The following is a 68,810-nucleotide window of genomic DNA, read 5'->3' as shown; positions in this document are numbered from 1 at the left end:
GTCAATCCACATATTCTTATCGGCAGACTCAGTAGCCTCGGTTTTTCTAATGACTGCCTTGCCTGGTTCACCAACTACTTCGCAGATAGAGTTCAGTGTGTCAAATCGGAGGGCATGTTGTCCGGTCCTCTGGCAGTCTCTATGGGGGTACCACAGGGTTCAATTCTCGGGCCGACTCTTTTCTCTGTATATATCAATGATGTTGCTCTTGCTGCGGGCGATTCCCTGATCCACCTCTACGCAGACGACACCATTCTGTATACTTCTGGCCCTTCCTTGGACACTGTGCTATCTAACCTCCAAACGAGCTTCAATGCCATACAACACTCCTTCCGTGGCCTCCAACTGCTCTTAAACGCTAGTAAAACCAAATGCATGCTTTTCAACCGTTCGCTGCCTGCACCCGCACGCCCGACTACAGCATCACCACCCTGGAAGGTTCCGACCTAGAATATGTGGACATCTATAAGTACCGTAGTGTCTGGCTAGACTGCAAACTCTCCTTCCAGACTCATATCAAACATCTCCAATCCAAAATCAAATCTAGAGTCGGCTTTCTATTTCGCAACAAAGCCTCCTTCACTCACGCCGCCAAACTTACCCTAGTAAAACTGACTATCCTACCGATCCTCGACTTCGGCGATGTCATCTACAAAATAGCTTCCAATACTCTACTCAGCAAACTGGATGCAGTTTATCACAGTGCCATCCGTTTTGTTACTAAAGCACCTTATACCACCCACCACTGCGACCTGTATGCTATAGTCGGCGGGCCTCGCTACATGTTCGTCGTCAGACCCACTGGCTCCAGGTCATCTACAAGGCTAGCTAGGTAAAGCGCCACCTTATCTCAGTTCACTGGTCACGATGGCAACACCCACCCAAAGCACGCGCTCCAGCAGGTGTATCTCACTGATCATCCCTAAAGCCAAAACCTCATTTGGCCGCCTTTCCTTCCAGTTCTCTGCTGCCTGCGACTGGAACGAATTGCAAAAATCTCTGAAGTTGGAGACTTTTATCTCCCTCAACAACCTTAAACATCTGCTATCTGAGCAGCTAACCGATCGCTGCAGCTGTACTATAGTCCATCGGTAAATAGCCCACCTGTCACGTTCCTGACCTGTTTTCTGTTAGTTTGTGTATGTGTTAGTTGGTCAGGACGTGAGTTTGGGTGGGCAGTCTATGTTTTCTGTTTCTATGTTGGTTTAAAGGGTGACCTGATATGGCTCTCAATTAGAGGCAGGTGGTTGTCATCCTCTCTGATTGAGAGTCATATTAAGGTAGGTGTTTTCACACTGTTTGTTGTGGGTGGTTGTCTCCTGTGTCAGTGTCTGTATGTTACGCCACACGGGACTGTTTTCGGTTTTGTTTGTTTGTTCGTTTTATGTAGTCAGTTTCCTGTTATTGCGTTCTTCGTGTTTCATGTAAGTTCGTCGTCCAGGTCTGTCACATCGTTTATGTTTTGTTAGTTAGTCAAGTATAGTTTGTTTTCGTCTTGTTTAAATAAATATCATGTCATATCACAACGCTGCGCCTTGGTCGAATCACTACTCCTCCTCTTCGTATGAAGAGGAGGAGGAACACCGTTACACCACCAAATTGACCTACCTCATCCCATACTGTTTATTTATTTTACTTTTCTCAGGGATTACGGCAGGAATCCGGCGTTGTTGTGGAGAGACAGTCCGATGCTGGTAGATTGGCGAGTAATATCCAGGCTAAGAACAGGGCTGGTGTCTGTGCAGAAGGTAAAAGCCGCTAGCAGTGGCCAAAAATGTCCAAATAGCTTGTAGCTGATTAGCTGGTTAGCTACTGGAGGTTCTTGAATGTGTTCCAAAGTAAAAAATAATAGCGATTCCGTATCACATTGGGTGAGGCAGGTTACCGGAAGGTATAATCGAATAAAAAATCGAGAAGAGATAGAATTTAAAAAAATATATATATACAAAAAATACGAAAACTACAAAAGTACACGAGAGGACGAACAAAAACACGCCTACACTGCTACGCCATCTTGGAAATCGAGATATTAGTATGTGCTGCCCAAAAATATGAAGGAGAAAGCATTGAGTGGTGTGCATGACCTTGCTGGCCACCAAGGGCAAGCTAGAACTCTTCATTTTGGCAAGGCAGCATTTCTTCTGGCCCAAGATGGAGCATGATGTGAAGGAGTATGTAAGTGCTGTCGAAGATGCATCCTGGCTAAGTTTCCTGAGCCGTCTGCTCGAGCTCCCCTCGAAAGCATCAGAACCTTTGCGCCTATGGAGTTAGTATGTCTCGACKTTTGGAGTGCTGAGGACAGCAAGCAACGCTCAGTGGATGTATTGGTTCTGACAGATCACTTCACCAAGTTAGCTCACGCCTTTCCGTGCTCAAATCAAATGGCAAAGCAAGTTGCCAGAAAGATATGGGACAACGTATTTTGTGTTTATGGATTTGCTGAGGGGATCCACACGGATCAAGGGGCAAATTTTGAGAGTGAGCTAATCGCAGAACTTCTCAAGCTCTCTGGTGTCGCCAMATCACACACAACTGCGTACCATCCCATGGGGAAYGGGGGAACGGAAAGGATCAATCGAACTCTGGGAAATATGCTTCGCTCACTCCCTCTAAAAGCTAAAGAGAAATGGCTGCAGCAGATACAAWCTCTAACGTTTGCCTACAATGCTACTGTWCACGAAACCACTGGCTATGCTCCATTCCAGCTCATGTTTGGTCGCGTTCCGAGACTCCCTGTTGATGTAATGTTCAAGCAAGTTTTGAGGGATTTACATTTACATTTAAGTCATTTAGCAGACGCTCTTATCCAGAGCGACTTACAAGTTGGGATCTTGTGGTTGTTGACTATAGTAGCTATGTCAAAACACTGATATCCCATCTCCATGAAGCAGCGAGCATCGCTCAATGGCATACAGTTAAAGAACAACAGAAACAGGCCAAACATTATGACAGAAAAGTCAGAAGCACTCACCTGAACAAAGGAGACAGAGTGCTTCTCACTAACAAAGGGGGAAAAGAAAACGTGCCGACAAGTGAGAAGCTAAGGTGTACACGGTCATTGACAGAAACCTACATACACACATATATAAGCTAGTGGATGATAAAGGAAACACCAAGGTGGTACATCGGAACCTTCTTCTAGACATCAGCTTTCTGCCGGTAGAAACGCCTAAGGATGATTCACGTGAATCTCAATCAGATGGAGCTGTAGATCCAGAGTATGAGGGTCAGTCAATGGACCTTTCAGGCTTTGATGAAGAGGAAAGCTTTGGAGATATGACCAGTTGATGGATACTCAGTGGAGTAGATGACCCTGCAGGTCAGGAATCTTCGGAGAGACAGGAGACAGTCAGAGATGAGATGGAGCAAGAACAGTCAGCATACAGCTGCAGGGACCATCCAAATCAAGACCGTCAAGTTCAGCTATCTCTCGATAATGAGACTGCCTTTAGCATTCCTGACTGTGACAGTGTAGCTGTAGTCCCTGACACAGAACCTTCAGGTATTCCTGACTCAGTTGCACCAGCTGATTTAGCTAGTGACCAAGACTTACAAAGACCGGGTTCATGTGATTCGCAAGATGTGGTCAGAACACGCACTGGCAGGGTAGTGAAATCTGTAAGTCGTCTTATTGAGACAATGGCTCAGAGACCATTCACTATGGAGGGCTTAGCCACCAAACTAGGAAAGAAGTCCCAGTCTCTTCTAACTCTGTTTTAAAAAAGGTTTTTCTTTATTTCTTCTGTTGTTCTGAGGAATATTCATGGGTATTTAAAGCCATCTAAGTGATGTGTAGAATGGTGTCAAGGGATAATGTGATGTGAGGACGAGTATGTGAGGACGAGTGTTGTATGATGTACTTGGCAGCGTATTTGTCCAGGAGGTTCTCAGGCCTGATCAACCTTAGATTCCTCTGAATCTGCCTGCAGATAGCTTGTATAGCAGAGACCAAAGATGAGATCTTGGTGTTCACTYGTGCCAGTAGTGACTCAGTAGAGTTTGTTGTCCCTTGTGTTCCATATCTTGTTTGATATGCATTCAGGATGTTGGTGAAATTCAGGAGGGGTGAATGTAACAGGTGTAAAATATACTTTATGTATTTCACCGAAAAATGTTATTTTAAGATGTATTACATTACTTTCAAGAGTGAATGATTTTATTGTATTTATTTTCTAAATTGTGTTAATGCTGTGATGTCATCAACGGGAGCCATGCTCTTACTCCTCAGTTTGCTCAGAGCGTGATGAGAAGTAGGTGATACTCCGGTCTTTTGAATGCACATGTTCGCAAATGTTCACAAATTCACAAGAAAAGACAAGCAAAAGTTATACCGTCACTGATTTAGTGTTGCATTGCTGTTTATAGGAATATATATTCATGTGAATGGGGATAATGTTCGAGTGCAACTTTGCAAGGCTAGCTCAACTATCATTAGCTTTGTGGCGGGAGAGGGTCTCTTTCAGGTGCAGATATCGTGAGTTTTGAAATTATTTTCTCATTGGTTTTCTGCATTGTCTTTTGTCTTTTATCAGGCGAATATACTTGTATGGAGTCCAGACTGCAGCAGTAACTTTTGTATTTGTATCCATTCCATGCAGGTATGTTGTGAAATGTGCCGATTTTGTATTTCATGTTTAATGTGCCTAGTTAGCTGTCGTTCATTTTGTTACTTGCCCGGGCATGTCAAAAATGCCCTTGTTGCTCCATTAGTATGCTTCAGGTATAATAGTAAAATAGTATACTCTCTAAGAAATATTTGGCACTTATTAGCAAATGATTAGTGTATGGGTGTACAACATTTATAAAATGTAATGAGTCTTTTGAAAATATGAACATGTACAATGTATTTTTTGTTGATATGCTTACTACTGAGTTTGCTCAGAGCGTGATGAGGAGAGGCAAATATACTTGTATGGAGTCCAGACTGCAGCCTTAACTTTTGCCTTGTATTTGTATCCATTCCATGCAGTCATTAAAAGAGAGACAACCTGCCGAATTGTGTCCAGAGCCTTGTCTTCTACCTACACCTTACCAGAACACAACGTAGAAAGGTGGCGGTACAGAACCGGTTACATGTATACCTTTTTGTTTACAAATACTAGATAGCTAGCTAGTATGGTGTTCTATGCTTTTCAATGCTACTTTTTAAGGATTTAACTAGCTACAGAAGCAGAAGCAAACATGTCTTCCTACGAATTAGAAGAGCTTGAACGGCTCTTACTACTCAGGAGGAGAAATAAAAAACAAACAAGGGAGGAAATGAAATGTTCGTTCACTGAACACTACGAGAGGGTAGTGCGACCATATCCAGGTAAGAGATGCTAAATGTATGTGACTATACTGTCCATATGGTGTGAAAATTATACTAATTATGTCTCACATAAAAGTGATCTAGCATCCCAGTAAGAGGATAAGGGCCTATGTCCAAAGCATAGGCTACACAGTTGTTATAGTACACATTTAATACCTTCCTGTTCCTGTTCAATACTAATAGAAACGCTCCTTTTATTCAAAGGTTCTTCTGGCCTTGATGTGCACAACAACATCAAGGACTACTTCCTCACACCACCTGTTCCAGTGTCTTTCCATTATGCTGCTATCACAGGTGGCACCCAACAGTAGATGTTAATGTTGGTGTGGTTTGGAAAATATGTTCTCTACCTCTGGGTGATGACTTTTTATATGTCATGTTGTGAGCTTGACGCTTGGTTTTGCTGTTTGGATTTTGCTGTTTTTCTTATTCACACTTAACATATCACAGTAAAGGGCAACGTGCCAATTCCAGTATGCATTGGTGGGGATATTTAAGACCAACCGAAAGCTAGTTTTAGCGGTAACGTGATTGGTTATGTTRTGGATTTTGACAACATACGCACAGCCAACTTTTTTATTCAAATTTTGTTTAATTTGATTAAAAACCAAGCATAGCATCCCCTCCTTTCAATAAATAAATTATTTTGTGGTGCCCAATGCATTCGCCAAGTAGTCAAGACTATCAATAAAGGGTTTGGCTTGTGAGACCGCTTTGAAATAAATCTTAATCACCAAAGCTTTAATCAAAGATCAAGTTTGGCAGCAGCAAAACAGTGAGCGGACATCTCCTTTTTATCTATGTATGCCCACCATACTTAACAGGCAGACCGCGGACCTATTGGCCCCGTTCTGGGTTTTAAAAAAAAATCAACCCCTAGTATCATATAAACATGAAAAAGACATGGAAGAATGCATAGAATTGCAGGAAATGAGCTTAAAACAGCAACAACAACAAAAAACTCTGCCCCATGCGAAATGTGTAGAATTGCGGGAAATGAGCTCAAAATCTGCAACATTTTTCTCTCTGCCAACAAGAGGGGTGTGAACAGTTTGGGGGCGCATGGGTTGCGAGGTGGGGGTTTGTTACTATCCATCCAGACCTTTGCCACCTCGGAAATATGTGTGACCGGACCTTCTCAAATAGTACTTGAGTACCCCTGATGTAGGTAAGCTATTACATTATTTTTGCCAGCTCCTGTTATTATATAACCTTATTATTACCAGCTAGTTTGATTTGAATGATGCAGCAACAACACCTGGTCGGGTTTTTGGTCTCCTGCTCCGGTTCCTAGAGGGAAGTAGACTGCGGTGTAAGGTGATGCAGAGGCTCGCCTCGTAGGGGGATTTTTAGCACTACTGCTGAGCTATGGTGGTCTTACTGGCGCCTTTAGAGTCTATTGTAGTTTCCACAGCCAACTCCCTGGCCCTATTGTAGTTTCCACAGCCAAATCCCTGGCTCTATTGTAGTTTCCACAGCCAAATCCCTGGCTCTATTGTAGTTTCCACAGCCAACTCCCTGGCTCTATTGTAGTCTCCACAGCCAAATCCTTGGCACTCATGTATTTTCCACAGCCAGGTAGGTTCCTGACTCTATTGCAGTGGCTTGAGCATAGTCAGGACTGCTACTGGGATTAACGATGAATGATTCCACACCAGGCACATTTGCGACAGCTAAGCTTTCTGAACCAAGCGTTTCCAAACCGTAATGGAAATGTTCAGGTAAAACAGACTGCAACATTTCAAAACCTTTCAGAAACATTACTGCCTCTGGTCTGCTAGTCTTCCAACTCTCCTAAACTACAGTCGAGACACGAAGCCTGGGGTCGAAAAGTCGTTTGGGCATGAAAGAGAAACTAAGAGACTGCCATGTAGTAGATAGTGTTTGATATGAACACTAATCTGTGATGAAAGCCATCTGGTGTAGTGATGAGTAGCATCATGATCTTTGACATGCAGTATCATCATTACTCAGTTTGCTCTGCATTTCAGGAGTGTGATTATATGATTATGATTAAGTTGTGGTGTGATTTGTGGAACCATCTTTAGTGAGAAGATTCACATAAAAAACGTAAGATAGAATACAATACAGGGATTTACCTATGTATGTACTTTTAGTACACCTTCAGGTCTCAAAGTATCAGTTTACGAGAGAGAAAGAATGAGAGAGAGAGTGGGATTAACTCTGTATTGTTGCTGCGTGGCTGTGTAAACTCAAAACAAACCTCAGGCATGAGGATTCCCACACTCTTAGGGCTGAACAGGGGTTCTTTGTCTCCTTTCTCCTCCTTTCTTCTTCAGTTGGGTCCTCTACCCTTCTACACCTCCCTCTGAGGCTGATTAACATCCCTCTTTCCTGGAGCAGTTCAGAATTGCACCACCACCAGGAGTGAACAAACACACACACACATTATTCTTATTCTTTTAACCACACACACATGCACGTACACACAAGGATCTTTCTGGAGGTTTTATTGACACGCTGGCGACAGGAAGAGGGCTGAGTCAGACATTTTATATTACAATACATATCACTGTGTGTGTGTGTGTGTGTGAGTGAGAGAGAGAGGGAGAGAGCTAAGATACACTGCAGATAACATAACAAAACCTAAAAAATACAATCATTAAATTTGTTTAAAATGCAATGGTAAATATGTTTTACAGTGGTAAATATGAAAATAAAATCTTCCAAATGAAACTAACACCCCCCACCTCTCTGTCATGGTTTAAACCATTTATTTCTAGGTGGCAACACAAATGGTCTCTCTGTCCACGACGCTGTCCACTCAGTAGGGCTGAATTTTGGCTCCAGCTGAGCCCGTTTAGATGCATAGATTTTAATTTATGCTTGCTCATTTTGGCCGTTTGTTTGCCGTGTGCCCTTGATGAAATGATCCTTTATTCCAATGCATTAGATGTATCCATTGATTTATCATTGTTTGCTCTTGTCAGTCAGCTGTTTAGAGGGGTCACTGCTCATTGCTCGCGGGTACTGGTGTGCTCCGTGGCCAGAAGAAATAGACCATTGATTTAGCTTTATTATTTTCTATCAATATTTGTTTTCTTTCCTGGATCAGCTGATGATGGTCGCCAATATCACTAGACAACTAGCCTACAGCTAGACAACAATATCACTAGACAACTAGCCTACAGCTAGACACCAATATCACTAGACAACTGCCCTACAGCTAGACCACCAATATCACTAGACACCTAGCCTACAGCTAGACACCAATATCACTAGACAACTAAGCCTACCAGCTAGACACCAATATCACTAGACAACTAGCTACAGTAAGAACACCAATATCACTGACAACTAGCATCAGCTAGACAACAATATCAACTAGAACAACTAGTCTACAGATAGACACCAATATCACTAGACAACTAGCCTACAGCTAGACACAATATCACTAGACAACTAGCCTACAGCTAGAACCCAATATCACTAGACAACTAGCCTACAGCTAGACAACATTATCACTAGACAACTAGCCTACAGCTAGACAACAATATCACTAGACAACTAGCCTACAGCTAGACAACAATATCACTAGATAACTAGCCATCAGCTAGACACCAATATCACTAGACAACAACTAGCCTACAGCTAGACACCAATATCACTAGACAACTAGCCTACAGCTAGACACCAATATCACTAGACACTAGCCTACAGCTAGACAACATTATCACTAGACACTAGCCTACAGCTAGACACAATATCACTAGACAACTAGCCTACAGGTAGACAACAATATCACTAGACAACTAGCCATCAGCTAGACACCAATATCACTAGACAACTGCCTCAGCTAGACACCAATCACCAGAAAACCTAGCATCAGCTAGACACCAATATCACTAGACAAACTAGCCATCAGCTAGACACCAATATCATAGACAACTAGCCTACAGCTAAACACCAATATCACTAGACATAGCCTACAGCTAGACACCAATATCACTAGACAACTGCCTACAGCTAGACACAATATCACTAGACAACTAGCCTATCAGCTAGACACCATTATCACTAGACAACTAGCCTACAGCTAGACAACATTATCACTAGAACAACTAGCCTACAGCTAGACAACATTATCACTAGACAACTAGCCTACAGCTAGAACAACAATATCACTAGACAACTAGCCTACAGCTAGACAACAATATCACTAGACCAACTAGCACTACAGCTAGACACCAATATCACTAGACAACTAGCCATCAGCTAGACACCAATATCACTAGCAACTAGCCCAAGCTAGACACCAATATCACTAGACAACTAGCCATCAGCTGACACCAATATCACTAGACAACTAGCCACAGCTAGACACCAATATCACTAGACAACTAGCCTACAGCTAGACACCAATATCACTAGACAACTAGCCTAGAGCTAGACACCCAATATCACTAGACAACTAGCCTACAGCTAGACAACATTATCACTAGACAACTAGCCTACAGCTAGACACCAATATCACTAGACAACTAGCCTACAGCTAGACATCAATCTGCATCCACCAATCCAACATTGACCGTAGGCCTATAGTTGACTCTTTCAGTTAGACGCATTTGATTTTGCAATGGCATAGGCCTACATTATCTTGGGTTTGTGTGTCCATGAGAACTGTTTTCACAGCAAAACATAATTCCATTTTATGTAGGCCTAGTTTCACTTACATTTTCAGAGTTCTGAAAGAGTGATCTGTGAACACTCCAAGCGGACAACTCATGAACTATGGACAACTCATGAACTATGGACAACTCATGAATTATGGACAACTCATGAATTATGGACAACTCATGAACTAGGGTGTAAACATGTTTTGATTCAACTCGTGTATTATATTGAATGTAGGCATCCTGTTCTGCGTGTGTTCATGTATGTAAAATTGCCTCGGCTGAGAAGTAAGGCTCCCGGCAGATTAGGCCTAGTGGAGGGTAAATGCAACTAAACGCAGTTTACTCACCTTTTTTCAGAAAATGCATTGAAAGTATAGGGAGCATGACTTTTTTTTTACCACTACATCACTGGCTAGCGGTAGGCCTATTAGAAGTTCATGGTAATAGGCCTACACATTGTAGCCTAGTCTAGTCAATTGACCATGTGTGTTCGGGTGACCATCTCATTTTTCCCAGGACAGTTTCGGCCCTATTTCAGGTGTCCCGACTTTTCAGGTGCTAGTGTTTCCTCATTAGGTTTGTGTTGGGAAAACAGATGAACCAAACACTCAGAAAGGGTATTTACATATCAAAAGACATTTAATGAAGCTTTCCCAGTGGTGCAGGTATGAGAAATGATCATGTGGTTGAGTAAAGAATGAGTGCATGTTTACATTAACTAAAGATATGTTACTATTCCTTCATCTGTACATGCACATTCCTTAGATATTAGATATGATCTACATTTTTATTTAAGTTTTAGCTTTTAATCTGAGTTATTTTCTAAAATAAAATATTATTTGATTTTCTATTTTCTAATATATGCATCTAAATTATATTTTTTAGCATTTGATATAGAAAAAACTATTCTTTATCATGATTTTCTCGGTTGCATACCTGCCTACAGTTGGATCGGTGCAATCAGTAATACACAGACAGTGATATTGTTCGAACTGTGTTCTCTACAGTAGTGATTCATGAATAGTTATCTCATTCAGAATGACTTGGCAGTGCGGGGGTTAAATTAGTGTGCGTACTTACAGACCTGTGTTCACTTCACTCTGCGTCATGTGACCCCATTTGCTTTGTGACGTAAATCCCTTGGCCTATCTCACCTGAAGGAATTCCAGCATTTCCTGAAACCAAATATGGTCACATCCCATTGGATTCCTGCACCTGGGCGGTTGAGACACTTCCTCTTTCTTAAAGGTACAGGTGCATCCTGTGGGTTCACACTCTGACTCTTCTTTTTTGCACTGTTGTCAAGAGAGAGATAGAGAAGATTTTGCCAGTGATGTAAAGTTTGCTAAGCAAATACCCGAAGTGGTATTGCATTACTATCACGATGATTAAACCTGTGGAAAGCAAAGAGTGTTTCTTCTCTTCCCACCAAGATACAACCACCTTCCATAAAACCACACTAAATACACTATAGATTATTTGATAAGAGAAGTTCGAACACATTTCCAAATGTCTCTTCCCAAATAAAGAGTGGGAGAGATGTCTTGCCGCCACATGATGTATGAGTTGTATAGTATACTCTACAGGTATACATTCTAAACTCAGCAAAAAAAGAAACGTCCCTTTTTCAGGACCTTGTCTTTCAAAGATAATTCATAATTCATAAAAATAAACTTCACAGATCTTCATTGTAAAGGGTTTAAACACTGTTTCCTCTGCTTGTTCAATGAACCATAAACAATGAATGAACATGCACCTGTGGAACGGTTGTTAAGACACTAACAGTTTACAGACGGTAGGCAATTAAGGTCACAGTTATGAAAACGTAGGACACTAAAGAGGCCTTTCTACTGACTCTGAAAAACACCAAAACACCCTGCTCATCTGTGTGAATGTGCCTTAGGCATGCTGCAAGGAGGCATGAGGACTGCAGATGTGGCCATGGCAAAAAATTGCAATGTCCGTACTGTGAGAYGCCTAAGACAGTGCTACAGGGAGACAGGACGGACAGCTGATTGTCCTCGCAGTGGCAGACCACGTGTAACAACACCTGCACAGGATCGGTACATCCGAACATCACACCTGTGGACAGGTACAGTATGGGAATAACAACTGCCCGAGTTACACCAGGAACGTACAATCCCTCCATCAGTGTTCAGACTGTCCACAATAGGCTGAGAGAGGATAGACTGAGGGCTTGTAGGCCTGTTGTAAGGCAGGTCTTCACCAGACATCACTGGCAACAACATCGCCTATGGGCACAAACCCACCGTCGCTGGACCAGACAGCACTGGCAAAAAGTGCTCTTCACTGACGAGTCGCGGTTTTGTCTCACCAGGGGTGATGGTCGGATTCGCGTGTATCGTCAAAGGAATGAGCGTTACACCGAGGCCTGTCATGGTCTGGGGCGGTGTGTCACAGCATCATCGGACTGAGCTTGTCGTCATTGCAGGCAATCTCAACGCTGTGTGTTACAGGGAAGACATCCTCCTCCCTATTCTGGTACCCTTCCTGCAGGGTCATCCTGACATGACCCTCCAGCATGACAATGCCACCGGCAATACTGCTCGTTCTGTGCGTGATTTCCTGCAAGACAGGAATGTCAGTGTTCTGCCATGGCCAGCAAAGAGCCCGGATCTCAATCCCATTGAGCACGTCTGGGACCTGTTGGATCGGAGGGTGAGGGCTAGGGCCATTCCCCCCAGAAATGTCCGGGAACTTGCAGGTGCCTTGGTGGAAGAGTGGGGTAACATCTCACAGAAAGAACTGGCAAATCTGGTGCAGTCCATGAGGAGGAGATGCACTGCAGTACTTAATGCAGCTGGTGGCCACACCAGATACTGACTGTTACTTTGGTCAGGGACACATTATTCCATTTCCTTTAGTCACATGTCTATGGAACTTGTTCAGTTTATGTCTCAGTTGTTGAGTCTTGTTATGGTCATACAAATATTTACGCATGTTAAGTTTGCTGAAAATAAATACAGTTGACAGTGAGAGGACGTTTCTTTTTTTGCTGAGTTTATGTTTTGGTTCTCTATTCTGTGACTGAGAAGGGGTTGAAGGGAGTCACTTCCGGTGGAGCTGTAGAAAAGGGAGCAGAGTGTAAGTGCAATTTAACGATAAGTAGTTGTTATGTCATCTGAGAGATTGTTTTCCAGATCTGAGACGTTCATTTCTTCAGCTTGATAGTTATGATGGGTTAGGAAAAGTAAACATACCAAACTGTGATCTTTGTTTTTGGGGTTTGTTCTGTAGTAATTTCATAAAAACGAATGAACATTTTCCAAATCAACTACATACTAGTCTCAAATCAAGTTCATACTTCTCTCTCGCTTGACTCAAGGCACTCTGCAGTGCTTACCAGAGCCATAGATATACAGTCAGGTCCAAAATTATTGGCACCCTTGATAAGATGAACAAAAAAAAAAGATGAACAAAAAAAGAGTTTGTAAAATAAATAATACAAACACAACTACATTGTATGCTAAAAAAAATATAGAGAAATTGATTTTGTTTAACAAGTAAAAAAAAACTAATCTCTAAAAAATAAGAGTAAAAATTTTGGCACACCGGTTTTCAATACCTTTCAATACCTCATTTTGCGAGGATAACGGCACTAAGCCTTTTTCTAAAATGTTTTCTGAGATTGGAGAACACAGTGGGAGGGATCTTAGACCATTCCTCCATACAGAATCTTTCCAGATGCTTGATATCCTTAGTCTGCACTTACGGTCTACCCTCTTCAAATGACAGGTTCCCTTTCAGTCGGTCACTCGGTATAGCATACGATGGTGAGTCAACAACCAATCCTATTCACCTGAAGTAAACTGAAATCGAGCACAACGGGCCAATGGATAACGAGGCCGCCCTTCGAAGCCCCACGTTCCTGGTTATAATAGCGGGGCTCACATCCATTTCCTAAATTCTTTGCTCTTCAGCTCGCCTGAAGGAAGAACGTGTCACTCAATTTACAAACTTTTCAAGTACACGAAGGCTACGAGATTCGGCTCCGACTTAGGTGTCTGTTAGTGGGGAGAAAGTACTCGTCCCCCTAAATGTTGCAAGTTTTGGGTCTTGGGATCGGTTTTTGTGTTTTCTAAAAACCCACTACTTTCTGCTCTGCTTGTGTAGCCAGTGCTTCCTTGCTTGACTAAGATGGCCTGTGGTAAGAGTGAGTTCAAAAAAGCTAACCAGCGAGTTTGAACATAAGACTGTGCCCTATGGCATGTGGTTTCACAATGAAAATTAAAGATACTCACTAGTGCTGTCCTGTTTGCCTGGGGTGGAAACACGCTCAGGAGGCCTTGGTTCAGATCAGTTCGTGTGACCATTTTCTCTGGCTGGGCTCAACTTCCATTGGGAGACTGGCTGACTTTTGTGAGGAAGATTGGTGGTCGGAATTGATAGGGGAGGGGTGTCATCTCAGCCGAGTTAGCTCTTTCCGGTTTCTCTGGCAGTGTTCAGAGTCACTGATTGACTCTGGCGGGTTTTCAGACTGTGTATTGGGCGACATCACTACGGGGCAGCTTGAAGTCCCGACTTTGGATTCGGCAGGGGAGAGTGAACCATTTGTGGTGAATGTGCCTTTGATGCCGTTTTTCTCTCCCACAGCTGAGTTCCTCCAGGTTTGGGGGAAGGTATTTACTTCCTGTCCCTGCAGCGGTGAAGCATTGCTTACCCCTGTTTAAAGATTTCGCCGATGAGTGGCGAGTTACTTAGCTCCAGAGGGGCTAATCCTACTCGGAGGTCCCTGAACCCAGTGTGGGCCGAATATCAGAACACACAATTTCTTCCCCACGTTCAGACACACAGTTGCCAAGACTGTATCAGTCGCCAGGGTGGCACTCCTTCAGGAGATCATGTATGGGAGACTGGCAGCGTGCTCCGTCCAGTGGCGGGCATGCACAGTTTCACCATGGGGGGTGAGGATGGTGACGAGGTGGTACGGTCTGCAGTTCACTGTGTGTTCTCCTCCTTTTCATGGCATCATTATGTCATTGATCCCCACGGTCCTTGCGCCTGTCTTGAGAGAGGAGATTTCCGCTCTCCTTCAAAAGCAGGCTATTCAGGTGGTCCTAGTGTCAGAAGTACAGCCGGTACTTCTTAGTTCCCAAGAGCAATGGAACGTTGCGTCCCATACTGAACTGTTTTAACATGTTTTAAACAAGCACCTCAAGGTTGCAAGTTCAAAATGCTCACCCTTTGCCAGCTTTTGCAATCTGTGCATCCCAGCGATTGGTTCACGTCCATAGATCTGAAGCATGCATATTTACATGTCCTATACTTCCTCCCATCTCCCTATTGCCACACCTTTTCTATGGTGGTGGAAGTGGCTTTGGCACCGGTGTAGTGCCAGTTGATCAGAGTATTGGCCTATCTGGACGATTGGCTGGTCGAGGGAACAGGTGGCACTCCACGCTGCCATGCTGGTTTCCCATATTCAGTCACTGAGGTTCATAATGAATCACCAGGAAAGTTGTTTGACTCTGGCTCAGCACATTCAGTTTCTGGGATTCGTTCTGGACTTGGTTCTGAATCATGCGTTTTTGTCCCAATAGAAGAGGAGGTTTGTCGATGAAGTGGTGCGCGTATGCGCATTATCAAGTCACATCAGGTGCCCTGTTGTTTTGGAATTGCAATTAATTGAGTTCTAACTTTTCAGGGTCGCAAGGTGAGTGTTGTTCTTGGACCCATGGGTTCTATAGACTTGGGCCGCCATGGTCGATGTTAGGCGCCGAGAGCACATTATCAGGGTTTGCACAGTTTCCTGTGGGTTTGAACCTTGGGCTGCCGTGGTTCATCGACTTAGGTCGATGCTATAAAGCATGTGTGTGGGCTTTACCAAGTCACGACAGGTGTTCTGTTGTTTTGGACATGCTGTTCCTTGTACGAGTTAAGGTAAGTATTGTTCTTGGAACCGTGGGGTTAGGGATAGGGAACGTACAGTTATGAATATAACTCCTGTTCCCTGAGGGAGGGTATACGAGGTATAACATATTTTGGCCCCCTGCCATCAAGGGGTTTGGGCTCGCTGAAGAGTGGTACTGGATTGAGGAAATGGATGCGAGCTCCAGTATTATAGCAAGGAAGGGGGGGCTTCCGAGGGCGGGCTCGTAAGCCATTGGTCTGTTGGGTGTGATTTCAGTTTGTGTCAGGTGAATAGGATTGGTTGTTGACTCCCCATAGTACTCTATGCTATTCTTCGTTCCCTCATTCAGGTAACAGTAGTTATATTCATAACTGTACATTTCAATGGGGTTGAAGTCCAGAGACTGAGATGGCCATCGCAAAATGTTTGCCTCTGCCAGAATGCTGAAACTTGGCAGCAAGTGGACCTTTCAGCAAGACAATAACCCCATGCACACATAAAAATCCACAAAGAAATGGTCAATTGACCACAAAATCAACATCTGGACTTCAACCCCATTGAAAATGTACAGTTATGAATATAACTACTGTTACCTGAAGGAGGAAACGAAGTATAGCATACAGTACTATGGGGAGTCAACAATTCTGGACCTGACTGTAGATATGTACTGTATGGCTCTGGTGCATACCAAAGGGCACAAGGCATCACTGATTGCAAATGTCTCTGGATTGTCTGCCAAAGAAGACAGTGAATGTCTCAACCAGGGAAATAAAAACGTAGACAAACAATATCTTGGAACTTATCAAATACAGTATCTTTATGGCCACCAGTAAGTTAACCCAATGTTGTGCAATCTGTCTGCCAGTTGATGAGGTCCACCAACAGCCTTGGTAACAGACACACACACACACACACACACACACACACACACACCACACACACACACACACACACACACACACACACACACACACACACACACACACACACACACACACACACACACACACACACACACACACACACACACACACACACACACACACACACAGTGATACGTACTGTAATAAAATGTCTGTCTCAGGCCTCTTCCTGTCACCATCGTGTCAATAAAACCTCCAGAAAGATCCTTGTGTAGTGCGTGTGTGTGCGTGCATGCGTGGTTTGTAGACTAAAGATAATGCTCTTTATATGCAAAACTTTCATGGCCAGTGGCAACACAGGGACTACATCCCAAATGGCACCTTATGGCCTATTTGGTATATACTTTTTGACAAAGTAGTGCACGATATAGGGAAAGGGTGCCATTTGGAACTCAGCCCCTATGGGCCCTGGTCAAAAGTAAAAGCATGTAGTGAAGTAGGTTGCCGTTCGGACACGGAGAGCAGGAAGGTGAGTCGCCAGTCAGAGCTGCCCCGTCCAGCCTGTTCACGCTACATACCACCTCCCAATCTCATCCAACCAGTGCTCGACTTGATTGAAATAGGTTCCGGTAACTCATTTTGGGTGCAGTACTGTTTAAGGATTTAGAGTCAGGAGCTCCTCAAAACCTTTGAGATTAATATTCTAGGAAGAGGAACAGGAGCTCAAGCAGTAGAAATTTGTGCTGCCAGTACTGGTTGGTAGAGCATGGCGCTTGCAAAGCCAGGGTTGTGGGTTACAGTCCCATGGGGGACCAGTATGGGGAAAAAGTATGGAAATGTATGCACTCACTACTACTGTAAGTCACTCTGTATGAGTCTAAAATGACTAAAATGTGAAAGGTAACACTGTACTCAGCTCTGAGGAGCTCCTGCAAAGGTCAAGCACTGCATCCAACTCTCATTCACTCTCTCAGGGCTTTATAATGATAATGCCAAAGTCAAGCCACTGCATCCAACCCTCATTCACTCTCTCAGGGCTTTATAATGATAATGCCAAAGTCAAAGCACTGCATCCAACTCTCATTCACTCTCTCAGGGCTTATAATGATAATGCCAAAGTCAAGCACTGCATCCAACCCTCATTCACTCTCTCAGGGCTTTATAAATGATAATGCACAAGTCAAGCACGTGCATACAACTCTCATTCACTCTCTCAGGGCTTTATAATGATAATGCCAAAGTCAAGCACTGCATCCAAAACCTCATTCACTCTCTCAGGGCTTTATAATTATAATGCAAAAGTCAAGCACTGCATCCAACCCTCATTCACTCTCTCAGGGCTTTATAATGATACTGAGCTTCCGTTCTGGCCACGGGCCCAATGAGTCAGTGAAAAAGACCCACGTCTGGTTCATCAACTTTTACTTGGAAGACAGGAAGTGTGTGTGTGTGTGTGTGTGCGTGCGTGCGTGCGTGCGTGCGTGTGTGTGTGTGTGTACTCCTTCACGTTTGACCATACCACACAAGATATTAAAAATGACACACAAAACCCCTCTCAACGTCTTTTGTCAACCAGCCCTACTTCATTCTACAGTACAATAGCTTACAGGGCCTGGATCAGCTCTGGCTTGATTTGCCTGTTGAGTAATGATCTGCTAGCGCTTGACAGTTTGTTCAGATCAATGCAGATTCTTGTCTTATTGAAAGAAACCCAGTTTAGCAGCGCTACAGTCATTCCTGAGAACAATCAGAGACTATTTGGGGCTAAAGGACAAGGGCACCCTCCCTCTGTCAACATCAGGCTCAACTCAGGAGGCTCAGGAGGCCACAGCCAAACCAAGATTGTGTCCTAAATGGCACCCTTTATATTGCACTGCTTTTGACCAGGGCCTATAGGGTTCTGCTCAAAAGTAGTGCACCATGTAGGGAATAGGGTGGCATTTTGGATGCACTCCTAGGCTCTCTGTACCACTGTAGACCATATCCACTGTACTTATTCACTGTACTGGTAAGAAGTCAAGGTATGCCGATGAACAGCATATAACAAATTATTACGTAGCTGTATGAGTATTGAATTGAGTAAATGTCTGCATGTATTTGCTAATATTAATGAATACAACAAGATGTCTAATGATTTACTGAAGTTTACTGATTAACACACTATTCATACGTGTAAGTCAGTACTGCGCACCACCCTCCTGAGAACTCTTCTATACTGTGGAGGGTGAATCATTGTATATACTGCTTGTGATCAATAATGTAGGAACGGTGTACATTATTTAAAGCTTTAACAGGCAATCCTAACATGCGGGAACATGGATAAATAGTGTGCGTTTTGTGTCAAGGAAGGGTTGCAGCAATAGTCCTTCTATAGTAAGAGATGATAAATCATCCTTAAACATTATGACTGGAAAGCATGCAGGTGTGTGTGTGTGTGTGTGTGTGTGTGTGTGTGTGTGTGTGTGTGTGTGTGTGTGTGTGTGTGTGTGTGTGTGTGTGTGGCACAGGGATAAGCATATGGCTGTACACGTGTAACTCAAGTCGAGCAGGTAAGCACGGGTAACCACACGATCTCATTCACACACAAACACACACACAGAATAATGGGCTGTGGCATACCCTCCATCAATCAAGCAGTCTACAATGCAAATCTGATACCAGCCATGTAAACAAACGACCAGGCTCTCCTCTTATCCACTCATTTTACTAAATTGAGTTTTGGTTCAAACTATACACTGCATTGGAGACAGAGAAGTACAATATTTTTTTTTTTAAACAGCACAGTTTATGGATGCTAAAGTTTGTGATCTTTCACACTCTAACCTACACAGAATAACTTTGGTTAGAACTGTTGGGCTACAAAAAAACTCCTGTTGTGATTTGTATGTTTAAAAATAAGTTGTTCATCAATACAATGATGCACCCCTCATTTTGGTCATTTGGGGCAGTTGTAGTGCTTCATTGAATTATGCGTATCTCTACTGGTAGACGGTGAGCTCTAATTGACCTTTGCATTAGCATGGCAGGCATATGTGTTGACGCCCCAGGTCGGGGGTCCTTAGCTTTGATGGTGATTGTCTGATGGGTCAGATAGGGGACCAGGGCTGGTGGCTGCTCACTGTCTGTCTAATGAGAGCAGATAGCCACCAGACATGGTTCCATCAACTAGAGCTCCTCTAACAAAGGAGCCAATGGAGAGGATCAGAATACCACCAGGGTACTGAACTCCACCCCCCTTAGAACAGATGGCTCTAAACCCCTCCCATGAACTTGACTATAGATTTATCTCATCTTACATCAGAGGGGGTGGGTTCACCTGTCATAAGCTGTAGTTCAGGTAGAGTAGAGAGAGACCTAAACATCATAACCATAGGTAACTTCCACAAAGCTGTGAAAGGTCTGAGAGACAAGGCAAGAAGGGCCTTCTACACCATCAAAAGGAACATAACAATTTGACATGCCAATTAGGATCTGGCAAAAAATACTTGAATACGTTATAGAACCCATTGCCCTCTATGGTTGTGAGGTCTGGGGTCCGCTCACCAATTGAGACTCTGCATGCAGAATTCTGCAAAAACATACTCTGTGTACAACGTAAAACACCAAATAATGCATGCGTAGCAGGCCGATACCCGCTAATGATCAAATTCCAGAAAAGAGACCTTAAATTCTACAACCACCTAAAAGGAAGCGATTCCCAAACCTTCCATAACAAAGCCATCACCTACAGAGAGATGAACCTGGAGAAGAGTCCCCTAAGCAAGCTGGTCCTGCAAGCTGACACCACAGAGCCCCAGGACAGCAACACAATCAGACCCAAACAAATCATAAAAAAACTAAAATATAATTACTTGACACATTGGAAATAATTTGCAAAAAAAGAGAGCAAACTAGAATGCTATTTAGTCCTTAACAGAGAGTACCAAGTGGCAGAATACCTGACCACTGTGACTGACCCAAACTTAAGGAAAGCTTTGACTATGTACAGACTCAGTGAGCATAGCCTTGCTATTGAGAAAGGCTTCTGTAGGCAGACCTGGCTCTCAAGAGAAGTCAGGCTATGTGCACACTGCCCACAAAATGAGGTGGAAACTGAGCTGCACTTCCTAACCTCCTGCCAAATGTATGACCATATTAGAGACACATATTTCCCTCAGATTACACAGATCCACAAAGAATTTGAAAACAAACCCAATTTTGATAAACTCCCATATCTACTGGTTGAAATACTACAGTGTGCAGTCACAGCAGCAAGATTTGTGACCTGTTGCCACAAGAAAAGGGAAACCAGTGAAGAACATCCACCATTGTAAATACAACCCATATTTATTTTCCCTTTTGTACTTTAACCATATGCACATCGTTACAACACTATATAAATATGAGAGAGAGAGAGAGAGAGAGAGAGAGAGAGAATATGCAGTGTCTGGTTTCCTCTCTTCTTCCCACACTACTTCCCCATCCACAACTTTCAAATGGATGAATGAAATATTACAATATCTGCTCACCCTCTCTAACTATCCACATATGCACGCACGCACACACACACAAACACAGTTAAAGTGGTTGACCTGGTTTCACCTTTGTCTAACTCCAAGATGTAGAAAGATGCTCACCATTGAGTTTAGTTGCTGTAACCTGATAAAACTACAATACATACTATGACCTTACATTATTATGCATAGACATTACTTTATGATGTGTGTAGTCAGTGTACAACACATGCCATTATGCTGTGTATGTACCCTAGTTGGTATTTGCATAATTAATTTACCTGGACAGACATTGGTTTCCCAGACAGACAGAACATGGTGGACCCTTATTTACCTATTATTTTATTATTATTTTGATTTTATTATTATTATTTTGATATTAAATCATGCACCTGTCTGGAGATGCAGTAGATAGAGGACTTACCTGTACAGTAGGATGATGCCTTTACCTGGTGACAGCCAAACATCTTACCCGAGTTACTCTGTTACCTGTATAACTTCTTACCTGCGTTAACTTCTTACCATATGTATCCCTGGTTCTATTCCAAGTCTAATCCAAGTCTTGGCTTAGACTTCGGGGCGGCAGGTAGCCTAGTGGTTAGAGCGTTGGGCCAGTAACTGAAATCTCTGAATCTCGAGCTGACAAGGTTAGATATCTGTCGTTCTGCCCCTGAACAAGGCAGTTAACCCACTGTTCCTGGTAGGCCATCATTGTAAATAAGAATTTGTTCTTAACTGACTTGCCTAGTTAAATAGAGGTTATAGTAAAAAAAAAAATGTGTGCCTCTTGTATCATGTTTATATCAGAACCCTGCCAGCATTTACATCATGTTCTAGATTACAGTGTTCCAATTCTAAAGCACAAGAATGCCAATCTACCACTATTACGACGCAATATAAACAACATCCATTTCTAAGACCGGTCTGTTCTCACAGGAACTATGTTACATTTATCTGAGTCCTGAAGCAGACATTTTCTAGCCCATGTTTAAGGTCATATTTTCAGGTTTCTATGAATATGTTGTGACAGCCAGTTCATTATTTACTATGATTCAGGTTTCACTGGCTTTTCTCTTCCTACTGAAACACACACACACCCTCAGGGAAACACATGTGTGTGTGCGTTTGTGTGAGTGCGCTTGTGTGTGAAATATCTATGTTAAAACTGGGCTATATGCTGTTTATGAACTAAAAACCATGCTTGTTCTTGCAACATCATTCCCCTTTCTCTCTCCTTCTCCATTATGTAGTTTCCTCATCACCCACGTGAAAAACACCTACGGCACAGGTGATTGGGGTAGAGGACACTCCCTCGCTTGAATTGGCTAATGTTTTTGTCAATCATGACTTCCAGGTCTCACTTGGCTTACTTGAGCGCAGGTAAAATGACCTGTGAGCCAGTGAGGGATTTGGAATTACTGCGCGCACCTGGATCCGACAACGACGCGCTTATCACGCAACAGTTGTCAAATCTATATGTACTTTACATAAGTTATATTTATAAAGGAAGCGCTATTTGAATACGTTTTATCGGAGAGATAACTATGGCAACTAGTATAGGACTGGCCATGAATCCTCCACACACAGAAGAGAGGGCTGTTTTCACGCAGCTGAAACCTGTGCGGATGTCTGGAGCCGACGGCGCAGAGGACTCGTCGGTGTTTGAGGAAGTGAAACCCGCGGTGAGAATGACATCTTAACCCAGTGGAGGTAGCCCAGGTGCGGCCAGGGGCTCCACCGTATTCCGCCCTTCTCCTGGTTCATATTTTGTAGTCAGTTGAACAGTGGGACACTCCCACTCAAGAAATAGCCTCAATGCGAAAACTGTAGAAATTGATCGTTTCATTCAGGTGTCCTTCGCTTATCTCCTATCACAATAAACCTATTCGTGTCATGCATAACAGTGAATAACGTATTTTATTGTTCTTGGGAGAAAGAGCACATGTAGGCCTATTCAATATACAGCATTGTCCATATTCCAAAAAGGTTAGCCTATGGAAAAGCCTATAGCATTGTTACCCACGCGTTACTCGACGCAAGCACGATTCCATAGCCTACTAATAATGTTGTTGAATAGGCCTACAAATTGATTCCTATTTTTTTCTGTTCAAGATTTGTCAGGTCTGTTCATTATAAATTCATATTTTTCGTGCGTTTCATTCGTTTGAAGATTGTTTTATAAATATATGTATTTATTTAGCTGGCACTTTATCTCTGTGCACTAGAACCGAATAGGGTTTTAAAGTGAATCATTTTACTTAGCTCTGCGACAAATATTTTCTTATGGTTCAAGACCAAACGGATTAATTAAACCCWTAATTTGGCCACGTTTTTCTTATACATATGCCCATAATATTATTACTAATATTGGTCAGCATTTGCACATGCAGTGACAACATACTCCACGTTCCCAGTAGATTCTCACTCATCATATTGTGCGTTCTTTATTGTGAGAATTGAATTTGCCTTGCAATGATCTGTCTTTCCTGCTGATTTTAAGAGTGTGTGTGTGAGGTGTACCCCAGACCCCCCCCCCCTGCAGGTAGTTCAGTTCCCCTTCTGGTGTCGTGTTTCCCCAGCAACATCTGGCTGAATCTCAACCGCTGAACGGGATCTGAGGGTGTCCAGTTACCGTTGATGCTCTGTTTTGGTCGARGAGATCACTTTAGAATTCACAGCAGTTAATTGATGTGGATTTATGTTATCATATATAGCCCCTGGTGTGTTTAACCTAGTTATGATTGTCATTTACTGTCTTTCTTCATGGTTGGATTTAGGCTAATGATAGACATAATAGGAATATGGCCCATTTCCTTGCAGACAATATTGCAATCAAACGTTCAAGAAGCATAGTTTTACTTTTTGAAATGGAACTTATGAAGTTGATTAAGTTACTATTCATTATTAGTAATTAACGTGGCACCACTGTATCAACAAGAGAGGGCACTGTCATTAGGCTAGTTTCTCTAATATATGCCCACATTCCCTGAAGGACAGGGCACTGGGTTCATATTAACTAAATATAGGGCGATTTTGCCTCAGAGACATGTTTTAAAGTGAATAATTTTACTTAGCTCTGCGACAAATATTTTCTTATGGTTCAAGACCAAACGGATGAATTAAACCCTTAATTTGGCCACGTTTTTCTTATACATATGCCCATATTATTATTACCAATATTAGTCAGCATTTGCACATGCAGTGACAACGTACTCCACGTTCTCACTCATCATATTGTGCGTTCTTTATTGTGAGAATTGAATTTGCCTTGCAATGATCTGTCTTTCCTGCTGATTTTAAGAGGGTGTGTGTGAGGTTGTGTGTGAGGTGTCATATAGGAATTGATGATTTAAGGCAGTCTAATGATGTTGCCTTCCCTGCACTGGAGATTCTTAAATGTTTTTTCCTCAGCTGTTAACGTTCCTTGGATAAATCTGGCCGATAAAGAACCATTGAGTTAAGTGTGGGGTTGTTGAAGGGTCATCGATGATTCTTCAGAACTCTAAAGGGATCTGGAATGTATGTGTCCCTTTCATAGCACACAGCAAATTGGGCAGTGTTAACTCAATCAAATCGGATGTTATTTGTCCCACGCTTCGTAAACAACAGGTGTAGACTAACAGAGAAACGCTAACTTACCGGTCCTTTTCCAACAATGCAGAGTTAAAGATAAATATTCAAATAGAAATAGAGATGAGGAATAAATACACAGTGAATAACAGTAACGAGTAAAAATAGCATGGCTATATACAGGGAGTACTAGTACAGGGGTACGAGGTAATTGAGGTAGCTATGTAGAACTAGTGTTGATTTTTCAGTGTGACATTTCTAGTGTTGATTCCAGAGTTAAAATAACACTGTAAAAGGTTAAATGAAGACTCTGTGGTGTTAAATAACCCCATTGTTGGTGTTAATAACCATAGTTGAACCAAAACCACAGCCATCATTATCATATTTCCTAGCATGCTCTGTTGCAGGATGATTTTTTAGAATTGTTTGATTTTTATCTATGTTTTTGCATGTACATTTATTCATTAATTAATCTTATGCTACTCACATATAAATAACATCAATTTTTCTAAACTATTACGTGGACTCAYTGTACCCGTTACCTCTCTGATGAGGATAGGCTACCCGTCCTGTTGGGGGAGGACGCAGAGAGCTGTGGGTTGGCAGCGCACTAYATTGCTGCCTGCCATAAGTTGAGGGACAGTGTCTGACAGACCAATCAACCTGCACATGTACTCTACTGTATGCTTATTGTTGAATGTATGGTTATTTTGACCCTTGGTTATTGTTGTTACTGTTGTTCCGTTGACATTTTTTATTCTCAWTTTTATTTATATTGTAAATATCCAAAATAAGCTTTGGCAATATGTACATTGTTACGTCATGCCAATAAAGCGAATTGAATTGAATTGGTTGTTTCAGTTTAGATGTTTAAGGTARKCTCATATCTTAGTCTTCCTAACCCTGGCAGTCCTAAAAAAAATATCTAAATGTTGGATATCCYTACTCTGGCTGGATTCCAATAGGATTTACACATCACTTAGCAAACCATCATAATATGACTTGCAGGCCTGATGTGACYTGTAAACTATGAGTTTCAGGCCACTGWATTAGGGTWAAACTAGGCCCTTAAACCATATTTTGAGAGCCTAGGAATTTCTGTCTGGAATTTTTGAGGCCTAGGAATTTCATTTTAATGACAACATATTCACTYSAATTTCACTTGGKGAAGGCCACATGACTWAACATGAATTAATGCAGCAACCATTCCTCTGTCCCTAGMAAACACAGTCRTGGGTGGTACTGGTAACGCTAAAATTCACTCGMRAGGCATCCTGGGAAATATTCAAATAAGGCTTAAAACCCTAAAGCAGGGCTATTAAAATCCGGTCCGGGAGGGCTGAATTATTTATGGTTTGAGATATTTGTATGGTTCTTCAAAGAACCATCAAATTCATGGTTCTTCAGAGACCCTAAAACAGTTCCCCTATGGCATCGCTCGCAAGAACCTTATTTGGTTCCAACTAGCGCCTTCATTTTTAAGAGTGTGGCCATGCCTGTCGTGACAGCGGTATGCAGTTAGACCTGTCTGTACAGGGCCCTGCTCTATGAGGCTGTTAGGCTGCTCCATTTGCTTTGTCCTGCCACATATACCAAACTTGCCAAATGCTATCACGGAAGAGGATTACATTAGAAATAAGTTGCACACTTTCTTGTGTTTATCCTCAATGATTCTTAAATCATTTAGTACGTGTACCTTGTTTTAAATGATCAAATGAACGAAACCAAAAAATAACTAGGGCGTTTATCCCTAATCTATCTCTATACTGCTCGGGGCAGGAGGTGGGTGATACAATACCAAGCCAGGGAAAGTAACTGCAGGCCAGGGGAGAAAGGCTGATGGATGAGCCTATGTTTCTCTGTAGTTGGCTACTGTTGTGAACCTCCCGTCACTGCGGTTGAATGTGCTCAAGTCAAAATGGTATTCCAGTGACCTGATCCGATCTAATGAAGCGCTATAGTTCCATTGTGTAAAGACCTATAGAAAATGGCGTCCGGTTGCACGGACGCCATTTAGTTACATGGGATTTGTAGATATATTGATGCAGTTACCTGTAACTGCCCAATAATTACAGAGGAATGAAGGAACTTTTGAGGCAGAATTTGGACCTATCGTTCTTCATTCCCCGAGGTTGTTTTTTGCCACAGTCAGACTTAAACAGGTAACTTTAGAGACAGAATTTAGACCTATCGTTCTTCATTCCCCGAGGTTGTTTTTGGCCACAGTCAGACTTAAACAGGTAACTTTAGAGACAGAATTTAGACCTATCGTTCTTCATTCCCCGAGGTTGTTTTAGGCCACAGTCAGACTTCAACAGGTAACTTTAGAGACATAATTTAGACACACTTTTCAGATAGTCAGTGGGGTTTAGTTTGACTAGCCATTTGACTGCTAATGCAATACAGCCCATTTGCATCGGGTCTACAGGTCTGCCCCATTCTCCAACAGTCACCTCTGGCACACATCCATATAACTACACTAGCTAGTGAAAGGAAACCAAAAGTGTTTGGAGGGAACGGTGTATTACTTTTTAAATTMATCTGTTTCATTCATAGATACATTTATGTTTATTTGTGTGTTGTATATATTCTATCCAGCATGTGTTTTTATCTCATAYTTTTAGACTCGATCAGTCAGAATCTTGAGAAGTGGACATTTCTATTTTGAGCAGGAGATTTGCGCTGTCTCATTGAGATGAGAGGTGAGTTGTATTGTGGGTAAACAAAGCACCAGGGAGTTGCACCAACAGGGGTGATGCCGGGGGTGTTTCCCCACGAGCAGCCATTCAATGGTACGCTCGCTCCAGTGCCTTATCATCATGGTGGGACACAGATCACGCTCTCTGTAGTAAGTCGACTAGATGCTTGATACTAGACATGATAGGCTTACAGTACCTACCTATCTACTGCAGTGCATTGACTTTACCATGACCACGTTGAACACTTGTTAGAATGCTCGCTGAAAGCGTTTCGCTTCCCCAGTGTTCTGGTGTTAGATGAGTTTATCTCCTTGTTATTCTCTTTGCGTAAAATGGAGTTTGGTTAACTGATTGACTTGAATGCTGTGTGTTTCCAGCCTGCTGTGGCAATCCTTCTCTAAAACCAACTGGATCCTTTGTGGCTTTATGAAGGTTCACAGTGTAGACAGTGTAAGCACTCACTTGTGTATTGATTCATCTCTCCTCTCTCTGTTTGGGTTTTTGTGTCATCAGCCCTGTCAATAAACAGACGGTATATGGCCAGACTATGCTACACTACCAGTCAAACTCTGTGGCCAGACGACACATTTCATTACCAGTCACAGTGGTTTGCCATACGTCTCAMTACTCAGACTCCGTGGCCAGTCTAAACAAGTCACAACGCTTTGACTTTTTTTGACCAGACTGTATGTCACCAGCAGTGGTTGAAAAACGACCCAATTGCTATACTTGAGTAAAAGTAAAGATGCCTTAATAGAAATGTTACTTGAGTAAAAGTCTAAAAGTATTTGGTTTTAAGCGTAGTTAAGTATCAAAAGTAAATGTAATTGCAAAAATATACTTAAGTATCAAAAGTAAAAATATAAGTCAGTTCAAATTGCTTATATTAAGCAAACCAGGCAGAATATATACAGTATATATATAATTTTTGTTAGGGATAGCCAGGGGCACACTCCGACAATTTCCAAATGAAGCATTTATGTTTAGTGAGTCTGCCAGATCAGAGGCAGTAGGGATGCCCAGGGATGTTCTCTTGATAAGTGCCTAAATTAGACAATTTTCCTGTCCTGCTAASCATTCAAAATGTAATGAGTACTTTTGGTGTCAGGAAAAATGTATGGAGTAAAAAGTACATTATTTTCTTTAGGAATGTAGTGAAGTAAAAGTGCTCAAAAATATAAATAGTCAAATATAGTACAGATACCCCATAAAACGACATAAGTAGTACTTTAAAGTATTTTTCCTTAAGTACTTTACACTACTGGGCAGCAGTTTAAGTCTGGGTTTCCCAAACTCGATCCTGGGGTGCCCTCTGGGTACACATTTTGTTTTTGTGCCCTAGGGAAAACACAAAACATGCGCCAGGACCGAGTTTGGGAAACCTCAACAATACTCATATGACACTACATTGTTTTTCACAAACCAAGATGACTGATTGTCCTCAAAGTGACGGTCCTATAAAAGCCAAAACAACCCGTCTTATCATCATGCCAGTAGCCATAAAACATCATTTCGGTATCAAAGGTTCTCCCTCTCTCTCTCTCACCCCCCCCCCCCCACCATGGCTATCAGTCATCGTTTATGGAGATGATCCCAGGAAACATACACACAGTTTCCTAACCCACTGTTCCCCAGGCACGGTGGATGTTGATTAAGGCAGCCCTCTGCACCTCTCTGGTTCAGAGGGGTTGGGTTAAATGCGGAAGACACATTTCAGGTATTTCCCTTTAAGAAAGGATCATTAGTGAGGAGACAGAACCATTTGTCTGTGGGATATCCTGACCCCTGACCCCTGAGCAGGTGGGGAGGACGATAGTCTATTGGCCACAAGGAACTCTTGAGTGGTGTTGTTGGATGCTGATGTAGATATTAGTTGCAGATAGATTTGCATGGCTAACAATGGTCTGAAAGGCATTTCTATTGCATTATCGTATTGTTGGACGGCATAGTTGCTATAGTTACTCATAGTTAAACTTGGTGACATGGTATGAAATGTGACATTAGTCATCTTTCATTGCACAGTATTGACTTGGCTGGTATTTTGACTTTAGTTTAATATCTAAGCTAAATATCTGAACTCAAAATCACAATCATGGTCATGGACCTTAAGTGTGAAAAACCTCCCCCTGTGTGCATCCCAAATGGCACCCTGTATACCCTACATCGTGCACTACTTTTGACCAGCCCTATGGGCCCTGTACTATGTAGGGAATAGGGTGCCATTTGGGACGTAGACCCTGACTCTACCCCATAACCCAGAAAAGAGCTGATAAGAATTTGACTCTTTTCTTCTCTTCCCTCCTATTCTCTGTTATCTGGGCTTTGGCATGTAGCAGTTGTCTGGTCTACAATCATTAACAGACTCAGTCTTGGGCCAGGGTTTAGCGGTACTCCATTCTTCTTCTGATACAAAGGGGATGGACAGAAGAGTTGGCGAGAGGGGGAGGGGGGGGGGTGTAAGGGTAGAAGGTGAGGAACCAGGGTTGTGTTCATTTGAACACACAGCAGATAAAGTTTGACAACATTTTGCAACAGAAAATCAACGCTTCTTATTGTAAGTCCCTCCCAATGTCAGTATGTTTTCTTCCATTTGTTGCCTAATGAACAGGATCCAGGGCACTCAGGCCAAGTGGAGGCTGCTGAGGGGTGGACGGCTCATAATAATGTCAGGAACAGAGCAAATGGAGTGGCATCAAACACCTGGAAACCATGTGTTTGATGTATTTAATATCATTCCACTGATTCCGCTCCAGTCATTACCACGAGCCCGTCCTCCCCAATGAAGGCGCCACCAACCCCCTGTGCTCAGGCCAGAGGGGGGACACTGCCAAGGGCGCTGGGTTAGCCTGCCTGCCAGGCACCCGAATAACACAAGACCCGTTTGTGCCCTGTCCTGAAAAGAAGCTCTCAATACAAATAAAAAGAAGCCATTTTCCAGTTAAATACTTGGTTTTACGTTTCAGTTTCTCTCCCTGGTCAGATTGCACTGATGTCAGAAGGGGCTGTGGGGCAGAGGTGCTTGAGAGAGACGGTGGGGTTCACTAGTGATAAATGGCCCATTATATTCTGGAGGCAYACACGCACACACACTCACACACAGGTTGAAGTGCCCATAAAGCGATAGGCCTTCAAGAGTGTGTGTATAAAAACACATCAACACTTGGGTTGCTAGGGAAGAGATTATGAAATATATAATGCAGCCAGTGTTGACATAGCTGGCACTTCAAATAGCTGTGGAGGTATAATAGGCCTGATGAAATGTCCTCTCCCCTTCATTGTACCTGCTGTTGGGTTAGCCATTATGTACAGCTGGATAGAGCCTCAATATATCAACAGCTCATTGAATCATTTGTACACAACCAATTGGCTGGGCTTTGCCTTGGATTGGCTCTTTGTGCTCCAGTGTTTGGCCTCAGTAACTCATAGAACCGACAGGGGTGTGTTTGAGTTGCAGCACATTTGATTTAGGCTACGGTTCTTTATCTAGCTGGCATTCATTTGTAACTTTCCCAGTAAAATAGTACTAGCTTAATAAGTCCTCGTTTTGCTTCTTGGGATTCATTTTAACAAGCCCTTAGGTAAAACATAGTATCTAAATGAAAAGCTAGTCAATCATCTATAGTTACAATGGGCTGATGGTTTAGTTTGGAGAACTTTCAGTTTTTCTCTTTCATGTATCATCTCTTTCCTCTCCCTCTGTAATCTGAAATGATCTAGCTGTCCCATGACATCTCTGGTAGAATCAAATTCGTTCTCTCTGTTCTATTTTTAACTGCCAGTGGAGGCAGTGTAGTGTTTGTGTTCGCTCCTTCTTTCTCATGCCCTCACCTTTTGTTTTGGCTGTTTGTTTACTTAGCTAGCTAGCACTGCACCCTGCACAGACATGTCCTGTAGGGCTGGCAGAAGGCTAAGTAAGCCATGGCTAGACAATTTCAGATTTAGGAGGGGGGGGGGAGAAGAGAGAGATGATAAATGAAAGAGAAAAACATTTTAAAAAACAGACAGGACCGGGCCTCAAAAGTCACTCTCTAGTAGTTACAGTGTAATTGTTTCTGGTGGCTTTTCTGCGTTAAAGGACAAACACTATGCATTGTGTCTACTTTTAAATGTTTTCCCTTTTAAGTTACCTTGTAGCAGCACACATTTAAGGCAGTCTTTCCATACATCTTTCACTCCATCGTTCCCTCCCTTCCTCTGATTCTTCCGTGGTGGTGAGCCCCATTGGTAGGTTGGAATGTGAGGAATGAAAGGGGGAGGAATGAAGGGAGAGAGGTTGGATGCTGGGAGGAAGCGAGTCCTGGTACCACCTGTTCTCCTGGCGTCTCTCCTTAACTGACACACACCCAGATAGACTGAGAAACGTTAGAGACAGATACCTCTAGCTTATGTACCTGTGCCATGTCACTTCCACCTTTTATACCAACACAATCCCACACAGTGACAGAATCAATAAAAAGCAACTGCAGGTTTAGCTGAGAGGGTTTTTAAAGAAATTGAATGAAAAAGTGCATTCGTACCCCAACAAGAGACTCATCCTAGATGCGCGAGTGCCTACCTTTTCAACGTTGGCTCTGTATTGAAACACGGCTCACTCTCTCTTCCTTCTCTCTCTCTCTCTAGATCCGGTTGGAAATGGAGAAATACCTCTCCCAGCCCCCAGGCAGCCTCCTCATCCCTCCCTCCATGGCCCCCACAGACAAGAAGAACCGCAGGGAGAGCGCCTCGTTGGTGGACGAGTACTTCTCAGAGGAGAAGCCCAACACGGCCCCGTACAGCGTCAACATCAACCTCATCCTCCCCAACACCACCCACCTCCGCACTGGCCTGTACCGGCCCAACAAGCCTAACCAGCAGCAGCACCAGGCCCACCAAAATCACCTCCTCCAACACATCAAGACAGAGCCGGGTGTGGATGTGCCAGTGCCCTGCTCCATACAGACCATCCAGACCTTGCCTGACTTCACGTCTGTCTTCAGCATGCCCCAGACCGTCAACACCATGTTTATCAAACCGGACATGGCCGCCGGTGGCCACCCAGTTTCAGACACACACACAGAGCTGTACATTGGCCCCCAGAAACCACAGGTCTACCAGATGCCTGTTCCTGTCAGTGGAGCTGACCTCACAATGACCCTCTCCCACAGCAGCCAACCAGGGACCGGCGGAGCCAGCAACGGTAGAACCATGATAAACCTGAACAGCGTCTCCTTGATGACGGTGGGTCACGGCGGTGGTGACTCGTCGTTTGCGATGCCGGAGCATTTCTACCACCACCACACCACCGCATCGCCCCAGTCCCAGCCCCACAGCCTACCTCCCTCACCCCCCAACTCCCAGCCGGGTAGTCCTGAGAACCAGGCAGAGCTGCTCACCCCTCCTCCCCCCTACCAGGCCTCCACGAGGCTGGGATTGAAGGTCACCCAGATGTCCCACCACTCCATGCTCATGGCCCACGGACAGGGGGTGCTGACGGGACCCAGGTACAACCGACGGAACAACCCAGAGCTGGAGAAGAGACGGATCCACTTCTGTGACTTCCCAGGTGAGCCCCCTGATACTGGATGGTTGGAAAGGAAAGGGAAAGGGGGATACTGGATGAATGAATGAATGAATAAATGCTCCCAAAGTGCCCTTAGTCTTTAGCTAATGTGCTAAAGACTAAACCGTGTATGGTCACAGATACAGGAGATGAGTTTCATGATTCTGTTAGTTTGCTTACCGAGACATGGTGAAATTAAATACCGTAGAGGTCAATGTTGAATACTGCTCCATTGTCAGTGCAGTGATACATCTATTTTCCCTTGTAGGCTGCACCAAGGTTTACACAAAGAGCTCTCACTTGAAAGCACACCAAAGGACACACACAGGTAAGAAAGAGTAACTTCCTCTGTACACTTACACCAATAGAAAGACAGACACAGACACAGACACACGCACGTGTACAGTACTGAATAAGGAGGCCATAATGAGACTATATTGGTTATGTTAAAGGCTTGAGACCAAAGCAAAAACATGGAGGCACTATGGACGGAGGAAAGAAGAGAGACAGATGGGAGAAAGAGAGAGAGAGAGAGAGAGAGTGTGTTCTAAACTTTCTTAACAGATGTTTTCTTATTGTACTAATGCATGCCCATACAAGCCATACCAGGTTTCCCCCAGCACAGAGAAACAGAGAGGAATGGAGGGAGGGAGAAAACACAGTTGTGGTGGACTGGGCCAAAACCTGTTCCTCCTGCTTTTCACTCCCTATTCAGAGAAAAGAGGGGAGGAGCAGGGAGGAGGGAGAAAAGAGGGGAGGGGAGCTGGGATAAGGAAAAGAGAGAAGCAGTTTCGATGTAGTCACTTCTGTAAATGGACACCTCTGGCTGACAATTTTAGGGATTATTCATTCAGAGGATGAGCGACAGAACAGAATGAAGATAYAGTAGAATCTGGGGGAAATAATCTGTTGGATGCCATGATGGAACGTATCCAAGCTCTGAGTAGCCTACAATCTGATTTCACTCTGTCATCCAACCAGTCAATGATAGACCTGGGGCTGTATGGCAGGTCTATCCTAAATCAGCACTCCCTCTCTGAGTCTCCTGATACATACGGCTCCATGTCGCTCACATGTCTTGGGAACTACTAAGTCTAGATACTAGATACTTAACCATATGGCCTCTTCTTTTGTAAATATTTTCTTTTCAAATATGGCCTATTGTGTGTGTGTGTGTGTGTGTGTGTGTGTGTGTGTGACTGAGGCATACCTGGCTGTTCACCATGTACAGATGTCTCTTTTGTCTGAGATATTTCCTGCTGCATTTACCCACTTCATAAGTATCTACTGTATTCTAGTCAAGGCCTATCCTATATAACTACTGCTGTACACACCTTTTCTATTCATATACGGCCAATAATGTCTATGCACACCATCATATACAGTACCAGTCAAAAGTTTGGACACACCTACTCATTCCAGGGTTTTTCTTTATTTGTACTATTTTCAACATTGTAGAATAATAGTGAACACATCAAAACTATAAAAGAACACATATGGAATCATGTAGTAACCAAAAATSWGTTAAACAAATCAAAATATATTTTATATTTGAGATTCTTCAAAGTAGCCACCCTTTGCACACTCTTGGAATTCTCTCAACCAGCTTCGTGAGGTCGTCACCTAGTATGCATTTCAATTAACAGGTGTGCCTGGTTTAAAGTTAATTTGTGGACTTTCTTTCCTTCTTAAAGCGTTTGAGCCAATCAGTTGTGTTGTGACAAGGTAGGGGTGGTATACAGAAAATAGCCCTGTTTGGTAAAAAACCAAGTCCATATTATGRAGAGAACAGCTCAAATAAGCAAAGAGAAAACGACAGTCCATCATTACTTTAAGACATGAAGGTCAGCCAATCAGGAATAGTGAAATAAAGTTTCTTCAAGTGCAGTCGCAAAAACCATCAAGCGCTATGATGAAACTGGCTCTCATGAGGACCGCCACAGGAAAAGAAGACCCAGAGTTAACTCTGCTGCAGAGRATAAGTTCATTAGAGATACCAGCCTCAGATTGCATCCCATTTGAGATGCACACGTTGTCTGTTTCAGGAGAGATCAACTGATGATAATCTAGTGCCATCGATGGTTGCAATAGGCCCCTTGTTATCGGATTCTATTCCAATAGGGAACATTCTGTAGGTCTCCCGTTAGCCTGTCCATTGTCACACAATGAAAGGTGTGAAAACCCATAATAATGTGTTTCCGTGGCTGAGTTGATGAGCAGATTCGGGCCATCAGTTGATTGACAGGTGTAGTACTGTAGTATGATAAACTTTCCTCCAGTGTGGATGCTGACTGACGTTTTATAGTTAGGCTATGGGAGATTTGTCGATATAGTTCTGGTCTTTGGTGTGGATTGTAAGCCTGTATTGTGTTGTGTTAATATTTGATTTTGTAAAGCTGTCAAGATGTTTATGCATTTGAGCCTGTACAAAAACTATTTTGTTGAGCTGACCCTTTTCTTTGATGTGTAAATTATTAGACTATTCTTTTTACGTCTTGAAAACATTGAAATAAATGTAATTAACTCGTGGGCCTAATTTAGGCTCAGGCTGGTTACTAGATCTCCCAGCAYTCGTGGGGATGAGAGGCGGAGCGCSCTGCTTAGACCACTGAGCTAAGGAAGTTCCCGATGCTCTAGCAAGCACTAAGAACGCTATGAATACAGACGATACTCAGGMACGTCGTTTTTTATCGTTTTGTTTGTAGGCCTTCCCCAAACCATAGCCCGAACCTTAAGCACTCGGGAATAAAACTGTTGACCTTTTGAGTTGTTTCTGTTTTAACCCTGGAACCACGTGGAATGGATGCATCAAAAGTAGACCTACCTCCGTGAGTCAAAAGGGCAGTGGGCTTGATTCGAACCCGACTCAGGCATTTTTTTAAAGAAATTATAAAATAGTTTGACACCCCTGTTTGTGAGCTTTTAAATGGTATCAAACTCAACCGTTTATCTTTTCCAGTCATGAAGACATGGGTATACAAAATGGGTCAACTTTGAGGACCTCTAACTCCTAAACGWTTTGGCATTCAAGTCCAAAAAGKTACTTTCTGACCACTTTTAGTACGAGCAAATATGTATAAAAAGTTMTGTTCAAATCAATAGGGGTGAGGTCAAAAAGTGATTGAAATCAAGTGGAAAGACCCATTTTTCAMCCGATTTTACATGCAAAATCAGTGCGCTCTCAGTTTGCAAATCATGTTCAGAGGTGTAAGTGCTCTTGGCAAGCAAATKGTATTGGTGTGTCGGAGCCGAGTAGCCTACAGTACTACAGCGCATTGGGAAAGTATTCAGACCCCTTTCCTTTCTCTACATTGTGTTACGTTACAGCCTTATTCTAAAATGGAGGAAATAAAACATGTTCCTCATCAATCTACACACAATACCCCATAATKACATTTTTGCAAAAAAATAWAWAMAAATTGATTGGACATGATTTGGAAAGGCACACACCTGTCTATATAAGGTCCCACAGTTGACAGTGCATGCCAGAGCAAAAACCAAGCCGTGAGGTCGAAGGAATTGTCCGCAGAGCTCAGAGACAGGATTGTGTCGAGGCACAGATCTGGGGAAGGGTACAAAAAATGTCTGCAGCATCGAAGGTCTCCAAGAGCACACTGGCCTCCATCATTCTTCAGTGGAAGAAGTTTGGAACCACCAAGACTCTTCCAATCGGGGGAGAAGGGCCTTGGTCAGGGAGGTGACCAAGAACCCGATGGTCACTCTGACAGAGCTCCAGGGTTCCTCTGTGGAGATGGAAGAACCTTTCAGAAGGACAACCATCTCTGCAGTACTCCACCAATCAGGCCTTTGTGGTAGAGTGGCCAGACGGTCAAAGATATAAGTAAAATATAAAGTCAAAATAAACAAAACAAAAAGTAAGTTGGAATGACACTGAGGGGCAACGCTGTTACATCCGGTGCCTGTTTGCCTGAGGCTGATGCCGCGCAGGTGTTTGTACACGTGTACACATGCGTACACATACGCTCCTATTCAAACACACACGGACACACACACACATGTAAATAGTGCCACACATGCAGTCAAACGTATACAGTTGTCCTTACTGTTTTGATTTTTGCTCTCCTTGATGTCTTTTGTTTTTGATGTTTTTTTTTTCTCGTGTTTGTTTTCCTTAGTTTTTCTCTTTTGATCATTTTGTTGGTTATTGGTGCGTTAGGGGTGGGGAATGAAGGGAGATGAGGCTTTTTTTAAAGATTTTTGTGGGGAGAGGTCTTGGAGGGTTGGTGGCCTGGCAGTTGGGAGCTTGGGCCGGTGGCCAATCGAACATCTCTGGAGAGACCTGAAAATAGCTGTGCAGAGACGCTCTCCATCCAACCTGACAGAGCTTGAGAGGATCTACAGAGAAGAATGGGAGAAACTCCCCAAATACAGGTGTGCCAAGCTTATAGCGTCAAGAAGACTCGAGGCTGTAATCGCTGCCAAAGGTGCTTCAACAAAGTACTGAGTAAAGGGTCTGAATACTTATGTAAATGGAATATTTCATTTTTTTTTTTTTTATATATATACATTTGAATTAAACCTGTTTTTGCTTCATCATTATGGGGTATTGTGTGTAGATTGATGAGGGAAAAAAACAATTGAATCAATTTTAGAATAAGGCTGTAACGTAACAAAATGTGGAAAAAGTCAAGGGGCCTGAATACTTTCCAAATGCACTGTATCTTGCTGATGAGGCCCCCTGCCCTCTTAACAAACAGAAACAGTTTATAAAGCTGCGAGGCTCACAAAGGATGTCCTGTGGATGKTTTATGGGCTTCACAGAGAGCTGGGACTGTTTGCTGTCTTTCAGTAAAACCGTGTAGGCACCATCATAAAACAGACAATGGCTCTTCGGGAGAGAAAAGTGTGCGCGTGTGTGTGCGCGCGCGTATGTGTTCTACGTACGTGCAATATGTGGCAATGTTAGGCTGATAAACTCAACCGTTGCACAACTGCCACCTGACCAAATAGCTGAAGTGTATTATTGTGATGCTGTCAGTTAAACAGCTCCCTTATCTARGCCTCAGCGACATTCACAGTATCACAGCCCTAACCTGTGTTTTGGAGAACAACCAATTGCACCTGACCCTCTGTTAGCTTGTTTTGAGATGCAGACGTTGTCTGATTTGATCCCTAATGGCACCCTATTCCCTATATAGTGCACTACTTTTGACCAAAGCCCTATGGGCCCTTTTTTAAAAGTACCTCACTAAATAGGGAATAGTGTGCGATTTGGGAAGCAGGCAACATGTTTGATCTGTGGGCCTGTATGTGCAGGGCTATCTCATTATATTSTTTACCAATGCCATAATAATGGCAAGGAGGGAGAGGTGATGCTTTCGACCCAGAGTTGAGAGCAGAGCTAGACTGAACTCAAATACACCTGCCTGCACCRCTGAAAGATACTAATAACAGCCTGAACTCCCCAAAACGCACACATACMTTACCCTCCACCCCTGACCCCTCTCACCCAATGCCCCCATGACCCTCTGGGCCCCTGCTTCAGTAGTGATTGTCAATTAGCTGTTTTTAATGAGTAATACTCTCTATCTAATCAGTACTCATGGCGTCCTCCCTTACGACAACAAAAAACATGTGAAATGTGTAGTTGAAATGGCTGTTTTTGCAAGTTGAACTTAAGTTGAAACTATATTTTCAACAGTAATTATGTTAAAACCACCTGTTCGCATGTGAGGAGAAGAGCATGTTTTCACCTCATAGGAGAAGAGCATGTTTTCACCTCACAGGAGAAGAGCATGTTTTCACCTCACAGGAGAAGCGCATGTTTTCACCTCACATGTGAAATTGCAAGTTCACATTTGAAAAGCATTAACATGTGAAAATTACATTTGGAGTTTCACATTTAAGAAAACTCCACACGGGAAARTCTCACTTTCACATGTGGAATTRCAAGTTCATATGTGAAATAAATGTACATTTGAAAATATAAATCTCACATGTGGAATTGCAAATTAACGTTTGGGGGTGAAATAGTGTTATTCTCCTCACATGTGAAACCAGAGGGCGGCGCACAATTGGCCCAGCGTCGTCTAGGTTAGGGTTTGGCCGGGGTAGGCCGTCATTGTAAATAACAATTTGTTCTTAAACTGACTTGCCTAGTTAAATAAAGGTTCAATTAAAARTCAATTAAAAATACACAGTTTAACAGGGTGACCGAATGGTGTTCAACATACACACTCAGGAACGAATTCAAGTAAATAAGGGTGTGAGCATACTTTTTCAAAAGTAAGAACGGTCGATTATTGACACGATACGGCAAAACCATTCAATCTTATTGGCTTTTGGATCGTTCCACAGAAATKATTTGACATTTTAAGTAGAAATTGTGCACCGATATTGCRTTTTAAAAGTGTCCAYCATCCTTGTAAAGCCCTAGTTATTTTGTTGCTTTTAACAAAGTCATTTCTGAAGATGATTATTTATTTCATAGTGATTCCATCTAATCACATGTAATGTCTGTCCCTTGTTTTAAGGTCCACCCTGTTAAGTGAACTGAACTGTTTTAATATGGTGAAACTAYACCTTTTCAAATATTTGCTTCAAAAGAAACATTGAACATCTAAGATAGTAAAATCACAGTGTAAAAGCAGCTGAGCTGGCTCTTTCCCTTTTGGGTCATTTTCTGGTGTTTTGTTGTGGAAAACTGAACGGGTCGAGCTTAAAACATCAACCCTGTTACCCATAGATAGACAGGCTAGAAATTGTTTAAACAATTTACATTTTACCTTAATTTTTTGGGGTGTAAAGCTTGCATTCAATTGCCCCTCCCTTGTTGCGCAAAACAAGCTTCTATTCCCCGTCACAAGGGGGATGAAATTGTTACTTCATTTGTCACTTAAAAGGCCCTTAAAGTAGTCAATAGAAAATGTGTTTTTATTAAGTTGATCGTGCTTTATCGATCTATCCATCCATTTATTGCTTTGGAGTTTTATTTAGGAAGATATTCATAACTCTAGGGCTACAGTTTTGTGTCCTTTCAGGCTCTTTCTCTTTCTGTCCCCCCCGGGAAAATTTTTCCCTGTGTGTCAACATCAAAATCTTATCAAAGCTTACATTTAGTATCCATTCAACATGAGTTTATGCTGAACCCATATAATACTCTCTGAGTGAATAGCCAGATGTTGGTAGGGGATGTACCTGCTTTAACATGCCCACTGGTGTGTGTGTGAACAGTGTGTTTGGCAGTATGTTTACCACACCCTGTTGAAGACATCACTGCCAACACAGTTGTGAAATATAAATGAAAATAGTGAAATGAAGAATAGTCTAACTCATCTCTTTCTCAAAACAACTGTACAGGATATTCTGCTCTCTCTCTGTGTCACATTAGAAAGTGTCACACATCCCTGTCTTAACAGCCGCACAGGCTTCACCAGTTTTGACATACCCATATTCATAGGACAGACAGTGTATTTATGTCTTCTCTCTCTCTCTCTCTCTCTCTCTCTCTCTCTGTTTCAGGAGAGAAACCATACCGTTGCAGCTGGGAGGGCTGTGACTGGCGTTTCGCCCGCTCTGACGAGCTGACGCGACATTACCGTAAACACACGGGAGCCAAGCCCTTCAAGTGTGTGGCCTGCAGTCGTTGTTTCTCCCGTTCAGATCACCTGGCCCTACACATGAAGCGCCACCAAAACTAAACACACACACACACACACGCACGCACACACGCTACGGCCACCTGAAGCATCACCAGAACTGAGGGACATCATCCTGAAGCCCCCAGAATGCATTGCACTGCACTGCATTAGGGCTGCGGATGGACTGCCTGACTGACGGACTTATCCTCCTTTTCAAAACTCCTTATCATGAAACATTTTACACCATCTACAACGATACAATGATCAAAATGTCTGCTCCTGATGTCACTACTATCGGGAGGTATGGACTTTCAAAGAAATAGCGGGCCATGGACGACCAGCCTCCAATTGCCCCACGTAATAATGGATGCACATTGTATGCCTGTATATATAGTTGTGTATAGTGTGTTGTTGTGTGTGTTTCTGAAAAAGCTAAGAATTTATTGACATCTATACTTGACTATTATTTTTTTACACATCTGCAGTTGAAATTTCATACCAATCATGACAATGTTGGGTAATACTTTCAAGTCACATGAGCTTCCTTATATGGTATCATATATCTTCGTGACAAATCAACAGAATACTCTGGAAAACGCTTACATTCATAATAACTCGTTTCTATTCGGGTGCCTGAGAGCCTGGAGCGTTTAGCCATGTTTATTATTTTTTCTGTAACCACGGAGACAAACCTCTTTGATAGGGGCTCGCAACAACAGGACATTATCCTACATCTATTTCCAGTTTCATCTTCAATAGTTTGTTCAACAGTTCATGCATGTATTATAACTTCTTATTTTGATTTATGTTGTAATGTTAACTAGTCTTGTCCTGCAACCTCACTATTTATGTATAATAATTACYGAGTTGAATTTACTACAGCTCAAAAGACATTAGGGAACCGCATTACTTTGAAATTAGAATCGTCCCCATGCAGATTTTGATATTTACAAATCAGTTGTTTTTTTTATTATGTATTGTAGCCTGATAAGAGTTGAACTAGTGTGTGTGTGTGTGCCAAACGATTAGAGAACATGTTTCATGCAGGTTATCATGCTCAAAGATATTGGCAGCAGGATATGAGACAATGCCCAACCCCTCCACGGAAATGTCACATTTATTACACTATTAGTCACAGTAATGATTCATTAACATAATGATGCTGGATGGACACTTTTTGACATGTTTTTTTTAAACATGAGGGCACATTCATACATATCGGTCAAAGCAGTGGACATACATTTAGGGGTGGTTTCCCGGATACAGATGAAGCCTAATTCCGGACTAAAAAACGAAATAAATGGAGAATCTCCATTGGTGTCCAGGGAACTTTCCCTTTCTGCTGTCAGTTGTTTTTACCTGTCAGATATGATTGGCTGACCTTTAGGCCTTTGATAGTTGTAAGGCTGGTAACTGTTTACCCTAAGTTGCCCTTATACCTAYGTAATAACTGTAGTAAAGGGTTTAAATCATATCAGTTTGGGCAAATCCCCAGTTGGTTTTATACTCTGTGTCTGTCTTTCTGAATGGAATCTGTCTCTCCTCTCTTATGACCTTATCAATGTTTAGACCGTTAAGCATTCTTCCAGCCAATACTTTCGGCTACCTTTTCTATAGCCTTCCCACTAGTACTGAGTTTCTGTACCTATTGTTGAACATGGAGGGAGGAATTCCTGCCGCCCTAGTGGATGTACATTAAACAAGGCGGACTTCTTCTCTGGGTGGAACGCAACGACGATGTGGACAAAAGTGYGCGCTGCCCCATTTTTAAAAACAGACTCATTCCTTGCACATGCATGCATGTCGATCGACAGAGGGAAGCTTGTAGAAACCTTAAGCCTAGCCCTAGACTAAAAAGCACTTTGAATGGAGGTTGTTCATGAAGCAAGGTTTTTTTAGTTGAGGACTTAATCTGGGTCCGGGAAACCATCTAGGAGTATTCGACACTTATGATGCCACTAAATGATACGTTTCYGTCTTTCTGACAGAGAGACTGTTTTGTTTTAACTCACTGAATGACTCAAGCACTTCCTTCACTCTAGGAACAAGTTCTCTGTGTTAACTGCCTTCAATGATAGGGAGGTATGATGAATCACTGTATATACTGTCATTTTTGAATAGAAGTTGTGAATTTTTTTTTCTCTAGTATAGGATCTTTTTGCTATGAACAAAAGGGGATTCTAGGTTGGTTTTTAATGGCTGGTTATTCACTCGGACACTTATTGTGTGTACGGTATGCAACAGAATCAGTTCTGTACAACTTTTTTGTGTATTTCATTCGTTTTTTTTTGTTTGTGCAAAATCCCGAAAGTGAATAAAGAGATTACAACTAGAGACCGTGTGTTTTCCTGTTGATGTTTTGAGGTGGGCCTTTCTTAAATGTTTTATGCTCGGTAGGACTTTCTGCTCGTTATCTCAGTCTGCGATGAGATAGGCGGAGTGACTCTCAGTAACATTCACATGGAATGATTGACAGCATCCCAAACCTGACATCGGAAATAGGGTAAGTAGTTATTTGGACTTCCACTTTCATGAAAAGCATCTTAATTCAGAGTATTACAGCTATAGGCGACATTAGAAAGAAAGCAGTGTTTGTAGAAATATAACATACAGATACACAGTTATCTAGTACACATGATAGAGAAGCATCAGCATCCTTAAAACCCTAATACATTGCTTTAAACGAAAAGTCTTCCTATAGCATTCAGAGTGATGTGCCTGTGCACTGCTGAATATGACCAAAGGGCAGGTTTCTCTTAGATCACTTGATAGAAAAATAGTTTTTCAACTAATGGTCACAAAGAGCATAACTTAATAGGTGAGATATTAACCTTGGCCTACAATTTCCAATCCCCCGCGGAAATCGAATTAACTTAATAAAAAATCCMCATCAAAGTCTGTTTAAGCTAGAGATTTTTGCATGGGCTGCGTCTCAATCCACCACATCCACCGATATCGCCCTGCGGTGAAAGGTGGCAGAGCTAGAGCRGTGTTTGTCGACCATGAGACATCCTGAAGATTGGTCTGTAGCGTCCATACTGTTTGGCCTACTATTATGACACCTCTGTGGAAAGCTGAGACTCTAATGAACACTATGGTATTCTCCGTTTTGCTCTAGGATGCCCACAAGACTCATCTTAAGGTCCCTGGTACCAGTTTAAAAAATAAATGGTAGTACAGTGGATTCGGAAAGTATTCAGACCCCTTCCCTTTTTCCCCATTTTGTTACGTTACAGCCTAAAATGAAYTAAATAAAGATGTTCCTCATCAATCTACACACAATACCCCATAACGACAAAGCATAAACAATTTTTGCAAATTTATTACAAATTTAAAACAAATAAAACAAGTATTCAGACCCTTTGCTATGAGACTCAAAATTGAGCTCAGGTGCATCCTGTTTCCATTGATCATCCTTGAGATGTTTCTACAACTTGATTGGAGTCCACCTGTGGTAAATTCAATTGATTGGACATGATTTGGAAATGCACACACCTGTCTATATAGGGTCTCACAGTTGATAGTGCAAGTCAGAGCAAAAACCAAGCCATGAGGTCGAAGGAATTGTCGGTAGAGCTCCGAGACAAGATTGTGTCGAGGCACAGATCTGGGGAAGGGTACCAAAAAATGGCTGCAGCATTGAAGGTCCACAAGAACACAGTGGCCTCCATCATTCTTAAATGGAAGAAGTTTGGAGGAAGTTTGGAACCACCAAGACTCTTCCTAAAACTGAGCAATTGGGGAGAAGGGCCTTGTTAAGGCCCATCAATATCCTGATGGGCACTCTGACAGAGCTCCAGAGTTCCTCTGTGGAGATGGGAGAACCTTCCAGAAGGACAACCATCTCTGCAGTACTCCACCAATCAGGCCTTTGTGGTAGAGTGGCCAGRCGGAAGCCACTCCTCAGTAAAAAGCACATGACAGCCCGCTTGGAGTTTGCCAAAAGGCACCTAAAGACGCTCTGAACATGAGAAACAAAATGTTCTGGTCTGATGAAACCAAGATTGAACTCTTTGAACTCCTGAATGCCAAGTGTCACGTCTGGAGGAAACCTGGCACCATCCCTACGGTGAAGCATGGTGGTGGCAGCATCATGCTGTGGGGATATTTTTCAGCGGCAGGGACTGGGAGACTAGTCAGGATCGAGGGAAAGAACAGAAAAGTACAGAGAGATCCTTGATGAAAACCTGCTCCAGAGCGCTCAGGACCTCAGACTGGGGCGAAGGTTCACCTTCCAACAGGACTTTCCGAATGCACTGTATATATGTGAATAGTTTAGTGCTTAAAATAAGGGAATAAATACATGTAAAAAGTAAATAAAATAGTTTCTTGATCTTTGTTATATCTCTCAGATATACAGTAGGACAGACTCTTCAGAACAAATTTCCTTACAATTTTTTGGGGGACAATCTGTTGTTCCATGTAGTGAATATGTTATTCAATGCGTTTCTATTGGCTATTAGCTGTAATGCCAAATTCAATGTTTCATCCAATATTTTTTTTGTATATGTATTTTTGTATACCTTGAGGGGTCTTAAAATWAAAAWTAAAATAGCTAAATATTCCTTGGTATGACCATCTTAAAACAATTCCATATGTTAGCTTAGAACCCCTCCAGCATAGAAAGGGCTTTGACTCTAGAGAGATATTATTACAKTTTTTTCCAACTGCTTACACACGTTTTCAAAACTGTCTCCTTTTTTCAAAACTCTACACACAATTCCCAAAACTGCACACACAAAATGCAWAATGCCTCACATCTCCTTCAAAATGTAAMACTGCATTCAAAATGCCATAAACACATGTCAGAATGAAGCATTTGCATCAAATGGCAAACACTGCTTTCATAATAGTACATTTTTGGATATACCGTGTAAACACTGTTGTTCTAAATCTAAAGCTCTTTGGTCTTTCATAGGCTTATATCTACATTTCAATACAATGTTCTACAGTGAAAGTAATCTGCTCAGAGGGGTAACAAGTACACTGTAAACACCAATGCAATGTAGAAACAGAAAATATTTATTAGGCCAAACATTACTGTTGTATACAGTAGCATACAACAAAACCATAAACATATGTAAACCAAAAGTATATTCTTTAGAATACAGTAGAGAACACAATTGTGTGTGTGGGGTCCCGGGGGGGGGCAGTCACCAGTGCTAAGCTACGCTTCATCTCTTCTCTGGCCTGGGTCTGGCCACAATACTTCGTCCACATCACAAGATACGTTTTCTCTTGCCAAACATCGAGGGAAGTATCTCCTAGCATGGCGTATCCAACCTTGGACAGAGGCAACCTCTATGTCCCCACATGCGTCCTCMATTGCCTGGRGAAGCGGCATGCGGGCAYAGGGTTGGCGATCATACACTTTCCAGYGCCAGGCTGAGAAKAATTCCTCTATGGGATTTAGAAAAGGTGAATATGGGGGTAGGTACAAAACTACAAATTGTGGATGGGTGGCAAACCAGTTTTGGACCAGAACAGCCCGGTGAAAACTAACATTGTCCCATAAAACCACAAATCTAGCAGGCTCCTGATCTGGATCAGGGACAAGCATTGTGTAAATTGTATCCAGAAAAGTGAGCATATGGCCAGTGTTGTACGGACCCAGTGTGGCATTGTGATGGAGGACCCCGTTTTGAGTGATGGCAGCACACATAGTTATATTACCCCCACGCTGTCCAGGGACATTGGTAATTGCCCTCTGTCCGATTACATTTCTTCCGCGGCGCCTGGTTTTGGTGAGGTTGAAGCCAACCTCATCCACATAAATAAATTAATGGCGAATTACATGGGCATCCAGCTCCAATACTCTCTGTAACAGACAAAAGGATATACAGATGAGTAAATATGGTATGTCTGAAGTACTGGAAGTAGTGTTGCATACATACCTCTACAAAGTCATGTCGCATATTCTTGACTCTGTCAGAGTTTCTCTCAAATGGCACCTTGTAAAGTTGTTTCATCGTCACTCGGTGCCKTTGGAGGATGCGTTGTATGGTCGACAGGCTTACAGCATTGATGTTGTTAAATATGGTGTCATTATTCAAGATATGCTCTCTTATCTCTCGAAYCCTAATTGCATTGTTGGCCAAAACCAYATTTATAATTGCAGTCTCTTGTACATCTGTAAACAAGCGTYCTCATCCTCCATGATGTCTTTGCCTTTCCAMTCTGTACAGAATTCAAACACAGTATGTGTTCAGCATAGGAACTGTAAACAATGTACAAAAAAAAGGTAGTACAGCATGATAACCAACCTCATTCATTCAATGCAGTGCAGTAAATGGATGGCTTAGAGTTACAAATGTTTATGCAATACTATGCAGTCATACGTATTTCAAATCAAATTTTATTTGTCACATACACATGGTTAGCAGATGTTAATGCGAGTGTAGCGAAATGCTTTACATGCAGTACATTACTGTAAATGCTAAAATAGTCATTAGATAGTTGTATACCTGTTCTCATTTCTGAAGGTTCGAATTATGGACGCCACTGTAAATCGACTCAAGTTGGGCTGGACTCTCAGTCCAGCCTCTCTCATGGTCAAACCGTGGTTGATCACATGATCAACAAGTGTTGCCCTAATCTCATCAGAGATGGCCTCCCTTCCTTCTCTTCTTTGCCCTCGTCCTCTTTCTTCCTCTTCCTCTCCTCCTACTCCTCTTGTTCAAAACAGGTAATCTGACCTTTGACCTATTTATAGGCCTATACTACAGTAAAGCAGTGATTGGTTAGTGATCAGTTAAGCTATTAGTGTTTGCACATGTGAGAGTGTGGTGTGACCTGGTGAATAAGTGTAGCATTTTGATTGGTTGTGTTTGGAAAAGGAAAGCAAGTCACTTCTGTTAGATTTTTGTTTTTAGGTAGAGAATTGTGTGTAGTGTTTTGAAAAAAGTGTTTTATGCAATTGACAACTGAGTCAAAGGCTGAGAAATAGCTTATGGTTTTGGATATTTGGTGTGTAGTTTTCACTTTGAGTGAGAGGTTTCAAAATCGTGTGACATGAAAATATTTTGTGTGTAAGCAGTTGGAAAAAAACTGTAAGAGAAGTTTATTGATGGTTTTTAACTTAGAGTTAATAATTGTCTCAACATTGACTTTTACACTATTATCGCCCCGGTAGATTCCAGATTCTTTATTGTCTCTGGCCTGCGTGTTCCAACTGGTGAAAGGAGAGATTGCAAACAGGTCTGTGGAGCTTTGGAACACAAAAGCCTGAATGAAAAGACTGCAACTGCGGAGGAGAAGAGCGAGAATAGACAGAGAGAAAGACAGGAGGGTGGAGTCCCTCCCTTCAGTTAGCTGCTGACATGAAAAATTATAATTATGTCAAGATCATTCATAGCAGGGATCCTGAACACGATCACTGGTGATTACCAGAGGCGGGCTACGCCCTGTTGTTAAGGGAGAGAGAGAATAGTATATATATATAATATATATATATTATATAATAATATATATTTATATATATATATATATATATATATATATTATATATTATATTATATATATATATATATATATATTATATATATATAGTATATCTATATATAATAAATATATATATATATATATTATATGTATGTATGTATGTATGTATGTATGTATGTATGTATGTATGTATGTATGTATGTATGTGTGTGTGCGTGTGTGTGTGCGTGTGTGCGTGCGTGTGTGTGTGCATGTGTAAGCTGTGGAATTGTACAGAAAGACACATATCTTACGTTTCAAAAAGAAGAGCACGTAATTCTGTCTCCAGTGCCTTTAGGCCAAAAGACTGCAGCGTCAACTAGTACAGTAAATATAGGGTTTATAGGTTTAAGCTTCTCTACCATTTGATACGTACACTATCTTCCGAGAAAATATAGACATTAAAAAGGTGTTTCTTTTCTCTAGCCAGGTTCCAGATCTGTTTGTACTGTTTTGCCAACTCATGTTTGGCGTGACGGCCATAGGAGTTGGCAATACACCACAAACAGATCTGGGAGAGGCTATATTTTCTCCAGAAGAAAGGCACCATCTCCCTCCTCACATGGTGTACTTGACTGGAGGCCAGAGGCGTGGATAAGAAGCCTACAGGTTTAACTCTGTTCTGTTCATTCCAGAGTTCAGGGTGATTAGCACGGTAGTAAAGACCCATCCAGTTAAAACATGTCTAATTCCTGCCCCATGACGCCATTCACACATACCATGCGAATCTCATAGAGAACAAGCACTAAAACATACTGCTGCTTTCARAAATAAGTAATGTAGCTCATTTATAGCGCATTTAATATGGAATACTAGAACTGGAATAAGAAAAGATGGCCAGCGTCAGGGTTACTCAGAAGCAAGGAATCGTATAACATGTCTTGCTCAAAGGAACAGTTCCCATTCAGAAAAGCAGCCCCAAGTCTCCCGAGTGGCGCAGCGGTCTGAGGCACTGCATCGCAGTGCTGAGGCATCACTTCAGCCYCGGTTCGATCCCAGGCCGTGTCACAGTCGGCCGTGTACGGGAGACCCATGAGGCGGCGCACAATTGACCTAGCGTCGTATGGGTTAGGGGAGGGTTTGGCTGGTATTTCCTTGTCTCGTCGTGCTCTAGAGACTCCTTGTGGCATGCTGGCGCCTGCAAGTTGACTTCGGTCATCAGTTGGATGGCATTTCCTCCGACGGCTCGCTTCTGGGTTAAGAGAGCAGTGTGTCAAGAAGCCGTTCTGCTTAGCAGGGTTGTGTTTCAGTGGATGCAAGGCTCTCGACATTCGTCTCTCCCGAGTCCGTAGGGGACTTGCAGTGATGAGACAAGACTGTAACTACCAATTGGATACCACAAAATGAAGGAGAAAAAGGGGTCTAAAATATATATGTATTTTTAAAAGCAGCCCCAAGCTGCCAACCACAAAATAACCTCACATGACGTGACCATGAAAGAGAAAGAGGGTGAGAGCCTCAGAGGTGTCACATTTAAAGGTGTGGTGTATCAAAGCACAACACAAAAGAAAAGACAAAAGCTGTTCACAAATCACGAACAGATGGCATGTAGGAATAGAGGCAGAGATATGTCAACTTCACCTCTCTGTCATAACAACCTTCAGTGCTTTCTACCTGGTCGGTGTCCCAAATGGCATTCTATTCCCTATATAGTGAACTACTTTTGACCAGGGCCCATAGGGATCTGGTCAAAAGTAGTGCACTTTGTAGGGGAAACGGTGCCAATTATCCCAATTGAGTTAGGATCAGTATTTCTATTCAGGTGCGCTGACTCTTGTAGCTGAATTGGCAATAGTACAGTATCCCAACTCGAATGAACACAACCCAACATGTTGAAGTATGCAAAGTAGACTACTGAACAGTTCAACATGTCAGTGAATATGCAATGGTATTTAAGACATATTCCTGAACTGAAAAGAGCCATTCAAATGTAGATTCTCAATTAAGCATGTTTTTAGTCCAGGACTAGTTTCATTCTGGGCCCAGGAAACAGGCCTCTAAGATTCTTTGCACTGTAAACAATTCTCACTACTTTACAGTGATGCAACCCCTCTGGTCCGTATCAAACTGGGTTGGGTTCCATTCATGTTTAAATGTTATATGTCGCCTACTCTGTCTGCCTCAATTAAATCATCATGTGTCAGGTACACTGTTAATGATTGGCCGACCTGTTGGCCAGTAAGACGCCATAAAACCTGGGTCTGTCAGCCACCTGGTAGGATAACTCCCTCTTCAGTCGCACACAGACCATAAAACATCAACCTATCTGGAGAGCAAACAGGGGAGGGGTCAGCACAGGTCCACTCAGGGACGTACATTCACAAGTGCACATACAATTTCAATGTATTATTCGAGTTTCTGCAAACCAACCTATTACCTCTGACATAGTGTCTGTTTCTGAGCATAAATATATAWACAGTTGAAGTCGGAAGTTTACATACACCTTAGCGAAATACATTTAACTCCGTTTTTCACAATTCCTGACATTTAATTCGAGCAAAATTCCCTGTCTTAGGTCAGTTAGGATCACCACTTTATTTTAAGAATGTGAAATGTCAGAATAATAGTAGAAAGAATGATGTATTTCAGCTTTTATTTCTTTCATCACATTCCCAGTGGGTCAGAAGTTTACATACACTCAATTAGTATTTGGTAGCATTGCCTTTAAATTGTTTAACTTGGGCCAAATGTTTTGGGTAGCCTTCCACAACCTTCCCACAATACGTTGGGTGAATTTTGGCCCATTTCACCTGAACAGAGCTGGTGCAACTGAGTTAGGTTTGTAGGCCTCCTTGCTCGCACACGCCTTTTCAGTTCTGCCCACAAATGTTCTATGGGATTGAGGTCAGGGCTTTGTGATGGCCACTCCAATACCTTTACTTTGTTGTCTTTAAGCCATTTTCCACATCTTTGGAAGTATGCGGAGTCATGTCCATTTGGAAGGCCCATTTGCAACCAAGCTTTAAACTTCCTGACTGATGTCTTGAGATGTTGCTTCAATATATCCACCGAATTTTCCTTCCTCATGAAGCCATCTATTTTGTGAAGTGCACCAGTCCTCCTGCAGCAAAGCACCCCCGTGCTTCACCGTTGTGATGGTGTTCTTCGGCTTGCAAATCCCCTCACCCTTTATCCTGTGGCCACATTTCTCCAAAAAGTATGATCCTTTCCCCTGGCAGTGCAAACTTTTTTTATGGCGGTTTTGGACAGTGGCTTCTTCCTTGCTGAGTGGCCTTTAGAGTTATATCTATATAGGACTGGTTTTGCTGTGGATATAGATACTTTTGTACCTGTTTCCTCCAGCATCTTCACAAGGTCCTTGCTGTTGTTCTGGGATTGATTTGCACTTTTCGCACCTAAGTACGTTCATCTCTAGGAGACAGAACGCGTCTCCTTCCTGAGCGGTATGACAGCTGCGTGGAGCCATGGGTGTTATACTTGCGTACTATTGTTTGTACATATAATGTGGTACCTTCAGGCGTTTGGAAATTGCTTCCAAGGATGAACCAGACTTGTGGAGGTCTTGGCTGATTTCTTTTGATTTCCCATGATGTCAAGCAAAGAGCACTGAGTTTGAGAATAGGCCTTGAAATACATCCACGGGTACATCTCCAATTGACTCAAAGGATGTCAATTAGCCTATCAGAAGCTTCTAAAGCCATGACATCATTTTCTGGAATTTTCCAAGCAGTTTAAAGGCACAGTCAACTTAGTGTATGTAAACTTCGACCCACTGGAATTGTGATACAGTGAATTATAAGTGAAATAATCTGTCTGTAAATCAATTGTTGGAAAAATGACTTGTGTCGTGCACAAAGTAGATGTCCTAACCGACTTGCCAAAACTATAGTTTGTTAATAAKACATTTGTGGAGTGGTTAAAAAAAACGAGTTTTAATGACTCCAACCTAAGTGTATGTAAACTTCCGACTTCAACTCTATAACATGAGAGTTGGGCAGAACAACTACTGGACACAAACCCTCTCCTGATGGAATCATAATAGACAGCTTGACAGTCTGATGACTGAGATGAGGCAACCTTTGAGTTAGGACACACACACACACACACCCGTGGGAGATGAGTGGCGGGACAGACAGTCAGCCAATTTCTATAGTGGTAGATCGCTGCCAATATTGTTGTAAATAAAGACTTCCTGAAAGGGCAGAAACAGACAGGAGAGTTGTGGCTGCGTGTTAGACAGGTACACAAGTACAATACAACAATAGTGTTGAAATACCGCAGCGTCATTCTCTGTAATAGGGTTCCCCCTTGTGGTTGAACATTGTACTCTTATGCAAGTTATTCTTCCCACTCTTTATCATAGCGACTGTGCCAACAGTCACTCTTAACTGTCATACTTCTTCTTTTCAAATAATACTTAGAGGCCAACATTTTCGTAGTACAATAGAATTGTGCAAAGCGCAACCAATACCGTAAACCTTACTATAATCTTGCAGTGTGATTTAATTAAAAACGTTTCTTCAACAATGTTTGCTGTAAGGAGGCACTTATTTAACTAGAATTGATTAAACTGAGCTACACATAATTAGTCACTTCTTTATAACGCACATTGTTGACGGAAAGTTACGCAGACAGATTTTTACGAGGTTTATAGTAATGTTTGCACTTTGCACAATCCTTTGAGCCAGGTGAAACTAGCCTGATGGCTGCATTCACCATTCTATTTCACTTGATATAATGGTGAACACAGTGATCATGCTAGTTCCACCAGACTACAATTATATTTGCATTTGGAAAATGTCACCCTTTAACCCTAGTTTCAACCGGCTAGTAGAGCATTTTTAGAAATGGATTTAGAAATGGATAACCACAAAAATCTTCACTTGAACTCGATTGGTCAACTCCCCCAGCCGTCCTGCATCAAAACATMATTTGTATCCTTTTGGGTTGCTGCAGTTCAGTGTTGTGGCACTCTAACTTTGCCCACCCAGAGGGCTGTAAGAAAAAATACAGTTACAGTGCCATCAGAAAGTATTCACACCCCTTGGCTTTCTCCACATTTTGTTGTATTACAGCCTGCATTTAAAATGGATTAAAGTGAGATGTTTTGTCACTGGCCTACACACAATACCCTTTAAGGTCAAAGTGGAATTATGTTTTCAAAATGTTTACAAATGAATTACAAATATAAAGCTGAAATGTCTTGAGTCTATAAGTATTCAAGCGCTTTATTATGTCAAGCCTAAATCAATTCAGGAGTAAAGAAGTCACATAATCATTTGCATGGACACACTGTGTGAAATAGTGCTTAACATGATTTTTAATGTCTATCTTATCTCTGTACCCCACACATACAATTATCTGTAAGGTCCCTCAGTTGAGCAGTGAATTTCAAGCACAGATTCAACCACAAAGACCAGGGAGGTTTTCCAATGCCTCGCCAAGAAGGGCACCTATTGGTAGATGGGTAAAACATWTTTTTTTACAGACAATGAATATCCCTTTGAGMACGGTGAATTTAATAATTATACTTTGGATGGTGTATCAATACACCCAGTCACTACAAAGATACAGGTGTCCTTCATAAACTCAGTTGCCTGAGAGAAAGGAAACTGCTCAGGGACTTCACCATGAGGCCAATGGTGACTTTGAAACTGAGGAAAAAACTGAGGATTTATTAACAATACTAACCTAATTGACAGAGTGAAAAGAAGGAAGCCCGTACAGAATAAAATATTCCAAAACATGCATCCTGTTTGCAACGAGGCAATAAAGTAATGAAGTAAAAAATGTGGACAAATATACTTTTTGTCCTGAATACAAAGTGTTATGTTTGGGGCAAATACAACACATTACTGAACACTACTCTCCATATTTTCAAGCATAGTGGTGGTTGCATCATGTTACRGGTATGCTTATAATCATTAAGGACTGGGGAGTTTTTCAGGATTAAAAGAAACAGAATGGAGCTAAGCACAGGCAAAATACTATAGGAACCTGGTTCAGTCTGCTTTCTACCAGACACTGGGAGATGAATTCTCCTTTCAGCAGAACAATATCCTAAAACACAAGGCCAGATCTACACTGGMGTTGCTTATCAAGAAGACAGTGAATGTTCCTGAGTGGCCAAGTTACAGGTTTGATTTAAATCTGCTTGAAAATCTATGGCAAGACCTGAAAATGTTTGTTTAGCAATGATTAACAACCAATTTGACATAGCTTGAAGAATTTTGAAAAGAATAATGGGAAAATKTTGCACAATCCAGGAGTGGACTTACCCAGAAAGACTAAAAACAGCTGTAATCACTGCCAAAGGTGATTCTAACAAATATTGACTCAGGGAGTTGAATACTTATCTAAATCAAGATATATTAGTGTTGTATTCTTCATATATTTTTTACACAGTTCAGTAATTTGCAATTTGATAAGAGCTATTGATAAGAGCTAGGTAAATCAGTAATCCGTTTGGATAAGGGAATTGTAAATATAAATGACACTTGTTTTAGATATATTTGCCCTTAAAATGGAGACAAATGTGAAACCAGTCATAATGAAGCATAACTGAAGCATGTCAACATATCAACTTTCCCACAGTAAAGTTTCTGAAATGCTTTGCCATTACACAGAATTGAAATTGCATGGCCTTTTAACYTGCTGGAATGGGCACTCTCGAATGTCTTAATTAATAGGCTACCCCGACTTTCTCTGTTTCCTAATTCGATCATGTTAAATATTAGCCACAGTATCTAAATGTAGGCTAATTAAATCCTTATGGAGCGGAGCACAGACCAAGTCGTAAAAGCTGGAACCTGACTCATGGCGCAATACTTGACTGTCATCACACAGTTCCATGGTTAGTGCAGGCAATAGACGAGGGCATAGCCTACTTTTGTACACTATTCTTCCTGTTATAATTCTATGTACACTAATCTTCCAACATTACCATGGGTTAAAGACCTGAATGTGGCAATTTTCCACCGATTTCTTTCTTTCATTCGTAAAGGCTCCCAAACCTGTTTTTATGATTCATAAATACTTTCCTAGCCCTAAATAATCTACAAGATCAGAGTATTTTTAAATGTACCAATTGGTGCTGTAACAGACGAATATTCATATATTTAGATGGCTTCCTTTCATTGATCCCTAATATTTTGAACCCGTTCTCTTGAAAAGCTGGAGACCACACTATMTACCTAGAGAGTTTTCATCTGTATTTTTTGTAGSTGTTTACATACCACCACAGACCAATGCTGGCACTRCAACCGCACTCAGTGAGCTGTATACCGCCATAACGAACCATCAAACAGGCAATAACGTCAATACAGGACTAAGATCGAATCKTACTACACCGGCTCTGATGCTTGCAAACCATTATAGACTACAAAGGGAAGCACAGCCGAGAGCTGCCCAGTGATACGAGCCTACCAGACGAGCTAAACTACTTCTATGCTCGCTTCGAGTCAAATAACACTGAAACATGCATGAGATCACGCTCTCAGCAGCCAATGTGAGTAAGACCTTTAAACAGGCCAAAATTCACAAGGCCGCAGGGCCAGACAGATTACCGGGATGTGTACTGCGAGCATGTGCTGACCAACTRGCAAGTGTCTTCACTGACATTTTCAACCTCTCCCTGTCCGAGTCTGTAATACCAATATGTTTTAAGCAGACCACCACAGTCCCTGTGCCCAAAAACACGAAGCTAACCTGCCTAATTGACTACCGACCCGTAGCACTCACGTCTGTAGCCATGAAGTGCTTTGAAAGGCTGGTCATGGCTCACATCAACACCATTATCCCAGAAACCCTAGACCCACCCCCAATTTGCATACCTTCCCCAACAGATCCACAGATGATGCAATCTCTATTGCACTCCATAAGGCCCTTTCCCACCTGGACAAAAGGAACACCTATGTGAGAATGCTATTCGTTGACTACAGCTCAGTGTTCAACACCATAGTGCCATCAAAGCTCATCAATAAGCTAAGGACCCTGGGACTAAACACCTCCCACTGCAACTGGATCCTGGACATCCTGACGGGCCGCCCCCAGGTGGTAAGGGTAGGTAACAACACATCCGCCACGCTGATCCTCAACACTGGGCCCCTCAGGGGTGCGTGCTCAGTCCCCTTCTGTACTCCCTGTTCACTCATGACTGCACGGCCAGACACGACTCCATCATTAAGTTGTCAATGACACAACAGTGGTAGGCCTGATCACCGACAATGACGAGACAGCTAAACGGAGGAGGTCAGAGACCTGGCCGTGTGGTGCCAGAACAACAACCTCTCCCTCAACGTGATTAAGACAAAGGAGATGATTGTGGACTACAGGAAAAAGAGGACCGAGAACGCCCCCATTCTCATCAACGGGGCTGTAGTGGAGCTTCAAGTTCCTTGGTGTCCACATCACCAACAAACCAACATGGTCCAAGCACACCAAGACAGTCGTGAAGAGGGCATGACAAAACCTATTGCCCCAGGGGACTGAAAAGATTTGGCATGGTCCTCCTCAGCATCTTTACTGGTTGCATCACTGCCTGGTATGGCAACTGCTCGGCCTCTGACCGCAAGGCACTACAGAGGGTAGTGCGTACGGCCCAGTACATCACTGGGGCCAAGCTTCCTGCCATCCAGGACCTCTATACCAGGCGGTGTCAGAGAAAGGCCCTAAAAATTGTCAAAGACTCCAGCCACCCTAGTCATAGACTGTTCTCTCTGCTACCGCACAGGAAGCTGTACCAGAGCACCAAGAGGCCAAGAGGCTTCTTAACAGCTTCTACCCCAAGCCATGAGACTCCTGAACATCTAATCAAATGGCTACCCAGACTATTTGCACCCCCCCCCCCTTTTACACCGCTGCTACTCTCTGTTGTTATTATTTATGCATAGTCACTTTAATAACTCTACCTACATGTACATACAGTGCCTTGCAAAAGTATTCACCCCTTGGCAATTTTCCTATTTTGTTTTCTGACAACCTGGTGTCGTGTCTTTGCTATCATTAAATTGAAGACTTATAGTTTATATCAAAGATTTCTGTAATTAGTTATTACGCGATCAACTAAATAATAACGTAACTAATTAACTATGAATTTTGGGGCACCAGGAATGTATTCAGATTACAAAGTTATAATTTCCCAATATAACCTTTCAGATATTTTCATATCTGATCAATAGTCTTCTGATTAATGATTTATTTATTTTACCTCATGTTAGTCTCATTCCAAACGTCGTAAATTGTTGGTTATCTGCACGAACCCAGTCTTCACTATGAGTCATCCATACATCAATTGTCTTAAATCATTTATTTATTACTAACTAAGTAATTCACAGAAATGCATAAACAAACAAACAAACTTAAAATGGTTACATGAAATGATGGGAGAAATATGCCCTAGTGGGCTGAACCGGCATGGCGGCTTGTTAGACAAAGGGAAAATGGGGGTCGACTCAGAAGTCACTACAGAGTTCATAATTATAACAATTGACATGCTAATCCTTTACACATGAACGCTCACTCATTCGGGAACAACTGCAATCAATATATATATATATATATTTACGCTCAGTGTGTCGTCTTGATCGCTGGAGAAAAGTTAGTTTCTGTTGGAGAGATTCGTCCGTCTCTGTCTTGGTTATTGTGGATAGTTCAGAGTGACATTCGTTATAGAATGGATGTTTCGGCGGTTGTCGTTCTTCGCGTTCAATGATACCGAATTCCTAGCTGCAGACTAGTAGTCGATATCAAAGACTTGTTCTTATTCTGTCGGTATAGTCTTTGAGTTTAACCACGTGGTGTGGTTAAAAGATTCAGCAATGGTACTCAACCTTCGTTCTCCTCCTATGGAGAAAAACATGGTCTGCTGATAATTTCTCAGAGTTGGGGTTTTATTCGGATTGCAGAGAGGGGCTGTCCCAGGATGTCTGACCCAACTGGCTCGGGCGGGATCCTCGGATTTAGTTCAAATCAAAAGGGATTTGTATTTTTCTTCATTAAACAGTCCAACATCATATTACACAATTATACAAACAGTATCATACTCACTCATTCATTTTATACAACAATCAGATGTAAACCTCATATCTGAGGTTATTATATAAACAGCGGTATGGTAATGTAGCCACACAGTCTCCCATGAGTTTCCCACGTGGTGACAAACGGACATGTTAATAGCTGGAATCTTCACCAATCTTTTATACTTTTCCCGGAACATGAAATCTGTTCGTACCTCGAGCTCTGTGAGGTGGAAGAAATTTCCTTTGTCCTGAAAGTTTACCCTCTCTCTAATACTTTTTGGCCATGAGGAGATTCTCAGGATTACGACGTCTCTCTGTGACCACAGCATGGGTTGAAGGAGGAAAGGGGGAGCAGTGAGTGGCAGGGAGAGGGGAATGGGCTTTATGTAACTAAACAGGCAACCTGGTGGTTTGGATCTTGTTTGTCCTGCAAGTTACAAATCAACATAAAATCATGAACACGTGATGTCCTGTTTGTAGATCATCATTGCAGTCCCCTCTGGTGGTTGAACTTGGTAGGCTTCTCTGAAAGCGGAGCAGTCCACCACAAGGATGGCATTGATGTCCGGATGGTGATCGCCGTTGCGGTCCCTTCTAGTGATGTACCTTGGTAGGTTCCCTGGAACTGCAAAGTACCCCAGGGAGGGCCAGGGGATGTCCTGGTTGGTGATCGCCGTTGCGGTCCCTTCTAGTGATGTACCTTGGTAGGTTCCCTGGAAGCTGCAAAGTACCCCAGGGAGGGCCAGGGGATGTCCTGGTTGGTGATCGCCGTTGCGGTCCCCCCCCCTTGGTGGTTTACCTTGGTAGGCTCTCTAACAGCGGGCATGCCACCAACAGGATGGGCCGTGGGGGTGCCGGATTTGGGGTCGCCATTCCGGACCCGTCGTCTGGTTGTCGTCCAGACTGGAAGATCTGGGCAGTAACTTAGGCAGATGTTAACAACGCACACACACTCATGAAATATATATATTATTACATTCATTCCCCAATGAGCGGCGTTGTGGCACTAAGTGATGGTTGTATGGGGACTTTGTTTATGGCTCTATCACTTCCTAAATGTCAAAGGAACTGAACAGAAAAGGAATGAAAGCATAAACAAAAGATATACAAAATATAGTTCTCACACAAAAATCATCTAATTGGACTGTATTCGATATACGTCCAATGTTCTGGCAAAATGACTATCATGGCATTGTCTCTAATGCCATATCTAGGGTTTTCCTACTTGGTGTGTTGCTTAGCACTATCCTAAGTTGATAACTATATGATAACTTTACAGCTGTAAGGCACTAGTTCTGGGCAGTCTACAGGGATGACCTATGGACTTCTGGGAAGAAAACTGGTGAGTGCTGTAGAGAACAAGGCCTAGAAGTAAATGTTTCAACTTTACTAAGGCTGGTATTTTGCTTGGACCTTAAGTGATCCTAGCATAAATCCTAATGGATGTTCCGTTGTCCATGTGCGTTTATGCTTTCACAAGCGCGCATGTCAAGGGAAGAAAACCAAGTATCCCGGCAGATTACAACTTATTCAGAATGAGTCTGACGTAGTCAAGTAATTTTCAGGTCAATGCCTGGAGGTCAGTCAGAATTGGTGTCGAGGGAGTCTGTAGTAGTTTTTACTAAGTCACTGTGTCTTCCACTATTGTAGTTATCCACGGAGGAGCTAACCTCACGACGGAAGTACTCTAAGTATTGGACCAGTCGTACGTGGTGTGATCATGGTTAATGATTCTAATAATTTTCCTCCTGAATGAAGGATTCTATTTATTAGTGGCATGTGTTTAACCATTGGAAGAGTGCACTGGAGATTCCCTCCCCGTGTTGCATTCTGAGTGACTCCTATGTCGCTATTGTCAAGGGTAATTTGATTGGTTAGGTCTCTAACCTCCTTACTGATTGTAGCTAGACTGACTGTTGCTGGTATTGGTACTGGTGCTCAAAGGGACCAGTTATCCTACCGATTTATTCTGAAAATATTATACTACCGGAACACATGATTGGAGCATTTTACTAGTTGTATTGTAGTTGAACCTACACATGGCAAGGAATGATTATTGTTGCCATTGGTTTTGGAGGTGGACAAGTCCACTGGACTTCCTTTACGACCAGTGTGGTACACCTCAGTACTATCTTAGATGTGTTCTAAGATGATCCCGTCTAGGGCCTGTCTGCTCCTCAATGTTCTCATAGGGGAGTTTACAACTATCTTTGATTTATGCTTTGGCGGCCTCGTACGGTGTTTTCCGTAGTCTTGACCCCCCACCGGCCTCGATGAGGCTCATCATGGGTCTGGGCTACTATTCCCCCTTTGTGTCTCGGGACCCCCCACCAGCGGGTGGTGTCGGTGTCCCATTCCTTTGTCCTGAAAGTTTACCCTCTCTCTAATACTGTTTGGCCATGAGGAGATTCTCAGGAATTTACGACGTCTCTCTGTGACCACAGCATGGTTGAAGGAGGAAAGGGGGAGGCAGGGAGTGGCAGGGAGAGGGGAATGGGCTTTATGTACCTAAACAGGCAACGTCATGACACTGGATTTAAAAATTGATTATTGAGGGGTTTGTAATCATTTGATTTACACAGCATGCCTATCACTTTGAAGATGCAAAATATTTTTCTTTTGAAACAAACAAGAAATAAGACAAAAAGAACAGAAAACTTGAGCGTGCATAACTATTCACCCCCACAAATTCTATACTTTGTAGAGCCACCTTTTGCAGCAACTACAGCTGCAAGTCTCTGGGTATGTCTCTATAAGCTTGGAACATCTCGCCACTGGGATTTTTCTCAATTCTCAATTGGATTGAGGTCTGGGCTTTGACCACGTCATTCCAAGACATTTAAATGTTTTCCTTTAAACCACTCGAGTGTTGCTTTAGCAGTATGCTTAGGGTCATTGTCCTGCTGGAAGGCAAACCTCCTCCCAGTCTCAAATCTCTGGAAGACTGAAACAGGTTTCCCTCAAGAATTTCCATCCATCGTTACTTCAATTCTGACCAGTTTCTCAGTCCCTGCCGATGAAAAACATCCCCACAGCATGATGCTGCCTCCACCATGCTTCACTGTGGGGATGGTGTTCTCGGGGTGATGAGAGGTGTTGGGTTTGCACCAGACATAGCGTTTTCCTTGATGGCCAAAAAGCTCAATTTTAGTCTCATCTGACCAGAGTACCTTCTTCCATATGTTTGGGGAGTCTCCCACATGCCTTTTGGCGAACACCAAACGTGTTTGCTTATTTATTTATTTTCTTCAAGCAAAACTTGAGACATCTGTGGCATTGCAAAAGTGCACATTTAAGAGTGGCCTTTTATTGTGCCCAACACAAGGTGCACCTTTGTAATGATCATGCTGTTTAAAACTTCTTTGAGATTGGTGTCCCGTCTACGGGACGGTTGAGCTAACGTAGGCTAATGCGATTAGCATGAAGTAACAAGAAAATTTCCCATAGAAATATCTGATATTGGCAGAAAGCTGACATTTTTGTTAATCTAACTGCACTGTCCAATTTACAGTAGCTATTACAGTGAAAGAACACCATGATTTTGTTTGAGGAGAGTGCACAGTTCTGAACATGAAAAGTTATTAATAAACAAATTAGGCACATTTGGGCAGTCTTGATAAAACATTTTGAACAAAAATGTAATGGTTCATTGGATCAGACTAAAACTTTGCACATACACTGCTGCCATCTAGTGGTCAATATCTAAATTGCAACTGGGCTGGAATAATACATTATGGCCTTCCTCTTGCATTTAAAGATGATGGTCCAAAGAAATTGTTTTAAACGGTAGTTTTTTTCTTTGTATTATCTTTTACCAGATCTAATGTGTTATATTCTCTTACATTCCTTTCACATTTCTACAAACTTCAAAGTGTTTCCTTTCAAATGGTATGAAGAAAATGCATATCCTTGCTTCAGGGCCTGAGCTACAGGCAGTTAGATTTGGGTATGTCTTTTTAGGCGAAAATTGAAAAAAAGGGGCTGATCCTTAAGAGGTTTTAAAGTGGTCATATGGACAGATATGTAACAGTATAACTTTAAACCGTCCCCTCGCCCCGACCTCGAACCAGGGACCCTCTGCACACATCAACAACAGTCACCCACGAAGCGTCGTTACCCATCGCTCCACAAAAGCCGCGGCCCTTGCAGAGCAAGGGGCAACACTACTTCTAGGTTTCAGAGCAAGTGACGTAACTGATTGAAACGCTATTAGCGCGTACCCGCTAACTAACTAGCCATTTCACATCCGTTACAGATACTCCAATCTTCGCTGTGGAACTTTGCAGTTCCTTCAGGGTTATCTTTGGCCTCTTTGTTGCCTCTCTGATTAAATTCCCTCCTTGCCTGGAACGTGAGTTTTGGTGGGCTGCCCTCTCTTGGCAGGTTTGTTGTGGTGCCATATTCTTTCCATTTTTTTTTATAATGGATTTAATGGTGCTCCGTGGGATGTTCAAAGTTGTTTATTTTTTTTATAACCCAACCCTGATCTGTACTTCTCCACCACTTTTTCAATTACCTGTTTGGAGAGCTCCTTGGTCTTCATGGTGTCGCTTGCTTGGTGGTGCCCCTTGCTTAGTGATGTTACAGACTTTGGGGCCTTTCAGAACAGGTGTATATATACAGAGATCATGTGACAGATCATGTGACAATTGTATTCCACACAGGTGGACTATATTTAACTAATTATGTGACTTCTGATTGTAATTGGTTGCACCAGATCTTATTTAGGGGCTTCATAGCAAAGGGGGTGAATACATATGCACGCACAACTTTTCCATTTTTTAGAACTTTTTGAAACATGTAATTCTTTAAATTTCACTTCACCAATTTGGACTATTTTATGTATGTCCATTACATGACGTCCAAATAAAAATCGATTTAAATTACGGGTTGTAATGCAACAAAATAGGGAAAATGCCAAGGGGGATGAATACTTTTGCAAGGCATTGTATTACCTCAACTAACTGGTGGCCCGCAAATTGACTCTGTACCGGTACCCCCTGTATATAGTCTCGCTATTGAAATTTTACTGCTGCTCTTTAATTACTTGTTACTTTTATCTGTTATTCTTATCCTTATTTTTTTTAACTGCATTGTTGGTTAGGGGTTCGTAAGTAAGCATTTCACTGTAAGCATTTTCACCTGTTGTATTCTGCGCATGTGACTAATACAATTTGATTTAAATTGATTTGATATACTGTATTCTACTGAGTCTGTCGACAAAATGTTAACTAAAATGTACACTGTATTTAAAGGGATGGCTTAAGATAAATRTACCCTATTGAATGAAAACTCCACTAGAAAATCTGTTGGCCAGCAAGTGGGAGGGTTTTTGGTAGTTGGATTAATTTATAAAAGTGCATGCAAGGGAACCATGTCGCTCCTTCATAAGGTAAGTCTGAATACCAACWACTGAGAAGTGTGTAGGAAAGACGYGTGTTAGAAAGGCAGAATTTCCTAAATTGGAATCAGCCACTTGAAACGAATGCCAAATGTACAGTCACGTCCGAAATTATTGACACCCTTGATTAAGATGAGCAATAATGACTGTATAAAATAAATAATAMAAATCCTGAGCTATATKGTATGCTTAAAACAATTGGGAAATTATATATTTTTTATACTAATACAAAAGTGCTCAAAAGTGAGACTTTTTTTCTCTAAAAGATAKGGGTCAAMATTATTGACACCTTAAAGATTCTTGTAAATAAAGTAGTCAAACTTTTATATTTGATCCCATATTCCTAGCACGCAATGACTATTTCAAGCKTGTGACTCTACAAACATGTTGGATGCAKTTTCAGTTTGTTTTGGTTGTGTTTCAGATTATTTTGTGCCCAATACAAATTCATAGTWAATAATGTATTGTGTCATCTTGGAGTCACTTGTATTATAAATAAGAATATAATATGTTTCTAAACACTTCTACATTAATGTKGATGCTACCATGATTAGGGATATTCATGAATGAATCGTGAATAATGATGAGTGACAATGTTAGAGAGGGTCAAAGATCATACACACAAGCCATGCTAACCTCCCGTTATTGGAAATGGTGAGAGGTTAGTAACGTTCTTAGAGTAACATTATTCACGATTCATTCAGGATTATCCAGAGTCATGGTAGCATCCACATTGGGCCCAAAATCATCTGAAACACAACAAAAACGAATTGCAAATGCATCCAGCAAGTTTTTAGACCAACACACAGACATCATTTACAAATAAAGCATTTGTATTTATTGAGTCCGCCAGATCAGAGGCAGTAGGGTTGACCAGAGATGTTCTCTTGATAAGTGTGTGAATTGGACCATTTTCCTATCCTGCAAAGCATTAAAAATGTAACGAGTAAAAAGTACATTATTTTCTTTCGGAATGTAGTGAAGTAAAAGTAAAAGTTGTCAAAAATATAAATAGTAAAGTAAAGTATAGATACTAAAAAAACKTACTTAAGTAGTACTTTAAAGTATTTTTACTTAAGTACTTTACACCACTGCTAACAGCCAACTGCTCTCTCATATCTCTTCATTGAGCAGAGCAGCCCAAGAGGAGCAGTTGCTATGGAAACACACTCACAGCTGCCATGCGCAAAATGCATGCAGAGCGAGCTGCCTGTACGCAGGGAGCGATCGAGTGACAGACAGAGAGGAGCAGCTAATGGATTTATTAATGGAGGAAGTTATTYATGATTTCGGGTTTCAGACAGGGCTGGGCTTAAATTTGGTAGAAGCAATCGGGCCTGGGTAGTGTAGGGCCTGAACATTGCAGGCATGTGTAGGGCTCKGGCTTAAAATTCATTCCGGTGCAGGGCTCTAGCTTCCTCCTACTTCTCAGGATCGTGCTCTGTGCTCTAAATAAGTCTGTAAAGAGCTGTAAAGCTGTCTCCCTTCAGTCACTTCATACTTCACCCACATTTCGTTCAGTTTTCATACGCAACAACYGTAGTTTAGAGTCTGACCACAACCACGCACTTAGAAAAAAACGGTTCYGGATAGAACCAAAAAGGGTTCTATTGCTTGCTTCATATATGGCACCCCTTAAGCTTCTATATAGAACCCTTTTGTAGGGTTCTTTKATCACAACCCCAGTGGTTCTTCTTCACTGACTAAAATTGGTTCCATATAAGACCCTTGGTTTCCATATAGGGTTCTATATGGAACCAATTACAGTTCTATATAAAATCAGAGTCTATTGACACACCGGTGCCTCAATCTAAGTATCATAMTAAATCCCCATCGAAATCCGTCAGTTTAAGCAATGTTTTTTTTGCATTGGCTGCGTCTCAATCCACCTATGTCGCCTATGTCGCCCTTCCAAATTTGCAGTGGAAAGTGGCAGAGCTACAGCTCTGTTTGTCAGACCAGGAGACATCCCAAAAATTGGTCTTCTCCCAAAAACATTTGTAGCATCTGAACGGTTTGTCGTACAAACTATGACCACTCTATAGAAAAGGGAGACTCGCACAAACACGTCTCCCACAAGTGTCACGGGACTCACCCAAAGGTAACCCATACAAATTAATGTAAGTATGGAGGTAGTTTTGTGCCAGCAAAAATAAGGGGTTAAATATACGTAAAAAAGTTATATATTGTGGCAGACGGCAGGGAGAGGTGAGGGGAGTGGTTATTGAGGGGAGATATCTGKCAGCCCGATGGCTCCACCCCCGATCCTGATATGGACTTCCTGCCCCAACGAGGAAAGGCTAGTTCGTTAAGCCAGGGAGTGCTTGGGGATAAAGGAGGAAGCAGCCAGCACAAAGGGGCAGAGTAGCAGAGAGCCAAGTGTGTTATGAAGAGTGGGAGAAGAGAGAATACTATCTGTGAGAGTACCCGTTGTGACCTGGACTGTCGGACTACCCCCCTTGTGTACCGGACCAGATTGGCTGAGGACCYGAGTGTGAGGATTACCCCTGGAAAACAGAACGGACAAAGAGAACAGCTTGTGGACTGTGAAGTGATTGGTGAATTCCCCCTTCTTTCCCCATGTACCAAAATCCCTAATAAACTTCCCCTTTGCATTCTATTTGTGCTACTGGTGCCTGTTTTGTTATTGAATTTGGTGACGTGGAAACTCCACACCCTTGAGCCTGCTACAATATATATTTCCAGAGTTTTCTTACATCTCCTAGATATAGGACAGACACTTCAAAACCTTAGTCCTTATGATTTATTTTTTAATGTATTTTTTGCCATTCATGAATGTGTTATTCAATGTGTTTCTCCGGGATATAGTAGTAAAGGATAAATTCTCAAGAATATACAATATTTTCTAAGGTCCTCCTATCAAATATCTATATGATCCATGGTATGACCTTATGTCAGACTACTGAAAACAAWCTACTGGCCACAACTACTGAACTACACACCTACTTAACAAAACGACTGACCACTACTGACCACAACTACTGGCCAAAATGACTGACCACAACCACACATCTACTAACCACACAACTGTTGAACCATACAACTACTGACCACAACTACTAACCACAACTCCCGACCACAACCACTCAACTACTGACCACGACCACGCAACTACTGACCACAACTACTGAACCACACAACTACTAACCACAACTACTGACCACGCAACTACTGACCACAACTACTGAACCACACAACTAATGACCACAAATACTGACCACAACAACACAACTAGAGAACATAACTACTGAACACAATTACTGAACCATACACTTACTTAACAAAACTACTAACCACTACAGACCACAAATACTGACCAAAACTAATACCCATAACAATACAACTACTGAACCACATAACTACTGACCACAACCACACAACTACTGACCACAACCACACACCTACTGACCACAACCACACACCTACTGACCACAACACAATTACAAACCATAATTACTGAGAACAACCACACACCTACTGACAACTACTTTACCACACACCTACTTAACAAAACTGCTGAACATTACTGACCACACAATTACTGAACAACACAACTAATGACCACAACCATTCAACTACTGACCACAACTTCTGACCACAATTACTGACCACAACCACACAAATACTGACCACAATCAACCAACTACTGATCACAACAACATAACTACTGACCACAACTACTGAACACCACTCCAGACCACAACCACAAAACTACTGACAACAACTACTGAACCACAAATGCTCACCACACACTACTGTCCACAACTACTGAACTACACACGTACTTAACAAAACTACTGACCCCTACTGACCACAACTACTGGTCAAAACTACTGACCACAGCCACAGAACTACTAACCACACAATTATTGATCTACACAACTACTGACCACAACAACAGAACTACTGAGCACAACTACTGACCACAATTACTGATCACAAAACTACTGACCACCACTGATCACAACTACTGACCGAAACGACTGACCAAAACCAAACGGCAACTGACCACAACCACACAGCTACTGACAATAAAACAACTGACCACAACAACACAACTACAGACCATAACTACTGACCACAGCTACAAACCATGACTACTGAACACAACTTCTGACCACAGCAACACAACTACTGTCCACAACTACTGACTAAAAATCTACTGGCCACAACCACACAATTACTGACCACACATTTAATGACCACAGCCATACAACTACTGACCACAACAACACAACAGCTTTATCTGGACGTGGTTCGTCAGGACCTCCACCAGCCGAAGCTAAGTAGTAACATTAACATGATGCCTTCTATTGCAGTCGCTGTACTCATAATATACAGGAGAATGATCGCCTTACGGCGAGGACAGCTGTGCTGCAAGCCCAGCTACAGACGCATATCGTTAGGCAAGGGTAATTTAAGTGTAGGAAAGGATGAAACAGCGTCTGTGCCACCAGTAAGTACAGATAGTAGTATAAATCCCCTCGCACAGCCAACAGAAACTTTCAACCGGTTCTCCCCATTAACTTCTTTGGGGTAGGGGGCAGTATTTTCACGTCCGGATGAAAAGCATGCCTAGAGTAAACGGCCTGCTACAATGCCATAAAAGCTAGAATATGCATATTATTAGTAGATTTGGATAGAAAACACTCTGAAGTTTCTAAAACTGTTTGAATGATGTCTGTGAGTATAACAGAACTCATATGGCAGGCAAACACCTGAGAAAAAAATCCAACCAGGAAGTGGGAAATCTGAGGTTGGTCGATTTTTCATCTCAGCTCCTATTGAAGATACAGTGGGATATTGGTAATGTTGCACTTCCTAAGGCTTCTACTAGATGGCAACAGTCTTTAGAACCTTGTCTGATGCTTCTAATGTGAACTGGGGCCGAATGAGAGGGGATTGAGGAAGGTCTACCATGACCTGAACTTGCGCTGACCATGTGCGTTCATGTGAGAGCGAGCTCTGTTCCATCGCACTTCTGAAGACAAAGGCATTCTCCCGGTTGGAACATTATTGAAGAATTATGTTAAAAACACCTAAAGATTGATTCAATACTTCGTTTGTCATGTTTTTACGGACTGTAATATAACTTTTTAAACTTTCGTGAGTTTGGAAAGTGTACTGAACGCTAGAACAACAAGGAGGAATTTGGACATAAATGATGGACATTATCGAACCAAACAAACATTTATTGTGGAACTGGGATTCCTGGGAGTGCATTCTGATGAAGATCATCAAAGGTAAGTGAATGTTTATAATGTTATTTCTGACTGCACAATATGGCGGATATATTTGTTGCTTGATTGGGCTCTGAGCGCCGACTCAGATTATTGCATGTTGG

General features: G+C 42.2%; 1 protein-coding gene across 1 annotated transcript; it reads left to right on the top strand.

Annotated features, from left to right (window-relative positions):
* Positions 1-22,554: 22,554 nt before the first annotated feature.
* LOC111950602 (Krueppel-like factor 5) lies at positions 22,555-41,058 on the top strand. Its single transcript, XM_023968320.2, has 4 exons — positions 22,555-22,858; positions 32,066-32,987; positions 33,253-33,312; positions 40,467-41,058. Exons 1-4 carry the CDS (start codon positions 22,721-22,723, stop codon positions 40,643-40,645), a joined length of 1,299 nt encoding a protein of 432 aa, XP_023824088.1. The 5' UTR covers positions 22,555-22,720; the 3' UTR covers positions 40,646-41,058.
* The last annotated feature ends 27,752 nt before the right edge of the window (positions 41,059-68,810 follow it).

Source organism: Salvelinus sp. IW2-2015, linkage group LG23 (assembly GCF_002910315.2).
Source record: "Salvelinus sp. IW2-2015 linkage group LG23, ASM291031v2, whole genome shotgun sequence".
NCBI lineage: Eukaryota > Metazoa > Chordata > Actinopteri > Salmoniformes > Salmonidae > Salvelinus > Salvelinus sp. IW2-2015.
This window is presented reverse-complemented; position numbering and strand designations above follow the sequence as displayed.

Excerpts from the sequence above, each read along its gene's own strand:
- LOC111950602 (XM_023968320.2), top strand. The coding sequence starts at position 22,721 with ATGGCAACTAGTATAGGACTGGCCATGAATCCTCCACACACAGAAGAG. Across the intron at positions 22,859-32,065 it reads TTGAGGAAGTGAAACCCGCG|ATCCGGTTGGAAATGGAGAA; the intron begins GTGAGAATGACA and ends CTCTCTCTCTAG. Across the intron at positions 33,313-40,466 it reads ACACCAAAGGACACACACAG|GAGAGAAACCATACCGTTGC; the intron begins GTAAGAAAGAGT and ends TCTCTGTTTCAG.